The sequence below is a fragment of the Schistocerca nitens genome, chromosome 5 (assembly GCF_023898315.1).
Source record: "Schistocerca nitens isolate TAMUIC-IGC-003100 chromosome 5, iqSchNite1.1, whole genome shotgun sequence".
Taxonomy (NCBI): Eukaryota; Metazoa; Arthropoda; class Insecta; order Orthoptera; family Acrididae; genus Schistocerca; species Schistocerca nitens.
The window spans coordinates 539765714-539837802 of record NC_064618.1 but is presented as its reverse complement, the minus strand read 5'-3'; the positions used below and the strand labels follow the sequence as shown (position 1 = coordinate 539837802).

Genomic DNA, 72089 nt, shown 5'->3' with positions numbered 1-72089 from the left:
AAAACATGTCACTTATGTATTGGAGATGTTAATATGTGGTAGAGAAGGTGACATCAGTGTTATGAATATGGAAGAGTCTACTTCCTTTTACCATTTTTAACACCTTTTACTATTTTTAACAGCTACAAACATATATATGAATATTTTTTGTGCACATCTATGGCAACGTACGTTTCGAATTATATAAGTTGGATTGGCCTTCTCGTATAATTAATATTAAAAATCAATACTTCAGTTTTCATGGTCACGTATCAATATTATGATCCAGAGTTCGCTTGGAAAGATTTAAGTGTTCATTTTCCCTGTGTGCTGTTCGAGAATGGAACGGCAAACAAAAGGCTTAAAAGGTAGTTCTGTGAGCCCTCTTCCAGGCACTTAATTGTGAACTGCAGAGTAATCGTAGATACAGTTGTACTAAAGTTCATGATGCATAAATTTAAATTTTTTTTGATAAACTAGTGGGCCTATGTGTATTTTTCTAATTACTTTCCAAATAACCAAAGACATCTAACTACTAAGACAAAATATTACAGATTCCAATGTGGCTCTCCAGAAGCAGTGCAGACAGTTATGTTATCCCAATGGTATGGAATTTACAACTGCCACTCTTCTTCTGTTGTTAAAATTATTGCCCATCCATACTAGTGTCCTCACATGGTAGATGGTCTACATTGCAACATATGGTCAGTCGATTACATGTTCGTTTGTCATGTGTAATGTGTGGAGCAGGCTATTTGCTTTACAGCTGGCAAGTCAACAGCACAGCCAAAGCACTGCCTGATGCGCACTCGTCATTCAGTGTACTGAGAATCACTTCAGCTAACTGCAACTGACCTGCATTCCCTCACGTGAAACACCCAAAGCTGCATTTAACTAATTTATTAAAATAAATCAATCACTCCATACAATTTATAATTGGTTTAAGAAACAAAATTGTAATAACAATACTTGTGGTGACATAATAAATCAACCAGTTACTTTTTAAATATCTTTGCGTTATGAGACAAAAAACTAAATTGCCAAAATCGAGGGTGAGTCAAATGAAAACCTAAAATTTGTAATAACAAATCGAAATTTCGCGCCGTTATCCTGTAAGTTGGTAAGCGTGCTACAAACAGCGTGCAGGATGGCCTACAGGTGGCAGCATAGTGCAGATGCACACATACCGCCGCAGTATCAGTATAAAGATGGCCACTCCTCTTCCGACTTGCACCAGGGAAGAACAGCGTTCTGTTATTCGCTTTTTGCATAGTGAAGGTGTGGAACCTTTTGAAATTCATCGACAAATGAAGGTTTAGTGCGGTGATGCATGTTTGTCATAGCAGCATGTCTAAAAATGGAGTAGTAAGTTCGTAAATGATGTGACTTCAGTGGAAGATGCTCCTCGTCCAGGTCAGGCACAACGAGTTGTGACTCCACAGAACATTGCAGCAGTTGAAGCCATAGTGAAGAAAAACCTCTGAGTGACACTGAATGACATTGCAACATGTTTACAGATTAGTCATGAGTCAGCACACCAAATTGTGCATGATGTGCTCCTGTTTCACAAAGTGTCTGCAAGATGGGTGCCACGGCAGCTGACTCCTGAAAAGAGAGAACGACGGGTTGATGCTTGTGAAGAACTTCTTCGGCACTTTAAACGAGAAGGTGATGGCTTCCTTGCAAGAATCTTTACTGGGACCAAAACCTGGGTTCACTTCCACCAACTGGAAATGAAGAGACCCAGCAAGGAATAGCGCCATTCCTCATCACCAAAACCAAAGAAGTTTCGAACAGAACCATCAGCAGGGAAGATTATGCTGGCTCTCTTTTGGGACGAAAAAGGCGTCATTTTGGAGCATTTCATGCCTAGAGGCACCACTGTCACCAGTGCATCATACACAAATCTCCTAAAAAGTCATCTTTGACCTGCAATCAAATCAAATCAAAGCGACGTGGACTGCTGTCAGCAGGTGTCCTTTTGCAACATGACAATGCAAGGCCCCACACCGCCCGTACAACAGTTACAACGATCACAGACCTGCATTTTGAGTGTCTTCCTCATCCACCAAACTCACCAGACCTTGCCCCAAGTGATTTCCATATGTCTGGACCACTCAAAGACGCAATGGGAGGAAAGAGGTTCCGTTCTGATGAAGAGGTACGTCACTTGGTGCATGAGTGGTTGCATGGACTACCAAAAGATCTTTTTTCTAAAGGAATTCATGCACTTTGTAAGCGCTGGAGGACTTGCATTGAGCGTGGGGGAGATTATGTTGAAAAGTGATACAGCTTTGTACCACTTCTGCACAGTAAATAATATTGAAACAAATATTTAAGGTTTTCATTTCACTCACCCTCATATGTTGAAACGCAGAGTTTTTGCTGTATACAACTAAAAATGTTTTTTAATTTTCGACTTACTTCTACATTCTATATTATTTTATGTCTAGGCTTTAGAGAGAAGATCCTGCTGCTGAATGATATGATCATAAAAGTCAGACCCGCACATTTCATGATTAAAAATACATTTTACTGTTGTCTCTGTTGTCGACACTTATAATCTATTTTGCTCCTCAGTCCTCTGTACATTCATGAGAGAGAATACTCTTTCCACATTAGCATTGTATGCTGGAACACTAAAGAATAATTCCCACAGATTTAGTAATTGTGAATATGTCTCTATGTGCCCACACACTTCAAAGAAATTGGTCAGTTTCTCCTGATACGATACATTACACCAGTTATCACTATTGCTGAGTTGTGATACAGTGAACTGGCTGAGGAAGCAAAACTGGTCAAATGATGCACCATCTACTATTGATAATCCTTTATCCTGAAAATATTTTTATTTCAATTGCTTGTACTCGTAATTATTATTGTTCTGGTGAAAGATGTATGGAAATATGTAAATCTCCATCTTTGACAATATTAGTATTGTGACTGAGGGAGGAGAGAACAAACAGAAATTTATTACTCTTTCTATAAGTCATGAAAAATAAGTTATCTTGTATCTGACTGCATTATAAAAATATTCATCTTCTAACATTTAATACAATAATGCTCCTGCACACAATAGACAACTTACCTTGCCTTGTCGCAGCAACTGTGTGAATATCCTGCATCCTGTAACATGCTAAAACAATTGAAAAGAAATACTGCAATTCCTGCAAAGTGCAATTCATGGTCACAACTACTGCCATATTTTTATATAGAAATTGAATCATCAGGAAGGGTTTGATCAACAAGCCTTAAACTGTGCAAAAAATGAAAGAAACCAACAAAAACTTTTAATTTACTATATTCTGAAAATTGATAATTTAAACACTGTGAAACCTTACTCAGAGCTTTCGTTTTCTTCAGCAAATTGATTAGCAAGAACTTTAATTATTCTACAACATCTGTGGTCAATAATCATGTATTTGGTCACAACAAAGGTAGCCGGCTGGGTTGGCCGAGCGGTTCTAGGCGCTGCAGCCTGGAACTGCGCGGCCCCTACGGTCGCAGGTTCGAACCCTGCCTCAGGCATGGATGTGTGTGTGATGTCCTTAGGTTATTTAGGTTTATGTAGTTCTAAGTTCTAGGGGACTGATGACCTCAGAAGTTAAGTCCCATAGTGCTCAGAGCCATTTGATTTGAACAACAAAGATATTAATATTACTCTCAATGTATGCATACACGAATCTAACAATGTCTCTTCAGTGCACAATCAAGCAGCAACTATGTACAGCAAAAAAGGCAAATTGCCAAAACTCCTCATTCGAGTTCTGTTTGCAGACTAAGTCTGGGGGATAGTGCCTGTCTGCGAAGGCCTTGGTGAGGCCCTCAGCATACTGAGCAAGGGAGTATCTGTCACTGCAGATACACCATCCCTTGGTGGTCAGGCTGTATGGGAAGTTTTCTTGTGGTGTGAAAGGGATGACAGCTACCAAAATGCAGTATTGTTGATGGTTGGTGGGTGTAATGTGGACAGAGGTGTGGATGAAGTCATCAGAGATAAGGAGGACAACATCTAGGAAGGTGGCACCATAGGTTGAGGAGGGCCACGTGAAGCGATTGGATAGAAGGTGTTGATGTTATGAGGGAATGAAGATGGGTGTCTTGGCCCTGAATACAGATCATGAAGATATCATCAATGAACTTGAATCAGAGTAGAGGTTTCGTGTTTTGGGATGCTAGGAGGGTCTCCTGTAGATGGCATATAAAAAGGTTCTCATATGAGGGTGGCATGTGGGTGCACACAGCTGTGTTGTGGATTTGTTTGTATACCTCCTCTTTGAATGAGAAGTAGTGCTCGGTTAGGATAAAGTTTATAAAGTGTCTGAGGAATGAGGTAGTGCGTTTTGAATCTGAAGGATGTTGGGAAAGGTAGTATTTAGTAGTGGTAAGGCCATGGGCATGAGGGATGTTGGTGTATAGAAATATTGTGTCAACAGTGATGAGCTGGAATCCAGGATGTAAATGGTGGTGGTAGTGGTGGTGGTGGTGGTGGTGGTGGTGGTGGTGGTGGTGGAGAGTCAGTGATGGAAGTGGTTGGTGTCTTTGACGTGGGAGGCTAGATTATGGGAAATTGGTTGGAGGTGTTTGTCTATGAGGGCTGAAATTCTTTCAGTAGGGGCACAATAACCAGTCACAATGAGGCACCCAGGATTATTGGGTTTGTGGATTTTGGGGTGAACGTAGAAGGTGTTGTGTGTGTGTCTATGGTGTAGTAGGGTGAAGAGGGGAAATATTCTGGGAAGGGCCTAAGGCTTTAAGCAGGGATTGGAGTTTGTGTTAGACTTCTGGAATGGGATCACTTTGGCACAATTTACAGGTGGAAGAGTCAGCTGATTGGTGGAGGCCCTCTGCCAGGTAATCACTCTGACTTGTAACAGCAGCGGTAGACCCTTTGTCTGCAGGTAGGATGATTTGTTTTGAGGTGTGTATGGCTATTCTTTTTTCTACTGAAAGATTGGTGTCCTGGGGAAGAGACCTGGGGAAGGATGGTGAGATTAAGTTGGAGGTAAGGAATCCCTGGATGGTGATTAGTGGGTGTTTAGATGGGATGGGGGAGGATCGCAGTTGGATGGTGGTATGAAGTGGAGGAGGCGACCTTTAATGTTGGGATTAGGGTGGAGGGATTGGTGGCCAAGAAATGCTTCGATTGCAAGGATTGGGAGATGGAAGGTACGTCTTTGACAAGTCAAGCATGGTTAAATTTGGGTGCAGTGGTAAAGGCGAGGCCTTTGGATAGGACTGAAATGTCTGTGGAGCAGAGAGTTTTGGTGAAAAGGGAATGTTTTGGCTCTGGATTTGGTCGAGAGTTGGTAGAAAGTTTTGGGGGATGTGGCAAGTTGAAAAAGTCAGCTAGGCAGGTTTAACTGCTATGAGGGGTGGACAAGGAGGAACATTGTGGGTGCAATAGAGGTTGGGTAGTGGTGCCCCAAGGCGACAGTAGGATGTCAGCAGGTTGGATAACGTCTGGATGTGTTGTCTGAACTCCTCCTACAGGTACTGGAGAGCAAGGGAATCATTTTGAGAGAAGTAATGTATAGAGTGGGGAGTAGTAGTATAATGTGGAGAGAGCAGAGGTGGTCTTGGGATGCCTGTGCCATGAGGATGTGTTTTTGCAGTACCAGGTTAGTGAGGCCCAGGGATTGGCAGAATCTGAAAAGGTGTGGGTCATTGTGAAAGGAGGGTTGGGATCCAGAGAAAGGAATCTTTACAGTTACGCCGTTTGGGGGGATTCCATGTTTTAGGCAGCATTTGAGAAACAGGATGTGGGACTGGTTTTAGGCAGGAAAAGGGATAATTTCTGAGCTAGTGCAGAAAGATTGAGCAAGGGTGCATTGTGCAGTAATGGTGTAAATGAAATGGGAATGACGCAGAAATGGGCAAAACAGGCTTGGATGGTCGTGAGAGGATTTGGATAAGCAAAAAAACGCACAAAGGTGCGTAAAAAATATTTAAAGACACGCAGAAACTCGCACAGATACGTAAAAATACTTGAAGTAAAAATACGCACAAATACGTTAAAACGTACAGAAACGCAGATGAAAAGGACCGAAGAAGTATGGGAGTATGTGTGAGTGTTACGATAAGCGAATAGGGGATCAAAAGTTCGTGTGGCATGGGTAGGTGTGGAAAACAGAACACTAAAGTACGTCAGGATGAGGGTTGAAGTGGGATCAATAGGAATAAATGTAACTATCAGAGGAAAGAATCTGGGGCATTAGATGATGCATCAACAATCTGCGTGGTCAGAAAGTCTTTGCTGTGTGAAGCTGATAGTTGATACAGTGTAGCTCAGAAGTAGATGCAGTTTGGAAGGGGTGAATAAATACAGGAAAACGAGAAAGATCGGACGCTGAGATGAATAATGCTACAGAGAAGAGTAACAAAGGAAAACATCACAGGATCGTAGGATGGAGAAAGCCTTTTGGCAAATATTAGACAATGGAAACTGCAGATAGGAATATCAACAATTTAGGAAAAGGCAGTTTGCTACTTACCATAGAGGAGACACATAAAGCTGCAGATAGCAGATAGCACAATTAAAACACACTTACATAAAGCTTTAGACCACAGCCCTCATCAGTAAAAGAAAGACACACACAATTCACACATACAAGCAAGCACGCTTCAACCATACGTGAATGCCAGCTCCAGCGTCTTGAGCCAGAATGCAGCTACCACTTGGGATGCAAGCAGCAGTTTGGAGGGGATGGGGGAGGGGAAGGGATAATAGTGTACGAGTGGGGAGAGAGACGAACGCTGTATGCTGGAGTGTGCAGAGACTAGACTGCTGTCAGGGGCGGCGTCAGGTGGTTATGGGGCAAGGAGGTGGGGAAAAAAGGAGCAAAAAAGGAGAGGATTGGGGAAAGACAGATGCGCCCACAGAGGGCTCCAAATAAACAGGGTGGGAGGTGAGACTGGGGAGGAGGTGATAGGACAGAGGGGGTGGAAACCGTTAGTGGAGGATGTGGGGGCAGTATGTTACCACAGGTTGAGGCTGGATAATTACGGGAGTGGAGAATGTGTTTTAAGGATAATTCCCACTTGTGCAGTTCAGAAAAGCTGGTGGTGGAAGGAAGGATCCAGATGGCTCAGGTAGTGAAGCAGCCATTGAAATCAAGTGTGTTATGTTCAGATGGTAGTTGTGCCAGCATGACGACGCACCACGAAATAATTATCTTAATGGGACTGAAATCGGTAAATGTAATGTACAAGCACAGCAAACAAATGATTACAATTTAGGAAAAAATGGATCATATATTCAACTGAAAGAGTTTCACAAATTGAACACCTCAATAACACGTTGGTCCACCTCTGGCCCTTATGTAAGCAGTTATCGAGGGTGGTATTGGTTGTCAGAGCTGTTGGATGTCCTCCCAAGGTATACCATGCTAAATTCTGTAGAAGTCGATCCTGGGAAAGAACATTTTGGATTCCAGAGAAATGTAGGAAAATACGAGGCAGCACTGACCCTACGACTTATATTAGAAGATGGGTTAGGGAAAGGCAAACCTACAGTTATATCATTTGTGGAGTTGGAGAAGGCTTTTGACTGCGTTGACTGGAACACTGTCTTTCAAATACTAAACTTGGCAGGCATACAATAAAGGGAGCGAAAGGCTATTTACAATCTGTACAGAAACCAGATGTTATAAGAGATTAGTGGCATGAAAGGGACGCAATGGTTGAGAAAGGAGTGAGACAGGATTGTAGCCTATCCCCGATGTTATTCAGTCTGTATATTGAGCAAGCAGTGAAGGAAACAATAGAAAAATTTGGAGTGGAAATTAAAAACGTTGAAGTTTGCCGATGGCATTGTAATTCTGTCAGAGACAGCGAAGGACTTGGAAAATGAGCGGTTGGACGGAATGGACAGTGTCTTGAAAGGAGAATATAAGATGAACATCAACAAGAGCAAAACGAGGATAATGGAATGTAGTAGAATTAAATAGGGTGTTGCTGAGGGAATTAGAGTGGAAAATAAGACACTTAAAATAATAGATGAGTTTTGATGTTTAGGAAGCAAAATAACTGATGATGGTCGAAGTAGGAAAATAAAATGTAGACTGGCGAAGGCAAGAAAAGCGTTTCTGAAGAAGAAAAATTTGATACCATCAAGTATAGATTTAAGTGTTAGAAAGGCCTTTTCTGAAGATACTTTCAGGAGTGAAGCCATGTGTGGAAGTGAAACATGGTCGATAAACAGTTTAGACAAGAAGAGAATAGAAGTTTTTGAAATGTGGCGCTACAGAGGACTGTTGAAGATTAGATGGGTTGATTGCATAGCTACTGAGGAGGGGCTGAACAGAACTGGAGAGGAAAGAAATTTGTGGCACAACCTGACTAGGAGAAGGGATCAGTTGTTAGAACACATTCTGACACATCAAGGGATCACCAGTTTAGTACTGGAGGGACGTGTGGGGGTTAAAAGTCGTAGAGGGAGACCAAGAGATGAATACAGTAAGCATCCTCAGAAGGTTGTAGGTTGCAGTAGCTACTTGGAGATGAAGAGGCTAGCACAGGACAGAGTAGCATGGAGAACTGCATCAAACCTGTCTTTTGACTGAAGACCACATCAACATCACGGAGGCATATAGATAGTCGTTTTTCCCTCGCTGTGTTCGCGAGTGGAACAGGAAAGGAAGCGGCAAGTAGTGGTACAGGGTACCCTCCGCCACGCACCATACGGTGGCTTGCGGAGTATCTATGTGGATGTAGATGGGCTCTATTTGTAAAGATATAGACACATCGCAAGCCCAGAAGTGGACAAAGATATTGGTAACTACATTATCGATTTTATACAGTGTCCAGACATACGTCTACAAGAAACATTTATGCCTTCCTTGGCTAAAGAACTTGGTATTTCCAGGCCGTAAGCTACTATGTACAAGTAAAGAATGGATCATACGTTTGACCCTCTGCTCGACTATACAGTGTTTTAAATGATAACAAACAGTATTTACCATGTGCTCCACTTTACTCTGTGCAAGACAGTTCCTTGTGGTGTTAACTAACGAATAAATTACAGAACAGGTGCTACGTGATGTTTAGTAGTATTCTACAGTTTGTCTACTGAGGCTGTAAGAATAGTGAATAGTTGGCTGATACCCAAGTATACCTTCCAGACAACCAGGACCAAGAAGAGGTTTTAAGCTGTGTTCTGTCCACCTATAGTTTTAACAGTTTGCTTGTAAGCGATGTAGAGATTCTTAACAGAGACTCTAACAAAGGCGATATAAGTATGTAAGTGCTACGTAAAAGCTGGAGAATCATATTTTTCACAATCAGGAATATTGTTCTCCACAATACTATAAAATATAGATATTACCGGATTAGGACTGGTTTCCACAAAACATGATATTCTACAGGTGTTATAAAAAAGAGTAAATATGTGGCACAGACTTAAATCATTCCTATTAAACAAATCACTGCTTTATGTGTATTTAATGTGCTATAGATATGCAAAAGAAAACTGGAAATGGAAGATTTCTAAGTCCAAAAACGAAAACTGGAGGTTATGGCGAAAACAACTGTCATAGCGGAAAAATATAAACTGAAATTGGAATAAGAAGCCATTGCAGTTGTTGTGACAGGCCTTACATATTACTTTAAACATAACGTATGGACAAAACCTGATACGAAAGAGAGATACAAGATACCTGCTTTTGCTGAAAGTATCAAAGGAAATTGTTCACGTTTTGGAATACTCGCACCACATTATTGGATCCGTGTATATTTGCTATATTAAAGGATATACGACAAATTTGTTTATATATCTCCATTCCCATATGTGTTGGTTTATAAAGGATGATTACATTATATCTAAATGCGAAGGAATTGACATAATGCACCTAACAACAGCACAGCTCTGTATGGAGCTTAAAACCGACGGAATAGCTTGGCTCTGAGCACTATGCGACTTAACTTCTGAGGTCATCAGTCGCCTAGAACTTAGAACTAATTAAACCTAACTAACCTAAGGACATGACACACATCCATGCCCGAGGCAGGATTCGAACCTGCGACCGTAGCAGTCGCGCGGTTCCGGACTGAAGCGCCTAGAACCTCTCGGCCACCGCGACCGGCGACGGAATAGCTTCATTTGATGGTAACTCATTTACACAATTTGTAAACGTAAGATTCAACACGAACATTTTGCAAGAATTTCGAGTGAAAGAGTTGTCAAAGAACCGCGTCGAATGCTTTAACAGTAGTATTATGCAAGAAATGAAAGGAAAAATTAAAATTCCTGAATGCCCTTGGATAGAAGAATTGCAGAAAGGAACAGAGCTAATTATTAACGCAATAAAATAGATGTTTTACAGGAAAAAGTTAGATATGTATTAAAATTCTAGAATATACTGTCTTTGTAGTTATCAAATTACTGTCTCGAAAAACAAGTAGATGATTCCAGTGAAGGCTTAAATTGTAAGTTAAAAGTTAATCTGGATGTGATTAAAACTACATTAAACAGAAGTAAAGAAAGCATTGTTTTATGTGTGTAAATGTACGAGTATGTGCAAAAATCAGTAAAATTTTTAATTGGAGAATACTTCTTTTCATATATCCACCTAACTAAAAATCCTAAAATGTCATCTATTTACAATAAGAATGATTTGTACCTTTTGGAAGGGGTTCTGGATAGTTGAGTGACCCTAAAAGGTAGCTGAAACTATATAGTTGAACGGTGTAGCATCCCTCATTCATACTTATATCGTTGTTATCGATGCGCTCTAATCTTTCTTACTTTTACGGCTTCTATTTGAGATACATAATGGTTAGGGTACAATTGTTGTGCAGCCTACCTCGAATGCATGTTGCCTAAAATATGGATACTATACTAAGCACCGTGTACTTAAAGGTGTAGCAACAAGGCCTATTTGATCATTGCTCTATAGAACTATTAATCTTCTTTTCCCTGTATTCTCACAATAAGAAGCTGTTCTCTTCAAGGTATACAGCAAAATTCATCTTACTTATTTTTAAATAAAATTTGCTTCTGCTTATGCAATTATTACATCATGAGATGGCAAATGTCCAACAGCATACCGATCCTGTACGTGATGGAGGGTACTTAGTCCCAAAAATGTCCACACAGCACGCTGGCAGCCATAACATCCGAGAAACTATATCGACAAGCATACTTAAGGATCGTAGGGTGATGCTGAACAAGATGGATCGAAGTGCAAGGCGACATGGATAGATTATCAGTGTGTTGCACTTTGCTATGATGGTCTGCTGGCTATTATTAGTATTTTAAAGACTCTTTTAATACATTTAAATTAAATAAATATCGAGTTAGGCTGGTTTTGACTGCTCTATCAAATGACCAACACTGTATATCTGATCGGTAAAAAAGTAGAACTTAAGGTATGGAAAGCATTATAAAATGGGAGTAATCTAAATTTGCTTTTATCTACATGTATTTCACTTGCGTCAGATTTAAAACACCCTTCTATTATTAGTTTGACATCCATTGTAATTGGTATTATGAATTGTTTAGCATATTCTTATTTGATACCCTGACAAAATACTAAAAAGTCTCCTAATTATGACCATCTACGAATGTCTTTTGAATGGGGTCTTTGTTGTAGTGGGTGGAGGCCAAATGTAGTGATGGGTACCAGGAGGTGCCGTATTAAAATTCGGTGAGAACTTTCCAAGTGATTTATTGTTTTTTACTACAGTGTCCTCGTTCACCTCGGTCTGCATCACTGGGCCCCGCAATGCTGAGGAAGAACCCCAGCAGCCTGTGCAAGGCAACGCTGTGTCGAGCCGGCCTTGTACAGCCCGCTGAGTTCCGATGATGCCAGGATGGCTGCGCCAGCAGTCGACTTGGCGACCACCATCCTCTTTGTCTCCGCGTTGCTCCGCCGGGACCCATAGGCCGGCCCCGCAATGCTTCTTCCTCGCTGGCGTAGCTGAGACCGTGACGGCAACAAGCGCCTGTGATCCGGCGTCCAAATCTGTGGCCTTCGCCTTGGGATGTCTCCGGCGTGTGTCAGGAGCCGAGGCGACTGACCGCGGTAGCGCGCCAAAGAGTGGCCCGCCACTGGCTGGCATTGGCCTCACTGGGTCGAACCAACGACCTGCTGTGGACTGGGACACTGGCGCCCCATCTGTTGCTGCATGTAGCTCGGTGGTGTGATACGTCCCCCTGTACAGCAGAGCTGGCGCACTTTAATGAATCTCGTTAGAAAAATGCACCTATTTATATTTGGCTGTGTGCCTCTGCTTTGCCAAGCGCACCTACACATAACACGATAAGTTGGCCAGTGGCCCCTTCTGCCATTGACTTGCGCCATGCAAACTGCCGTGTGTGACTTCTCCAGCAGTTCTACATCCCTGTGGCCTTTATTTGCCTTCGCAACTGCTGGTATGTGTAACAAATTGCAATCCGGCCCACACCTGGCTGTAACTCGTGCTCCGAATATCACACAAAACTAACTTTCCCTATCCTAAACGGTGGTGCCGCTACATTGTAAAGGAGTGGAACGTGGATTGTTGGAATGTCAGTTAGTAGAGTCAAATGCAAGTGGGTTGGATGTCCAAGTTGGTTTCTGTGAAATATGATATCATGGCAAAAATACATCCTCCTACGTAACAAGGACCATATGACAGTGGTAGAAATACTGGGACACGTTGTGAGGCGATATAAAATCCTCTTAGAGCCGAAAAAAACCTGTATGCATCTATGCATTAAAAAAAGAGGTGAAAATGCTGTGTTTAGACATTGTGTAGACATCCTCTTCATGTAGATAGAAGAAATCAGTGGCATACACAGCCTGCTACAAGATCACCTGCCAGCAGAGAACGAGGAGTTTTTTAATATATGAGCTTTAATTTTGGCGGTATGGCATTCTGCTGGCGCCAGTGACTACTTGGACTGTCGGTATCGGCTTGATCGTATGTCGAAAGCTAGGGTCTTTGGCCGAGGCGTGTGTTTTTGGTTTGTCGGTCCCTCTTTCAGTGAGTACGCTAGAGGGCGTGTGGCTGACAAGCTGTTGTTTTTGGAGAACGCCGGCTGTCCCGTACGGGCCTCGAGAAGCCGGACCGCTTAAGGGCTGGAAGCGGCAAGTGGCGGGAAGACCAGTGGATTTCACGTGCAGCCTGGTCGGCGAGTTCCCGGCCTACTCTGTACGCTTAAATTTTACAGCACGTTGAAGACCGCCGTATGGATTGGAGGCAACAACACCTTGGCTGGAATCCTGCAAGTCAGGGCTCCTTCACACCTGAGTGGAGTTAAGTGTTGCTTTCTTATTTTGGGTACTTGATATTGTGCGGCCATGTTTGTGTTAAGTGGAAATGGAACTGTTGCATTAAAGCGCTTACGAGTGATTGTGTGTATGATTATCGGTCAGTCTAACTGATCGCAATTTGAGTTCCAGGCTACATTCCGTGCGAGTGTACGAGTATTCTCTGTTATAAACTGAATGGACGAAATTAAATTGGTAACATAATCTGCGTCATAGAAAAAGCACCCTTCGTAGATGAGTATGCCTGAATCATTGCATCAGCAAGCGCTGATATATCTGCTTCTAAATAACAAAGAACTTTAGGAGTGATAAGCTTGTAACTTGTATGTGTAGTCGCTTGTGCTATTAGTTGAGATTTTCTACATCTTAGGTAGTCTCGTCTGTAGGCTTATTTGCGCAGATTGCTGTTTTCTTCATATGTGTGTTGGCAGGATAGCTTTGGCACTGTTCCCTGGGCCGGCAGGAGAGACCTGTTTGCTTTCAGCCACGGCTGCGTTTCCGCCGTCGCACGGCGTCTAGGTTGGGCGGCAATCTGGTGCCTCCACCAGCTGCGTTGTGGTGGCCCAAGTTAAGTAAAGTTGATCGTTCGATGCGCGCCACGGCACGGTGTCTCCGATTAACCGGGAACCAGTAGTCTGCCCTCTTTGGTGAATCTAGCAAGTTGATGAGGTTTAAAGCACGTTCTGCAAGCCCGAAGTTCCTGCCCACTATACCTGCTCTCTAACTACTCGTTTAAACCCTGCACCCTTATTGCTACTTCTGAGCACGTTAAGTATAAGGCCTTTTAAAAACTAAAAACTCTTCCCGAACAGGCCATGAAGGCCCAACGGTACCGACCGGCCACCCTGTCATCCTCAGCCCAAAGGCGTCACTGGATGCGGATATGGAGGAGCATGTGGTCAGCACACCGCTCTCCCGGCCGTATGTCAGCTTCCGAGACCGGAGCCGCTACTTCTCAATCAAGTAGCACCTCAGTTTGCCTCACAAGGGCCTGAGTGCACCCCGCTTGCAAACAGCGCTCGACAGACCGGATGGCCACCCATCCGAGTGCTAAACCAGCCGGACAGCGCTTAACTTTGATGATCTGACGGGAACCGGTGTTACCACTGCGGCAAGGCCGTTGGCATAAGGCCTTTTACTTAACAATATAAACTGTTAAGCCTTTCTCTGATCCGCAGTCATTAACCAACTCCAGTCATTGTAAAACTTGCCTGCTTGTATCTTGTTGGCTGTGATAGCCGTCTGCTGTAGTTCTCAGTTTCCCTTTACTTTTGGGTGACTGTATATTCATTAACGGTCATTGCGAACGTTCCTGTTGCTGTGTACCAGTTGGAGTAACATTTAAATTGCATGTCCCCAGCTTATCTTGTATTTTGGGCAATTGTTTATTTATTTTAGGATCATTACCAATGTTTTTGTTGGTGTGTACCAGTTGGGAGCCACATCTAAATTGCATGCCTTCGCAGCGTTGTCTGTATTTTGGGGGACTGTGTATTCTACTGCTTAAGGGATCTTTTTATTAACACTTATACATTGTTATGGGCTTTCCAACAGCCACAGTCAGTGACGTGACTTGTTATCCTTTCTGTGTTTGGTTGGGCGTTATACACTTGTGTAACGTGTCACCCAAGCCTGGAAATTGTTAGTACGTTTAGTGGCTGTTATTGTAATTCATTTTGCTGATAAAATTCTTTGTTGAACCTGCTTGCAGCCACGTCTAGTTGGTGTGACTTCCTTCTTGTTTTTGGGAACTGCATACTTCCGGTTTCATGCCCTATCCTTAATCGTATAAATAGTTAACATTTGTTTTTAATGAATTTAGCCTATTAAGGTTTTTTAAAGATTGTGAGTGTTATAATTATTTTAACATTTTTTAAAAATTGTCATTATAATATTGATGTTAAGCAATAAAGTGTATTCCACGAAACAACCAATGACGAAATATGTGGATCCACTTTCCATGTGTTTTCCTTAAAGTTATCCCAACCTTAATTGTGAAGTGTTAGTTAACAATGTCTTACTCCTGGAAATATCCACAACGCCTAAGAGATGAGTTTTAAAAATTATTACAATGGCGGCTTGATGCCTCCCTGTGGTGATCTGTAGTCTGCGTGGTGATGGCTACTGGAAGACAGTGACCCCATTGTTCCTTGCAAGGGGTGGAGCCCCTCCACGCACGCACTGGCATTACTACCATCACAGTTTCTATTGTCGCCTCCGCATTTGTTAGTTGTAGTCGAGGAGTTCGCAGGATGCGAGCCTGTGACGTTGTCCATGCGTCTGGTATGTTTACTCACTAACACAGGCCCATAGAGGTGATAGGAAGTGAACGAAAGCGTTTGAAGAGTAGCAGGTTTTAGGGGCAGAGGGGGAAAAGTGCGAAAGGAAGCGCAAGACATCCGCGACAGTCTGGACGGGTAGTAAGAGCAGTTGCTGGTTTCTTGCTTGCTGCGACAGATCACACTAGGGCAGGGCCGGCCAAACGCTGCACAGTGTGCAGACGTGCGGAAGTGCTGCACATGTGCGCACGTGTGCGACAGCGAGCTACAGCGACATCTGTTATTAGACATGTGTCCTAAATGAACGGCGGCGGCTCGACTTCCCTGTTTATGTGGTGCAAGCAAGAGCGCAACATACCCAGTCTCGTTTATCCCTGGTAACCGTAACCTTAACAGAGAAGTACTGAGAAAGCCACGTACTGTGAAAAGCAAAGGACGGGCGATATATGTTCTCAGTCGTTTAAAAATGACTGGGAACTGCAATTCTTTTTTGTATCCGTTGGTGAAAACTCACAATGTTTGCTGTGCCGCCGAATAATAGGCGGCCAGCGTAAGTTTTCAATTGAAAGACACTACAATAAATATCACAAGGACGAATGTAGTGTACTCAACAGTGAAGAACGGCAAGCAAAATTAAATGTCCTTAAGAAAATGGATGAGACACATAAACTCGATTATCAATCCTCATGACCAGTGATAAACTTGTTTGGATTTATTCCTTTCATAATTAAAAATTATTGTATACTAACTGTGCATTATTGCCTCATTCTGCTCCATGTTACATTATTATCAGGAAAGTTGGTCATTAAATCGATTGTTCCAATGTATACTTACATTTAAGGATTTTTTTTTTAATGTGTGAAGGGCTACGCTCAGCTGAAGTCGATAAAACATAACATTCATCTAATTGTCGGTTATTATGCAGATTTCAGACGTAACTGATGAAAGATATAGCAATAATGGTATTGAAATAACAGATGATCATCGAGAGGTCTGCGGTTATTCTGTTCAGAGGTCAGTGAGACATAAATTATGTGGGTGTAACTGATGGCACCGAGAATTAGTTGTAGGAAACCTTGCATTAGTTTAATGTTATTTGAAATCATGAATAAGGTGCGTTGGAAGCCGGTAAGTGCTCTCTTTCTTAAATACTAGATCAAAAACATTACGCCGGCCGAAGTGGCCGTGCGGTTAAAGGCGCTGCAGTCTGGAACCGCAAGACCGCTACGGTCGCAGGTTCGAATCCTGCCTCGGGCATGGATGTTTGTGATGTCCTTAGGTTAGTTAGGTTTAACTAGTTCTAAGTTCTAGGGGACTAATGACCTCAGCAGTTGAGTCCCATAGTGCTCAGAGCCATTTGAACCATTTTTGAAAAACATTACGCGTATTTACGTGCCGTCAGTCAAGCTGCCTTAAAAAAAAAAAAAAAAAAAAAAAACACGGTTGTTAACTGGGGGTTGAACTGTTAACGTAAAAGTAGACGTCTCAATGAGTAGACTGTGACAGTATTTTAAATGTTTAATACGCGAAATACCTTCCCATGGTTCGCTTGCAAGCTGTGGAAAGAGCACTAGAATGCGCCGGTACAGAGTATCCCAGCAAGTGGATAAAGCGACATCTGTGCGTAGAGACATGCACTACAAGAACGTTGACGGCTGCGGCGTGCACGCTGTGACCCGGAAGTTGCACATGTGCAGGAGCACCGCACGCGTGCAGAATTTCTGGCCGGCCCTGCACTAGGGTATGGTCATCATTAGGTGATGGTTACCGTGCAATCCTCGGTATCAATGACACAGCTTAGATGCACCTTACACAGTACCAGTCCCCATCGATGAGAGGTACTGCTTAGGCTGGGTACCGACGATGTCTCCTGGGACAGCTGCAGCGTCTGCGTACCTGTAACACGCCGTGGTTCTCATATGAATGGTCGCTTGGTTATAAATAGATAGCAAAGTGGGTTTTGTTTGTGTGCAGTGTGCAGATTTGTTTCGCTGCTGTTGCCGACTGGGTAGCTGCGTTTGTTTTGGTGGTAGTTTCAGTCACCTTCGCTCTGATGCAGGGGTTTACCAATATTAGCATTGGTTGTGTGGCTTCAGCTTGCCACAGCTGGCTAAGGGTCCCTACTAAAGCGCATAATTGGGCGAATATGTTTCCATCTATGATTGTGATCGTAGTTTCCCAGATTTAGGATGAAGTATTGCTCGGGTGTCTTGAGTTCCTGTACGATCTGTGTCGAGTTTTTCTGAATACGTCCGATAGAGCCTCGAGGCGGTATTCATTGTGAAGGTCCGCGGTGCATGTGTGTCGAGGAGTATTGCTTATGATACATAGCACCTTGTTCTGTATGACCTGTAGGCGCCGCAGGTGAGCTGGAGCTTCGTAACCCAAGACTGGAGCTGCGTTCGTCACCTGAGGTCTAATCGGTGTCATATACATGGGCCTCAAAAGCTCCTACCCAGCGTACATTGCCTGTTAAGCATTGCGTAACGTTGTTTGACCCTCGCCTATGCCCGGTGGCAAAGCATTATATGTGGCACCCCTCCACACCTCCCACCACCCACCCCTTCCTTTTTGTTTCTGATCCAGCCAGACACCAAGGTACCTGAGTTCCTCATGGAAACGTATCGGGCGTGTGTGTAGTGTTATTTGTCTGCAGTGTTGGTATTTGTGGAGCTGTTTCGGTCTACAGGTGAACAGAACTGCTTTGCTCTTGTCGACTTTTACTTTAACATGCCATTGTTCCAACCAAGGCTCGACAGGTCTGAGTGATACCTGTAGTCGTGAGCCGATGTTTGATGGCTTCCAGTCTTATGCTACGATAGCGGTATCATCGGCATAGACGTAATTGGGATATCATTAGTGTAGAGGCTAAACAAGAGGGCCGCAGGATGCTGCATTGGGGTGTTCCAGCTTGTATACCGTGTCGTATTGATTGCTTGCCCTGATAATCAATATTTAAGCTCCCGTTGGTGAGGTATCAGTATATGAGACGTACGAGTCTATCGATGAAACTGGAACCATCTAACAGACGGTGAATAATTCTCTTTTCACTTTTAGTGAGCTGCCTTTAAGAAGAGTTACAATTACAAAACTGTATTTTCCAATGCAAGAGCCATCTAGTGGCTGTAACACGTTATCAAATGTTATCTTTGCAATACTACCTGCCAGTTGTACCTTACACGCCGTCTAAAGTGGATTTTCACTGTCTAGATGTGATACTGTCTATATGTGGTACTGTGCTGTGTTTTTGTGATGTAATAAGCATCTGTGAGCGATATATGTGTAGACGTGGCCTCTTACACAAGGTAATATATACACTCCTGGAAATGGAAAAAAGAACACATTGACACCGGTGTGTCAGACCCACCATACTTGCTCCGGACACTGCGAGAGGGCTGTACAAGCAATGATCACACGCACGGCACAGCGGACACACCAGGAACCGCGGTGTTGGCCGTCGAATGGCGCTAGCTGCGCAGCATTTGTGCACCGCCGCCGTCAGTGTCAGCCAGTTTGCCGTGGCATACGGAGCTCCATCGCAGTCTTTAACACTGGTAGCATGCCGCGACAGCGTGGACGTGAACCGTATGTGCAGTTGACGGACTTTGAGCGAGGGCGTATAGTGGGCGTGCGGGAGGCCGGGTGGACGTACCGCCGAATTGCTCAACACGTGGGGCGTGAGGTCTCCACAGTACATCGATGTTGTCGCCAGTGGTCGGCGGAAGGTGCACGTGCCCGTCGACCTGGGACCGGACCGCAGCGACGCACGGATGCACGCCAAGACCGTAGGATCCTACGAAGTGCCGTAGGGGACCGCACCGCCACTTCCCAGCAAATTAGGGACACTGTTGCTCCTGGGGTATCGGCGAGGACCATTCGCAACCGTCTCCATGAAGCTGGGCTACGGTCCCGCACACCGTTAGGCCGTCTTCCGCTCACGCCCCAACATCGTGCAGCCCGCCTCCAGTGGTGTCGCGACAGGCGTGAATGGAGGGACGAATGGAGACGTGTCGTCTTCAGCGATGAGAGTCGCTTCTGCCTTGGTGCCAATGATGGTCGTATGCGTGTTTGGCGCCGTGCAGGTGAGCGCCACAATCAGGACTGCATACGACCGAGGCACACAGGGCCAACACCCGGCATCATGGTGTGGGGAGCGATCTCCTACACTGGCCGTACACCACTGGTGATCGTCGAGGGGACACTGAATAGTGCACGGTACATCCAAACCGTCATCGAACCCATCGTTCTACCATTCCTAGACCGGCAAGGGAACTTGCTGTTCCAACAGGACAATGCACGTCCGCATGTATCCCGTGCCACCCAACGTGCTCTAGAAGGTGTAAGTCAACTACCCTGGCCAGCAAGATCTCCGGATCTGTCCCCCATTGAGCATGTTTGGGACTGGATGAAGCGTCGTCTCAAGCGGTCTGCACGTCCAGCACGAACGCTGGTCCAACTGAGGCGCCAGGTGGAAATGGCATGGCAAGCCGTTCCACAGGACTACATCCAGCATCTCTACGATCGTCTCCATGGGAGAATAGCAGCCTGCATTGCTGCGAAAGGTGGATATACACTGTACTAGTGCCGACATTGTGCATGCTCTGTTGCCTGTGTCTATGTGCCTGTGGTTCTGTCAGTGTGATCATGTGATGTATCTGACCCCAGGAATGTGTCAATAAAGTTTCCCCTTCCTGGGACAATGAATTCACGGTGTTCTTATTTCAATTTCCAGGAGTGTATTTTAGTTGTGACAAATCTTTTATAATGTGTGCTGATTTCTATCCCCTTAGCAACTTTACACGAGATTAAATTTGAAATGAACACGTTTCACAGCCCGCATCTCGTGGTCGTGCGGTAGCTTTCTCGCTTCCCACGCCCGGGTTCCCGGGTTCGATTCCCGGCGGGGTCAGGGATTTTCTCTGCCTCGTGATGGCTGGGTGTTGTGTGCTGTCCTTAGGTTAGTTAGGATTAAGTAGTTCTAAGTTCTAGGGGACTGATGACCATGGATGTTAAGTCCCATAGTGCTCAGAGCCATTATTAACACGTTTCACAACAATTTTTTTTTAAGATATTACAGTTCCACTTCCAGTTTTTGTAATGCCAAAGCACTCCGTCTTCAGGCCACAAGTAGCCCATCGGGACCATGCGCCTGCCGTGTCATCCTCACCTAAGAGTGCAGAGAGGAGGGGCGTGTGGTCAGCACACCACTCTCCCAGTCTTTATGATGGTTTTCTTTGACCGGAGCCGCTACTATTCGGTCGAGTAGCTCCTCAATTGGCATCACGTGGCTGAGTGCACCCCGAAAAATGGCAACAGCGCATGGCGGCCTGGATGGACACCCATCCAAGTGCCGGCCACGCCCGTCAGCGGTTAACTTCGGTGATCTGACGGGAACCGGTGCATCTACTGCGGCAAGGCCGTTGCCTTGTGATGCCAATGTAAAACTTTAATCTCAAGCATTACGTCTTAATTCATGTTATGAAACATATTCCACGTATATGCGCTTTGGTACAGACCTAAAGATGACAGCAAGGTCAGTCGAAACCGGTTGTCTAAAATAAAGAAATTTTTTGTGCGATTTAGGCTGTTGAATGTTCTTTTAGCAGTACTCTCAAAATGAGAAAATCCAAGGCAGAGAAGTGTTACTGCCTTAGCATGGCATTGTGATGTGAGCTAGATATTCTACTGCTTTGTTCCTGAACTCCTGGAAGACACTGTTCTCATTTCCATCTGGGCCAGGAGCTTTCCCGGCTGAAGTGTGCTAAATAGGCCACATGATTTCGTGTGTACCGTACACCTAATTTCGCCGCTTGAGGGTTGGGCTACACGCGTGTAACACCCTGATCCTTTTAAAGAGAGAATACTAGGTCTGATGGATCCAGAATCGGTATGAATGGCGCTGCTACTGTCCGGGCAAGGAGCTCTGCCTTCTCCATCGCGGATTGTGCAGGGCCGTCTGGTACTTGTAGAGTAGGCGTTTAGTGTTTCTCCTCAGTGAAGTGACCGGCAAAATTCCACATGCCAGGTCTAGTGGTATCCAGCCCTGCAAGTTTTTGATTCCACTGTGTGGCTTTAAAAGTCTGCATTTTCTCCCGTATAATACCCGGAAACCTGTTAACTTGTAGCGTGCAGTTTATACAAGGTGGGCATGGCGCCGCTGCCAGTATCTCCTGAGACGGTTTCCCATTGTTCTGGGCATGTGAGGCGGGAGTTAACATAGCCGGCCGCCCATGTGCATTGGTAGCAGCAGTAGCACAGCGATGGGACTGTAGCTGCCATTTTGCGCATGAGAAGTTACATTGACGTGATGTATCAATAATGAGAATCTCTTCTGAAGCGATAGGTAATGATGATGTCAACATAACTACAGTAAACTCCCGTTTATCCGAAATGATCGGGACGGCAGCTGGTTCGGATACCGAAAATTTCGGATAAAGCGAAGTCCCCCCTGTTCTCACGCGTGAAACATCCCGAATTGCGTTAAGACCGCTAAATGTGATTGCAAAACGTGTGTAAGGTACGTAGAATGTTATTGATATGGTTGTGAATAAGCCTGCATGTTTTGGACTGAAAAAATTGTGCTGATTGTGTTAAAAAGGCGCCAAAGTATGATTGAAAACTCAGAGGTTCTAAATGCTGAATAACAAAGATCGTTTATTTTGCGTTCTTACAGAAAAAATCCGCCTTATTTTGCAGCAGAAAAAAACAGGATTTTTAATTTTATTACCTACTCTTTTGAATAAAAAAATGAACTACTGTACAAAATTATGAAACAAATATAAAGATTACTCAAAGGAACGAAAAGTCTGTCCAGAAGAACTTTAAAGTAAAGAAGAAAAAACTTTTAACTTATGGACGCTGAAGTTCTAGGACGCTTCATTAGAATTTATTTTTTGGTAAAAAAGTCTGTAACGAAAAAAATGGTTCAAATGGCTCTGAGCACTATGGGACTTAACATTTGAGGTCATCAGTCCCCTAGAACTTAGAACTACTTAAACCTAACTGACCTAAGGACATCACACACATCCATGCCCGAGGCAGGATTCGAACCTGCGACCGTAGCGGTCGCGCGGTTCCAGACAAGCGTCTAGAACCGCTCGGCCACCAAGGCCGGCGTCTGTAACGATTTTTTGTTTTTTGGCTTGAGAAATTTTTGTTGCGGCAATATATCTCCAAATTTAGAAGCACAAGATTTCGGAGTAAGTCGCCTTCTCCTGTTAGCTGATGTACTCCAGGGCGGTTTGGATCGCTTCGTAGCCGACTGTGTGAGGTATCTTTTTCTCTGTTTGATCATCAGAGGCACATTCTTATGACGCATTCTGATTGGTCGCGATGTGGACGATTTCTTCCTCAATAAAATAAAAAAAGACGTTTTCCATCCACTCTTCAATGTCTTCGAAGTTCGCGTTTTCACAATCCGGTAGCTTCTCGAGTAAATTCACCGAAATTACGTCTTTTTCATCTGTTTCTGGCACGTCAGCTCGAGTTTCGGTGTTGCTTCTTCCTTCCCACCACCGATGAGTTTCATTATGATCTAAGAGTTTTTTCTAAGACCTAACGAGAGAAACAGGACGGATTCCAAGCTTCAGCAATCCAATGAATGACACTTAAAACATCGATTTTTTCAAGAGCTTGAACAAAATCTTCAGCATCAATCGCACCGATTAAGTATTCCAGCAGCTTGCGATGTTATGTTTTTTCATCGCCTCAAGAACACCTTGGTCCATCGATTGACATAGAGACGTGACGTTCGGTGGGAAAACACAGCTTTATATCCCCCATCTTGAAGATCGTCTGGTTGAAAAGGAGCGCTGTCCACAAGAAGTAACGCTTTTCGAGGAAGTCCATTTTCCTCCATATATTTTTCTACAGCTGGAACAAACCACTCTTTGAAGATGGAACCGCTTATCCATGCCTTAGACTGATTCGTGTACCACAATGCAAAGGTTTATCAGCTGGTTGCCATCTGAATGCTCTTGGTTTTTTGGATTAAGCCAATTAAAGTAAGGCGCAGTTGATGATTTCCAGTGATATTACTGCATCCATGGGCTTTTTTATATCCGTATGCCGTTTTTTCTTGTTTAGAGCTAAGGGTTTTTGTTGGCTACATTTTGTAATTCAACCCGGTTTCATCACAGTTGTAAAGTTGATCGCCAGTATTAGCTCCTTTGTCGATGATTGTGTGCAGTTTCTTCTTAAAATCAGCGATAGCGGCTTCATCCGCGGATAACGATTCGCCGCTGATGGCAATTTCACGAATGTCATGCCGCTTCTCGAACCGATCCAGCCAGCCATCATTCCCGCGGAATTCTTGCTCCTTTCCTTCAATTAGGTCACAAAAAGTCATCACTCTTTGACGAAGTAGGGGACCTGAAACTGGCACACCTTTGGCTCTTAGTTGTTCGTGCCACAAAAATAAGGCCTCTTCTGAGGATGGGCACCTTTTCTCATTGTTTTGCGAGACTTTACTGCGCTGCCTGTCGCTTGGATGGAACAAAACTTCTCAATTTCTGATCGATTTTTCTTCCAATCAGTAATCGTACTCTACCGACGTTAAAATCCGCAGCGCCTTTCGTGGGTTGCTCACCAGCATCAATTCTCTCTGTAAAGCGCGAAGCTTTTGTTCCAACGATATCACATTCTTTTTTCGTTTCCCGCCCGTAGTCACGTTCAGCGTTTTTTTACCGACTCACGACTGATTCGTTTTTGACTTTTGACCACTTTTATCTCTCATAACTAATGAGGAAGTATTGAATAGGATTGGGGAGAAGAGAAGTTTATGGCACAACTTGACTAGAAGAAGGGATCGGTTGGTAGGACATGTGTTGAGGCATCAAGTGAATTTAGTATTGGAGGGCAGTGTGGAGGGTAAAAATCGTAGAGGGAGACCAAGAGATGAATACACTAAGCAAATTCAGAAGGATGTAGGTTGCAGTAGGTTCTGGGAGATGAAGAAGCTTGCACAGGATAGAGTAGCATGGAGAGCTGCATCAAACCAGTTTCAGGACTGAAGACCACAACAACAACAAACATCTCTGGACATTTTAAAGCATGTAGCGCAAGCACGAAATGTTTAATCGAAAACACAGAGACGCACAACTTGACAACAGTCGAGACGCACTAGAAAAAGCTTTTGACTTTTGAAACTAGGCTGTGGCAGCCATCGAATGGAAACATTCGATATATCTATCCACTCTCCCTTGTCCTACCCAAGCCCACGCGGCAACACAACAGTACGTTGCTAGGGTTGTGATATCCAGACAGCGCGATTCTCGTACCAACCTCATGAAATTCTCGTATTTTAGTAAAAACTCTCGTACGTTTTGAAAATTTTTTATTCGTAGTATACAGCTTTACAAAACCTTATTTACAAATGAATAAAACTATGAACAAGAATTTGTAATTATGAAACAAATTCGATGTCTACATCTTCTTCTTCCTGTTTCGTTTTATAAAGTGTGTCCGACGTCATTTTCTCGTACATTTCGTGTGTTGGCTCAAAAGTTACACATGTTCCGTTGTTTCCTGGTCGTTCTTCAATGCATTCAGAGGCAAGAAGTGCTCCATTCAGTGTACTGGTTTGGAGTCTGTTCCTAATTTTGGTTTTCATGAGGTTTACCTGAAGTTGAACATGAAACTTCAATAACCTGACAAGTATGAAATCATATTATTAACTAGTTATTAGCTTCATTGCTTTACATACCTTAGAAAAAAACTCTTTCACAGTCTGCATTTGAATGAGGTAAACTCAAAATTGAGAGAGCGAAAACGCTCAATTCCTTAAATTCTTCAGATTCGTTATTTAATATATTCCGCATTTTATCCGGTGATTGTTCCTTTTGTAGTAAGTCTGGGAGACAAGCCAAAACCAGAGGGAGACGCCTCCACTGGTCATCTGTAGTTTGTGCTAAATCGAGATATGAGGGAGGAATTATATGTGGCAACAGTTCCATTAAAGGCATGAGTGAAGGTGTTGTATCTCGGAAACTTTGTGACAGGGCATTTGTAGGTTTGAGTGCCGCTAGTTTGGACAGCACTTAATCTTCCATATCGTACCGTAATTTGATCTGGCACGAAGCTGTCTGTGATATTTGAGAACTAATGCCACACATAAACAAACAAATGTATGGAAAACAATAAAACACAAATTATATATGATTTCAGGCAAACGAGGTGTACTCACCACAAGAAAGTTCCTGCATCGATGATAAAAATCCTTGATAAGATGTGGGTGATCCTTTATCTCTGGTGTCCCAACGTTCTTCAGAATTTTCACACCCAAATACTGTCGTGCATCTTCCAGATGATGAGCTGCATTTTTTGGGTCAACATCACTGAGATTTTTTCCCATGACATAAGTTGTTGTTGTTGTTGTGGTCTTCAGTCCTGAGACTGGTTTGATGCAGCTCTCCATGCTACTCTATCCTGTGCAAGCTTCTTCATCTCCCAGTACCTACTGCAACCTACATCCTTCTGAATCTGCTTAGTGTATTCATCTCTTGGTCTCCCCCTACGATTTTTACCCTCCACGATGCCCTCCAATACTAAATTGGTGATCCCTTGATGCCTCAGAACATGTCCTACCAAACGATCCCTTCTTCTGGTCAAGTTGTGCCACAAACTCCTCGTCTCCCCAATCCTATTCAGCACCTCCTCATTAGTTATGTGATGTACCCATCTAATCTTCAGCATTCTTCTGTAGCACCACATTTCGAAAGCTTCTATTCTCTTCTTGTCCAAACTATTTACCGTCCATGTTTCACTTCCATACATGGCTACACTCCATACAAATACTCTCAGAAACGACTTCCTGACACTTAAATCTATACTCGATGTTAACAAATTTCTCTTATTCAGAAACGATTTCCTTGCCATTGCCAGTCTACATTTTATATCCTCTCTACTTCGACCATCATCAGTTATTTTACTCCCTAAATAGCAAAACTCCTTTACTACTTTGTCTCATTTCCTAATCTAATCCCCTCAGCATCACCCGATTTAATTTGACTACATTCCATTATCCTCGTTTTGCTTTTGTTGATGTTCATCTTATATCCTCCTTTCAAGATACTGTCCATTCCGTTCAACTGCTCTTCCAAGTCCTTTGCTGTCTCTGACAGAATTACAATGTCATCGGAAAACCTCAAAGTTTTTATTTCTTCTCCATGGATTTTAATACCTACTCCGAATTTTTCTTTTGTTTCCTTTACTGCTTGCTCAATATACAGGTTGAATAACATCGGGGAGAGGCTACAACCCTGTCTTACTCCCTTGCCAACCGCTGCTTCCCTTTCATGTCCCTCGACTCTTGCCGGCCGAAGTGGCCGTGCGGTTAAAGGCGCTGCAGTCTGGAACCGCAAGACCGCTACGGTCGCAGGTTCGAATCCTGCCTCGGGCATGGATGTTTGTGATGTCCTTAGGTTAGTTAGGTTTAACTAGTTCTAAGTTCTAGGGGACTAATGACCTCAGCAGTTGAGTCCCATAGTGCTCAGAGCCATTTGAACCCTCGACTCTTATAACTGCCATCTGGTTTCTGTACAAATTGTAAATAGCCTTTCGCTCCCTGTATTTTACCCCTGCCACCTTTAGAATTTGAAAGAGAGTATTCGAGTCAACATTGTCAAAAGCTTTCTCTAAGTCTACAAATGCTAGAAACGTAGGTTTGCCTTTCCTTAATCTTTCTTCTAAGATAAGTCGTAAGGTCAGTATTGCCTCACGTGTTCCAGTATTTCTACGGAATCCTAACTGATCTTCCCCGAGGCCGGCTTCTACTAGTTTTTCCATTCGTCTGTAAAGAATTCGTGTTAGTATTTTGCAGCTGTGGCTTATTAAACTGATTGTCCGGTAATTTTCACATCTGTCAACACCTGCTTTCTTTGGGATTGGAATTATTATATTCTTCTTGAAGTCTGAGGGTATTTCACCTGTTTCATACATCTTGCTCAGCAGATGGTAGAGTTTTGTCAGGACTGGCTCTCCCAAGGCCGTCAGTAGTTCCAATGGAATGTTGTCTACTCCGGGGGCCTTGTTTCGACTCAGGTCTTTCAGTGCTCTGTCAAACTCTTCACGCAATATCGTATCTCCCATTTCATCTTCATCTACATCCTCTTCCATTTCCATAATATTGTCCTCAAGTACATCGCCCTTGTATAGACCCTCTACATACTCCTTCCACCTTTCTGCTTTCCCTTCTTTGCTTAGAACTGGGTTTCCATCTGAGCTCTTGATGTTCATACAAGTGGTTCTCTTATCTCCAAAGGTCTCTTTAATTTTCCTGTAGGCAGTATCTATCTTTCCCCTAGTGAGAAAAGCCTCTACATCCTTACATTTGTCCTCTAGCCATCCCTGCTTAGCCATTTTGCACTTCCTGTCGATCTCATTTTGAGACGTTTGTATTCCTTTTTGCCTGCTTCATTTACTGCATTTTTATATTTTCTCCTTTCATCAATTAAATTCAATATTTCTTCTGTTACCCAAGGATTTCTACTAGCCCTCGTCTTTTTACCTATTTGATCCTCTGCTGCCTTCACTACTTCATCCCTCAAAGCTACCCATTCCTCTTCTACTGTATTTCTTTCCACCATTCCTGTCAATTGTTCCCTTATGCTCTCCCTGAAACTCTGTACAACCTCTGGTTCTTTCAGTTTATCCAGGTCCCATCTCCTTAAATTCCCACCTTTTTGCAGTTTCTTCAGTTTTAATCTACAGGTCATAACCAATAGATTGTGGTCACAGTCCACATCTGCCCCTGGAAATGTCTTACAATTTAAAACCTGGTTCCTAAATCTCTGTCTTACCATTATATAATCTATCTGATACCTTTTAGTATCTCCAGGGTTCTTCCATGTATACAACCTTCTATCATGATTCTTAAACCAAGTGTTAGCTACGATTAAGTTGTGCTCTGTGCAAAATTCTACCAGACGGCTTCCTCTTTCATTTCTTAGCCCCAATCCATATTCACCTACTACGTTTCCTTCTCTCCCTTTTCCTACACTCGAATTCCAGTCACCCATGACTATTAAATTTTCGTCTCCCTTCACTATCTGAATAATTTCTTTTATTTCATCATACATTTCTTCAATTTCTTCGTCATCTGCAGAGCTAGTTGGCATATAAACTTGTACTACTGTAGTAGGTGTGGGCTTCGTATCTATCTTGGCCACAATAATGCGTTCACTATGCTGTTTGTAGTAGCTTACCCGCATTCCTATTTTCCTATTCATTATTAAACCTACTCCTGCATTACCCCTGTTTGACTTTGTGTTTATAACCCTGTAGTCACCTGACCAGGCCGGCCGGTGTGGCCGTGCGGTTAAAGGCGCTTCAGTCTGGAACCGCGTGACCGCTACGGTCGCAGGTTCGAATCCTGCCTCGGGCATGGATGTGTGTGATGTTCTTAGGTTAGTTAGGTTTAATTAGTTCTAAGTTCTAGGCGACTGATGACCTCAGAAGTTAAGTCGCATAGTGCTCAGAGCCATTTGAACCATTTTTTTCACCTGACCAGAAGTCTTGTTCCTCCTGCCACCGAACTTCACTAATTCCCACTATATCTAACTTTAACCTATCCATTTCCCTTTTTAAATTTTCTAACCTACCTGTCCGATTAAGGGATCTGACATTCCACGCTCCGATCCGTAGAATGCCATTTTTCTTTCTCCTGATAACGACATTCTCTTGAGTAGTCCCCACCCGGAGAACCGAATGGGGGACTATTTTATCTCCGGAATATTTTACCCAAGAGGACGCCATCATCATTTAATCATACAGTAAAGCTGCATGCCCTCGGGAAAAATTACGGCCGTAGTTTCCCCTTGCTTTCAGCCGTTCGCAGTACCAGCACAGCAAGGCCGTTTTGGTTATTGTTACAAGGCCAGATCAGTCAATGATCCAGACTGTTGCCCTTGCAACTACTGAAAAGGCTGCTGCCCCTCTTCAGGAACCACACGTTTGTCTGGCCTCTCAACAGATACCCCTCCGTTGTGGTTGTACCTACGGTACGGCTATCTGTATCGCTGAGGCACGCAAGCCTCCCCACCAACGGCAAGGTCCATGGTTCATGGGGGGGGATGACATAAGTGCGTTTCATGAAATACAGAAGTATTTCTGTATAGAGAGCTCTAATCTTGTCATGAATGTCAACAATTACTACTACTCTAGACTGGAAATAATCGTTGAAAGTAGTAATTTTTGGTAGAATCCACTCTAACAACATATAATACATTTTTGCAAAGGAGTCATGTAAACAGTTAAAAACTTGTTCAGCACTTAGAACTCGCTCAGAATGCCATTTTTGGTTAAAAACAGCATTAGAGCATCCCAGTTTTGCAGCACTGTCCTAACAACCGCGATCATTGACAGCCAACGTGTCTGTGAAGGATGTAGTAATTTGTGTGGTTCCAAGTTTAAAAATACCTGGAATAAAACATAATGTTTAGCCTATTTCCACACGATCGGACGTAAAATAAAGTCTGTGTGATATAAAATGCTACAATTCCTGAAATTCCTTGAACTCTGCCTGTCTCTTCGCACTGAGTTTGAAAAAAAAAACATAAATATTCTTCGCGAGGTCCTCACAAGCTGTTGGAAGGTTCTTGCACGCCTCGCTTGCGCGTATATGCACCGAATGACAAACACACTTCATTACAAAAATTCCCGGGCAGCTATCTCGGAATCTGCTTGCTACAGAATTACGAACTCCCATCATAGTATTACAACCATCTGCTCCAAAGCCAATAATATTGGCAAATGGAATGTTATGCTGTTGAAACGTTTTTACTACACCATTGTAGAGATTTTCTGCAGTAGAAGCTTTCTCAACATTTAAGTCTCCATCTTCATAAACTTTATATAGCTCCCAAAACTTACTTTCAATACAACCTGTAAAAGGAGAAGTGATACAAAGTGGTAACTTAACAGGAAAATTTATTTTAGAATTAATTTGGTTGTTATTTAAAAACTAGCTCTTATTGTTACTCACCTGAATCTTTGGAATTTTTCACAGTTCCTATATCGGTGGACTCGTCCGTCATTGTGCTACATTTGGCGTGTTGTAGTTTTTTCTGCCGACACTTCTTTGTGTGACGTCCCAATAACATTAGAAACAATGGCACGTGCTTTGTGCCGTTTAAGAGTCATTGCCCTTGCAATATCCGAGTCTGGAAAAATATCTTTTAACAAACCGGATAAATGGTCAACAGCTAAAAATGCCACATTATGTTCTGCTAAGTATGCTGATCATTTGATTTCAGCTTTAGCAACCTTCCTCTTAACTGGTTGTGCGTTTGTGACAAATTGAGCAACTGAAGGCTGTCGCACGGTAGCAGACTGCACAATGTATATGTGCTTCTTACTTCTGGAATGGTTTTTAATATTCTGGACTTCGGAAACCATGCTGGTATTGCAATATCTGCATCGCGCCCTGAGCGGATCACTGTCGCGCACCAGCCAATTACGTAAACCTGGCATATGTAGCCACTCATCACGAAATTTTTGTTGTCGATGGACAGGCCATTCTGTCTTCGAGATTTCACCTCTTTTTAACCGTTTTTTCTCTGGCGTACACGAAAGTTTCGTTCTTGTGTTTTCATATTCACTGTCACTTCTCATTTCTCCACTCACAGTAACACACAGTAACCCGAAACACTTACAAAAAGAAACTACACAGTACATGACTATACGCGAAATACGCATTGTTAAGAGTATCGTTTGTTGAAGACGAAACAATACCGTCTGATGAAATGTCTTTCGTTTGCACTTAACAATTCCACAGTATTGTAGGGTAATTAGATCTACTGTTAATTGCTTTCCAATAATATTCGATTAAAGTTCCATTTAGTGCTTTGAGATTCGTTGGCCGCTTATTTCTGAAACTTAACAATTCGAACTGAGTGAAATATGTCATGCAAAGCAAAGTAATTCGTTATTGTTAGCTTATTTAATTTATTTTCCAGGGCCAGGCTTTGAACTAAGCCTCATTCACGACTTTAATCGTTTTGTCATGTCGGTAGTTTGGCGCTCTCTCTCCTGCCTGAAATTCGTTGATTGACAGAGACTGCATGGATTCGTAACAGTTTCAAATCATTTTTAAAATATAACAGATGAATTGATTATTTTCCAAACAAATGTGTATAATGTATATTTGGTATAAAATTTGGACCCGCCTCCATAGCCACACGACTTGGTGTGGTGTCACGAGCCACGAGCCCGCAACTACTAAGGTTCGAGTTCCCCCGTGGGCATCTATGTTTCTGTGATGTCTGTAGACTAAGTTAGGATAGGATAGGGTAGAGTAAGTCGTCTGTAACGACTCCAGTTATATATTAAAAAAAAGTTTTAGGCAAGATTCTCGTATGTTCGTGTACGATATTCACTTTTGCCTCGTACATCGTACAAATGACGAAATTCTCGTATGCGTACGAGAATTCTCGTACATATCGCAACCCTGCTACGTTGTACGTTCACTGTTAAGTTGTTAAACGCTCGACTTCGTCTGATGTACCGACAACAGGCGGAAAGTGGTTAGCGCCGCACTCTCAGTGTCGGTTTCGACAGGGCTACGTCGCGCTGCATGGAGCAATACTGTACGTACTGTACTTCCAAGGAGTTCCAATTGATGGCAAAGGCATGAAACCACGCAATACGAACAAGAAACAAGCTAAAACTTCACACCAACACACGCACGAACTGACGACACTCGGACTTTTGATAAGCGCCAGTGCACTGATTAGAAGTAGACTGCCGAAGCACCAGCGAATGCATGGCTCCAGATGCAGACAAATTTAAACTTGTCAAGTGTCAGTGTAGCTAGCCAAAAGCGTAGCTGCGCGATGCATCAGACAGCGCCAATGTGAGCCGCGAAAATCGAAAAGATTTGTTCGGATAAAGCGGATTTCGGATAAACGCGATTCGGATAAACGGGAGCTTACTATATTACTAAAAATGTTGCTCATAGGTTAGTTCTTTTCTTAAAACCCATATCAAATATTTCTCTTGTAAATAGCATACATCCCACTTCACTGTATCATTTTCATTGCAAAATGTTTGCCTTTACCGCAGGATTCTAAGATTTTTATGCACATGCACGTCAAGATGACTTACACCTGGCAGTGATAGAAGCCATGACCTCCATGGCTGCGTGGAGAATGTTACCAAGACGCGATCATTAACCTTGAAAATATGAACAGAAACATCGCAGAGGTGTTGGCTGTAGGAGTGACGGTGCTGTTGGCTACAGTAAGAGCCAACTGGTCCCCCGCTGCTGCTGGATGGAGCGAGGCGAAATATTTGTTTACGCAGTATCTGCCTGCCAACGGTGGCGACTTGCCCTGGCAGTCATACAACATTGCTTGCCCGCAGTAGGACGGCGGTCGTGTCAGCGGCAGTGAGCAGTCATGCGGTACTTTGCACTTATAATACATCTCTCTGACCGCAGAAGAGACTCCCCTACGTTACCTACTTGTTTATAATTCAGACTTCGCCGTTGCTCCTAACCTGCGCTAGAGCTGATCGCAGCGCAAGTGTGGGGAAGTGGGCATAATTTACCGATGTCTTATCTATACAAACGTTCGATTTCCAGTCGTTATTTACAAGTCTGTTATAATCTTATGGTGTCAGGGTCCTCTGAAACAGCTTAATACTAAACGAACTCCGTCCGAGCAGGCCAGGAAGGCCCAACGATACTGACCGGCCGCCGTGTCATCCTCAGCCTACAGGCGTCGCGGGATGCCGATATGAAGGGGCATGTGGTCAACACAACGCTCTCCCGACCGTATGTCAGTTTATGAGACCAGAACGGCTGCTTCTCCTCAGTTTGCCTCACAAGGGCTGAGTGCACCACACTTGCCAACAGCCCTCGGCAGACCGGATGGTCACCCATCCAAGTTCTAGCCCAGCCCGACATCGCATAACTTCGGTGATCTGACGGGAACCGGTGTTACCACTGCGGCAAGGCCGTTGGCAGCAGCAACACTTGTAGTGATAGTTATACTGACGCTGTCGTCGCTTATCACTTCCGAAGAGATTCTCGTTATTGACTTTCTTGTCAGGATTAGTTATGTACCCCGGGGATTCCTGTGGCGGTAGTTCTTTGCAGGAAAGTGCCTTATATGCTGAAACAAAATTCTTTTAATTCTTCATTTGATAGCTGAATAATTATTCTTGATTTTGTCTTTCCAACATTCGAACCACGCCGTTCCTTCCTCAGAACTGCAAGTGTCGTACCGATGCACACAATGGAACGAGTGTTACTGATTTACGGCATTCTGAGCGTATTGCTTTCGGTCTTCTTCACTGAATTCCGGCTTCCGATTTGCCACGAAACGTCTATAAGCAGTTGTCAGCCAATATAGGAGGTTTTTCTTAGTCGGACTATATGTAGAGGGTATTGTATAGCAGCACCACTGGTTTCAGGAATTGTAAGAGGAGAATGTTTGTCGTAGAGGGCTGTGATATTGTCTGTATGTTCATGCATTTTGCCGTCAGTTGTGGGCTCTGAATTTTTGACGCCTTTTAGTTTTTGAGGAGCTTGCTGTTAGAGCTTCCCGATCTATACGTTTAATGTTCTTACTGGTTGTGTAGGACGATTTGAGCTTTGGAATCTGTGAGGAATTGTCCGCAGATACCTACATTTACCACGCCAGTTCATAAAATTTCGAGACTAGATTAATAAAACACAGAAAAAATAAGATTTTGGTTTTAATGTTTCACGTGTTCTTCATAGTTCCCCCTTCCCCCCCCCCCTCTCCCATTCTCCCCAAGAACGTACAAAGCACAGAACGTTCATACAACCATGTAAAAGTGTTAGCGAAGTTCTTCTTTGGGGTGTTGTTCCACTCGTGTGTCTCATTGGCTTGAACGTCGGTTATGTCGTCAAAATGTTGATCATTCATGTGATTTTCTGCGCTTTGTCGTTTTGTTGTACGTTCGCCATTGATAACACGAAGTCTCGTCACCAGTGATGACTTTTACCATAAAAAATTGTTGCATTTTCTGTTTCAATGAAGTTGCGGCAGGCGTCCTCAGGACATGGTTTTTCTTTAGGATTCAGTGAGTGTGGGACAAACTTTGCACATACTTTTTGTAGTGGACTGTTAAGGCAGCCAGTCCACAGTGAAGTAGCCGAAAGGGCACGCGTCAACTCACGCCATCTGGCGTTAAGTCTGGAACAGGATTCGTAATGAATGTGATAAAGAAAAGAACGTAGCTACTAGAACACTTAACTTTTATATTGTCCTTTGGTATACAGCATTCTGGATGATACAAGTGAGACTCTATCTTGAGGTACATGCAACGTTACAAATGGTTAATGGCGCCTTGCTAGGTCGTAGCCATTAACTTAGCTGAAGGCTATTCTGTCTCTCGGCAAATGAGAGAAAGGCTTCGTCAGTGTAGCCGCTAGCAACGTCGTCGTACAACTGGGGCGAGTGCTAGTACGTCTCTCGAGACCTGCCTTGTGGTGGCGCTCGGTCTGCGATCCTGACAGTGGCGACACGCGGGTCCGACATGTACTAATGGACCGCGGCCGATTTAAGCTACCACCTAGCAAGTGTGGTGTCTGGCGGTGACACCACATTCCTCCCCCGCAAATCGGCGAACGGTCGTGTGATAAGGCTTCCGCCCGCCGTGGGGAGGACCCCATGTTGACGTATGCGATGGGGTGGGGAGCCTAACAACAGGCGAGGCCGTGCCACCCGCACCCTGCCATTCGGTCCGAGGGGAGCTAGGAAACGCCTGAAAACCTAGTCCAGGGTGCACGTCAACATGCGGTGTATGCGCCCGTAATGAGATAGGAGGGGCCGAAGGGTCGACCTCCATTGCGTCGGGGTATCCGACGCGCGTTGACGCCATGTGGTCCGGAGCGGGCAAGAGTTCCATGGCGGAGGACAGCTGGTCACGGGAAGCGGACGGCGGCGCGCGACCCAGGGAGGCGCTTGGCGGCTGCAGCGAAGCGTCCACTGCGGGCGGCGGCGGCGGGAGAACAGGCGGCGGCGGCGGCGGCGGCAGCGGCGCGTTGCCATGGGGCAAAATGGAAGGCATCGTCGGTAACACCTGGGGATGAGGCGAGCCAGTAGATGGGTCCCCAGGGCGCTGACCGGACGGCACCGTCGCTGAAAGCAGACGGGGAGCGGCAGAACCCGTGCGACGACAGAGGCGCAGCTGATTGAGATGCCGACGCACCTCACCAGAGGCCCCCTAAACCAAATACATCGCGCGGCCGAGGCAGCGAAGAATGCGCCCTGCGAGCCAACGCCGTGAACCTCGATAGGTGCGATAAAAGACAACGTCGCCAGGAGCAAAAGCAGGAGTCTGCCGCTGCACGGGAACCTGATGCGGCGGATGCAGCAAAGACATCAAGGTTCGATGAGGACGACCGTGGAGCAACTCAGCCGGCGAGCGACCATCGCGGGGCTGAGAGCGATACGAGGACAAAAAGAGCAATAACGCGTCCTCCCAAGAATGCGACTCTTTCAATTTCAACATCTGTGACTTGAAAGTCCGGACCAATCGTTCAGCGGCACCGTTTGACTGAGGCGAAAACGGCGCGGATGTCAGATGTTGAATACCATTGGCCTTGCAGAATGACTGAAATTCTGCGGACATGAATTGTGGGCCATTATCGGAAACAATAGTCTGCGGAAGACCTTCAATGCAAAAAATAGCGGATAACGCTTGAATGGTGGCAGAAGACGTCGTGGAAGACATCCGGACAACAAAAGGAAAATTACTGAAAGCATCGACCACAACCAACCATCGAGCATTCCAGAATGGACCAGCAAAATCGATGTGCAAGCGTTGCCAAGGGGAAGTGGCTTTCGGCCACGCAAAGAATTTCCGCGGCGGTGCGGATTGTTGTTCGGCACACGCCATGCAAGAAGAGCACATATTCGTAATCGCAGCATCGATGCCGAACCAAGTACAGTGCTGACGAGCAAGTTGTTTCGTTCGCACTAGACCCCAATGTCCTTGGTGAAGAAGCCATAAGACAGAGGACTGTAACGAACGTGGGACCACGACTCTGGACTGATCATTATCAGAACGCAACAACCAAACACCACGTCGTACAAAAAGTCTCTCCTTGTGAGCACAAAATCGGCGAACCAACGGATCCTCGATCCGTGACTTCGACAAGGGCCATTGCGTAGCAACAAAACGCAAAACAGTAGCAAGGACAGGGTCAGCAGCTGTGGCTGTAGCTACACGACGAAAATCAATCGGAAACGATTCGACCACGTCATCGGTTTCCGAATCAATGAACATGCAAGCAAGTTCGGAAGAATCGAATGCTTTATCCTCAGCAACAGGCAAACGGGACAACGCATCAGCGTTGCTGTGCTTAGCAGTGGACCAATACAAGATATCGTAGCGGTACTGCGAGATCTCAGAACGCAATGCATAGGGAACATTGCGCGCTCGGAAAAAGGTCGGTTGCGCGTTTACTTTCAGTTCCAAATGAGCTTCATAGTTCTTAGCGCAACCAAGGCCCGGTGCAAAAATGTCTGCAAATTCTTCACATAGACGAGAAACACTGTCTGAAGGCACAGTCTCGTTCACTGTAGGACCTGATTGACGATAGACAAGTTAAACAACTGAAATAAATCTAACCCAAACAAGTTCACTGCAGTAGAAGAACGAAGAACGTAAAATGACACAAGTTTTGTTTGTTCCTTGTATGTAGCAAGAAGAGTGCACTGTCCTAACACAGGGATAGCTTGTCCGGAATAACTCGTGAGCTGAACATTTGCGGCATGCAACGGAGGTGCGCCCAGTTGTTTGTACGTGGCGTGATTGAGCAATGAAACTGCAGCTCCGGTATCGAGCTGGAATGGTATCACTTGTCCGGCAAAGTCCAAATCTACAAAAAGTTTATTGTCCTGCTGACGACAAGAGCGACTGTTTTGTGCAACTTGAACAGACACTGGAACAGAATCACGTGCGACGTGACGGGATTTCCTTCGACGTCGACGCACACAGTTTGTGGGACGAACACAGTCACTGTTAGCGACAGGAACACTGGGCGGAGTGGAATTAACTACATGAACGTCCATGGGCGAAGGTTCCCGAGCCTGAGTGTCCTTGGTTCGATTCCGGCGCGAAGCAAAGGGCCTGGAATGGTTGTGATTGTCTGATCTGAGCTTTTTCTGGCAAACACTTTGAACATGTCCTTTCTTATGACAGTAAAAGCAAATAGCTTGGCGGGACGGGCAATTGTCACGCGAATGTCTAGTTGCACACCGCGGGCATGATTTCACTGCATTTGCTTGCTTTCGCGGGACACGTGGCGGTGCGGACGTGCGCGCAGGCTGTTTACAGTTCCGCGCAGCGCGCCCGGCGGGCCGGGTAATGCGACACACTGCTGGCGAAGTTTCAAATGATTCCTGAGCAAAGTCAAGCGTGTCTTGCCTATCCAATATGTCTATCACTTGTTGAAGGGAGGGATTGACGAGTTTCAAAATCTGTTCCCTTATGCGAACATCAGAAACGTTCTGTGCTATTGCATCACGCACCATAGTATCTGAATAAGGGAGTCCACAGTCACATTCAAATGCACACTCCCTAGTAAGTCCTTGCAAAGTTGCAACCCACTCCCTATTAGTCTGACCGGCCGTACGTTTTGTACGAAAGAACGTATACCTGTTTGCAACGACATTTACGGTTTCCTTGAAATAGGCATCTAATGCAGACAAAATTTCTTCGTATGACAGAGTTGCTACGTCGCGTCGGGGATACAATTTCCCTATCACACGGTAGGTGGACACACCTACACACGAAAGCAAAAACGGCTGCCGCTCATTACCTTGAATTCTGTAGGCGGCGAGATGAAATCCAAATTGTCGGGACCATTCCGGCCATGTCTCGTTGGCCGCCTCGGAGGGCCTAAATTGAGGTGCAACAGCATGGTGTGGCGGCGGTAGCGATGAAGCGGCGGCGGCCGCATCGTTTTGCAGCGCACGTTGACCCTGGACGAGCTGTCCAAGGGCATCCAATAACGCCTGCGTCTGCTGATTCTGCAAGCGATAAAATTCGGACAGTACATCTGGAGATTGTGGCGAAGCCATGACACAAGTAAATGTAAGGAATGAGAAAGAACAAGATCCTGATTAATCCGCGTCGCCAATGTAGTGGACTGTTAAGGCAGCCAGTCCACAGTGAAGTAGCCGAAAGGGCACGCGTCAACTCACGCCGTCTGGCGTTAAGTCTGGAACAGGATTCGTAATGAATGTGATAAAGAAAAGAACGTAGCTACTAGAACACTTAACTTTTATATTGTCCTTTGGTATACAGCATTCTGGATGATACAAGTGAGACTCTATCTTGAGGTACATGCAACGTTACAAATGGTTAATGGCGCCTTGCTAGGTCGTAGCCATTAACTTAGCTGAAGGCTATTCTGTCTCTCGGCAAATGAGAGAAAGGCTTCGTCAGTGTAGCCGCTAGCAACGTCGTCGTACAACTGGGGCGAGTGCTAGTACGTCTCTCGAGACCTGCCTTGTGGTGGCGCTCGGTCTGCGATCCTGACAGTGGCGACACGCGGGTCCGACATGTACTAATGGACCGCGGCCGATTTAAGCTACCACCTAGCAAGTGTGGTGTCCGGCGGTGACACCACACTTTTCTCTTCTAGAGATGCTGCTCCACTGCAGTTTGTGACGTAGCAACGTTCACACGCTGGACATCCTCTACATAACACTGCCTGTTCACAATTGACTGGTTGAATACGCTGCTGCTTACAGTCCATAGTTCATGCTGCCACCGTAGTTACTGTGCTGACGTTGGTTATACAGCAGGAATAAAATTAGTTGCGGAACTTTTTGGATGGACGGTGTATACAGCTCAGGCTACCATATGGTGTGTAGCGGAGAGTACTTCTGGCATCACTATTTTTTGCCGCTTGCCTCTCTCATATGCGAAAGACACGGGGGAAGAGAAAGTTTTGGAAAATCTCCATATGAGCTCCAATTTCCCTGATTTTCTTGCTGTAGTCATTTCGAGAGAATAATGTGGGACAAAGCAATACAGGGTGATTATAATTAAACTTTCAAAACGCTGTAGAAATAACACCACTTCTCAGAATGACGTCAAATTGCAACGAAATATTGTCGGAGAAGGGACAAAACGTATGGCAGAAGAAAAAAAATGGCGTGAAAATTGATCAATAGATGGTGCTGTATGTGTCAGAATATGTAAATGGAGGCCGGCCGGTGTGGCCGTGCGGTTAAAGGCGCTTCAGTCTGGAACCGCGTGACCGCTACGGTCGCAGGTTCGAATCCTGCCTCGGGCATGGATGTGTGTGATGTCCTTAGGTTAGTTAGGTTTAAGTAGTTCTAAGTTCTAGGGGACTGATGACCACAGAAGTTAAGTCCCATAGTGCTCAGAGCCATTTGAACCATATGTAAATGGAGCACCTGTCATGCGCACAACCGATTGAAGTTGGTAGAAATACGCCGGGTACACGGCTTTTCCTCCTTTCGCGTCTGCGAACTTCGTCTTGACTGTCTCAATGCAGGATCGCGTTCTGCTTGTAAAGCTGTATTACAAGAATAATGACTATGCACACGTCGCTGTACAGAAGTTCCGGACACTGAAAGGTTTGAAAAAAGGTGTTGGTATGATGACTGCCGTGGGCCTGGAGAGTATGATTTGGAAATTCGTAAATGGTTCAAATGGCTCTAAGCACTATGGGACTTAACATCTGAGGTCATCAGTCCCCTGGACTTAGAACTATTTAAAACTAACTAACCTAAGGACATCACACACGTCCATGCTCGAGGAAGGATTCAAACCTGCAACCGTAACAGCAGCGCGGTTCCGGACTGAAACGCCTAGAACCGCTCGGTCACAGCGGCCGGCCGGAAATGCGAAAAGACGGGTTCTCTCAGTGTGGAACCTGATAGGGGGGGGGGGAGGTAACTAATTGATTGGACTTCAGTGGAAGCAGTGGCCACGGCAATGCAGGAGGAGACGAGTGGTGGTCTGCAAACGTGTAGTGCACGGAGAATTGCCCGAGCATTGGACATACGTGTGAGCACGGTGCGTAAAATCCTACGAAACATCCTTCTTTGATATCCATTCAAAATCACCCATGTGCACGAGTTGCTTCCTGTTGACCTGCCACCAAGAGAGACCTTTGATTTAGAATTTCTCGCTCAAATGGACGTGGACAATGATTGGCCGTGGAAGATTTTGTGGATAGACGAAGCCCACTTCCATTTCACAGGATATGTCAATACACAGAATTGTCGAATATGGGCAACGGATAATCCACTCGCAAATCAACCAGCATCACTTCGTCCTGAAAAGGTCCGTGTGTGGTGAGGGTTTACGGCATCATTTATCATAAGGCCATATATTTTTTTTTTTCGAAGACACAGGTGCTTCCGGTCCTGTTACCTGTACCGTCACTCGTAAGCGCTAGAAGTGTCTTTTGCGCAACCACGTCATTCCAACTCTCCAACAGCGTTGATGTATGGATGGGATCATTCTTATGCAAGACGGCGCACCTCCGCACATTGAAAATCCAGTTAAGCAGCTGCTGAAGCGCCATTTCGCAAATGCTAGAATTACAGCCGCCATTTCACTACAGCCTGGCCATCCCGAACACCTGATCTGGCTGTGGGGCTATAGGAAAGTTGTTGTGTTCAGTGTTACGATTGCAAACTTAGCTGCATTGAAGGCACGCATTGCGCAACACATTCTGAACGTGATCCCGGAAACACTTCGATCAGTTGTGGAACATGCTGCTTCTCTATTTCAACTTGTTGCAGAAAATGGTGGCAGCATATTGAACATGTATTGCGCCAGTTACACAGAAATTAATAATCCAATTTGATTTTGATTCATGCTTTTTATGCGGTTTTTGGCCTCAGGACAATTAAAAACCAATGTGATTGATGCATTTTGTGCGGTTTTTGGCCCCAGGACAATTAAAAACCGATTTTTCCCATCAAATGTGATATGACCTTGCCGTGGTGGATGGGCTTACGTAACTAACAGTATCACACCTGTACACCAATGCTCAATGAGTTGTACAATTTGTTTAATGTACAACTTAGGTATTGTTGTATGATTCATTTGTCATTTGTAGTCGACCAATATGAAATTATGATGCTTACAGCGGCCATCTATTGTTACATTTTCGCTTCGAATTTCAGTGAAGTCCTTCCTGTGATGCCTCTCTTGTAGTGACTGTGTTACGCGACCATTTTTTTCAAAACTGTACCGTAACTAATATAAAATGAAGACCCGTCATATTAGAATAACTAATCGACACCGAAAAATGAAGTTCACGTCACTACCAGTGACTGCAAGTAGTGAATTAACGCAATTTTCGATTTTTGTAATTGCATAATTTATATAAGTACACAGCCACTTTGGAAGCACACTGGGATGAGTTGCCAGTGCTTGGGTGAGCAGCGAGGTCATGTAGTCAGGCAGGAAGACCACCCCCAGGGGAATTCTCAGAAGGATGCAATGGCATAGGTGCAAGTCAGCCCCACACGGCTGACCGAACTCTCCTTTCAGGTACTGCAACTGCACACCGGATGCCCCACAGCCAACACAAACACAATCTCCCATGCCATAAGGCTTCCAGCAGCGATTGTTTTTATGAGTCTAAGGTGGGAAGAGGAGAAATGCTGTTTTTAGTAAGGTCCAGGAAAGGTACTATTGTGAACAGAATGTAGAAAGCTGTGTTTCTTTGTAATGCACTGGACGTCATAGATAAAATGAAGAAAATGGAGTGAGAGCCCACAGTTTGTGACGTTGCTGAACACTGTGTTAAAAAAAAAGTTTACGCAATATAAGAGTCACTAGGAGTGGCTAATGTAAATGAACTGGAGGTTAAAGGGAGAAACTCGACTGCAGGGATCCTGCTTCGCTGGCTACAGAAAGAGGTATAAAAACAATGAAATGGCTGTTTTTCAGCATTAAGGAAGCGCGTTACTAGTTAACTACCGAAAGCAAGACTCAGGAAAGGAGACCATCATCTTTTTAGGAATCTTTTTACTGTTTGGCGCTTGGAATATCCATAGGCAAGTGAATCCCAACAAAGTAAAGAATGCATAAGGCAGAAATTCGAGTCTTCCTTTTTAAGAATCAGTTGGTACAAAATCACTTCAGATCTGGCAGTATTCACCACCGGGAGCTTGTCAGACTTCTCCTTCACCGTCGTTCGTCACCGACAGGATCTGTCTCTGAACAGGTTAGCTGAGGATCTTAGATAGAATTCGAGCTGACTAGAACTTAAGTGCGGGTTCTTGGTGTGTCACCATTGACTGATTCTGCAGCCGCTTCAACTTCCAGCTACAGACTGATATGTTGAGATCAAGCCTTGACAGCAAGATGATCCGTAGGGACAGTAACGTCATTTTTATAGAATTTCAGTAGCTACAAGCTTCACTCTCAAGATTTGCTTTCAGACTGTTATGACCAATACGCTTTCAGCTCCGGCCACAGATGCAGTACATTCCCTTTTGAAGCACTATCTGTCTTTTATACTAAAATCACGGCAATCACGGTACAACTTCACTAATGTAATTGTTTCTTTTTAATACGTGATTATTACAACCGTACCCCACCCCCTTTAGTCAGATGTGCCGAAGCTTTACTTCAGAACTGCTGTTGCCTATCACATGGTTTATGAGCCACTTTAATGAAATAAACCGAATTACATATGTGATTCTTGTTTCATTTAGTTGTCACTGAATTCATAATTCTGGAGGGTGTCTAATTAATTTATGTCGGATAACAGGGCAAATTAGCATACTTTTAGATTACCAAATCTACTTTGACCTACATCTGCAACTAGTGTATGCTGTGCACCTGCGTAACGCTCTCGCGCCGACTAAATGATCTCGTGATGAAACGCTTTGCTTTTCGTTGAATGTTCCCTATCTCTTCCCTTGTTTCAACCTGGTAACGGCCAAAACAAATGAGTAACACTCAAGCGTCGCTGTTACAAGTGTAGAGTAAGTCACTTCAATCGTGGATGAATTAAATTTCCGTAAGAGTCTTTCAATGAAACTCAGCGTGCCCTTGCTTTTCCTACAGTATGTTTTATGTGACCATCCCACTTAAGGGGCTCCGGAAAGGCTCAAAATCATGAAAAGTTCAATTTTTACTTTTTTGCGTTTTCTGAATCTGCAGACTATTACCTTTTAATAGATATATAATTTATTCAATTCAGAAGACTACAACTATTTTTAAATTTTTTTTGAAAGGTGTTCTACATGGGCGTGACCTACTGTGGCGCTGTTAAACTGCTGTCAAATGGTGTTATTATTAACGTCCGTGTTCATCAGGTACATTTTAGTGATGTGAGATAAAGTATGTGTTGTGGCTAACCTGTGATGGTTCAATATATATCGCTGGTGTGATTGTCGATTGTTTCATGTTTATTTACTCTGTCGTTATCTCGAAAATATTCGTAATTAATTCTGTTTCTTGAGTCTCTGTTTCGTTGAAGTATAATAATGAGTAAAAGTAAAGTTATTAGAAATCCTCTGAAGGCTTTTAAGAAAAGGAGAAATGTTGGAAAGCCAAAGGTATGTGTTATTACTGTAAACAATAAAGACGATGAAAATCCCCAACATAGCTTGTGTCCCAAAGAAGAAGACAGTTGGTGTAAATATAACAAAGGATTGCTAACTGGTGAAGTGTACACTCATAAGCATAGTCTGCCTCATGCAATAATGGAGGTGATAAAACCTATTTTCAGAGACTTAGCAGCACCTGAACTGTTGAAAAAGTGTATTCACGGAAAAACTCAAAACCCCAATGAAAGTGTAAGTAGTGTTATATGGTCGAGAATCCCCAAGACTGTATTTGTTGGAATAGAAACACTTCACTTTGGTGTGTATGATGCTGTTGCGACTTTCAATGATGGCAACATTGTAAGGTGCAAGGTATTTAGAAATATGGGAATGAAGATAGGTTCTAACATGGTACGAGCGATGCTTGCTTTAGACAAGGAACGCCTTCGGGCTGCAGACAGGGCTGTAAAGAGTCTAGAAATACAAGCAAGAGTAAACAGGAGGAGGAACAAGAGGAAGCTGGAGGAGGAGTTTGCAGAGGATAAAGATAATCCATCCTATGGACCTGGAATGCACTAAAAAGTTAATCCAATCTTTGTCGCTCGATTCCCAAAACTTTTATTTTCTCATACTAATTACATGTTTTCTAAGGATCTTCCAAACATATTTGTTTCAGACTTTCAGTAAATGTTACACAGTACCTTCTGCATAATTTAACACAGCCTTTTTCCAAAAAAACTGTATATTTTTGAATACATAAATAAAAAATCGCAAAAAAATGTTGTGAATTTTCATTACAATTGAAAAAAAATCATCTTTAATAACTGAACTAAAATTTTGTAAAATCCCTGTGTTAAGTTGTAGCCCATATTCCAATAAATAATCTGTAAAAAGTTCAACTTCCTACCTCAAATACTTTGTGAGGAAAGATGTAATTTATAAGCTTTATTTTAACATTGCAAGTATAGGGCGTTCCGGAGCCCCTTAAGATATCTCCAGATGGTTACTCGTAGGTATTTTAGGGTAGTTACTGTTTCCAGTGATTTGCCGCCAATTGTAATCGAACAGTAGTGGACTTCTTCGTTTATTTATGCGCAAAATTTACATTTATTTACATTCAGTATCAACGAACATTCCCTGCGCCAATTACCTAACCTCTGGAAATCACGAAGCAGTGACGTGTGAAATGGAGGTAAAACGCAGTCTGCATTCTCACTACAGTTCCGCAGAGCGTGCTCTTAGTTCCCGGCTTATGTACACTTTTCGGATTGTCTATGTTCCTCAAGAGATGACCTCAGACTGTGCGCCTATTGCCACTTTACAACAAGAAGGGTTCTTACATCAGGGAACCCACCAGGAACTAATGCGTGAGAAAGGCGGACAAGGAAACATTTGGAATGATGCCATGATCAATCGGACTGATTTATCTTCACTGACAAGTGTAATGTTTATTTGGCGCCTGAGGATCCTCGTAGGAGAGTGTGACGCGTTCAGATGCCAGTAAACGTTCTGATATACGATAAGTGAAGCAAAGATCGTATCAGGACATGCCGATACTGACTTAGAAAGTTTTTTTTCAACAGAAGAGAGCGACTGATGTCAGTTGAAAAGAAGAGCTTCCTCAAACGTAGGCTAAGAGGAAACTGGGGGGAGAGGGCTCGCCGGACGGGGTGACCGAGCGGTTCTAGGCGCTACAGTCTGGAACCGCGCGACCGCTACGGTCGCAGGTTCGAATCCTGCCTCGGGCATGGGTGTGTGTGATGTCCTTAGGTTAGTTAGGTTTAAGTAGTTCTAAGTTCTAGGGGACTGATGACCTCAGACGTTAAGTCCCATAGTGCTCAGAGCCATTTGAACCATTTTAAGAGATATTTAATGCTTTAAACTTGTTCTATCCTACCTCTTTTTTACCTGACGCTGTGAGGCACTGGTTTGATGTTTCTTGTATGTTTCTGTTTGAAAGGAAATTTGGTGTCATTTATTTTTATGCTTGCTGATTTAGTACATTTATATGCTCTGTACTTAGTTTTTCTAAAGAGGAACGCAAGATCGTTTCTGAATCTTCCAAAGCATATTCGGCTAAGCAGCCTTTTCCTGCCAATTGTAGTCTCATTCGTGGATGATATTTTTCAAAACACAGTTGTCTGACCTCCGTTTTAGTATCAAACTCCTTGGATATCTCTTCCACTATTTTACTTTCGAGCAAGTACTTGATAGTTACCATAGATTTGGCGTTCGCTCAGAATTCGATAAGTATGTCGAACATTACGTCATTGTCGACAATATAGTAATCATTTTTTTAGTCTACAATGATCACTAACTGATCTTAGGAGAGATTCTGATTTAGGTTTTCCATAATTTCCCTACAACGCTCCAGGCAAAGGTCAGGATTGTTGCTTCGAAAGGGCACAGCTGATTTCCTTCCACATCCTTGAAGCAATCCGAGCTTGTGCTCAGTCTCTAACGACATCGTTGTCAACTGGACGTTAATATCTGATCTTCCTTTCGTTCTGTCCACGCATTATCTGCCTCTTCTAATGCCCACTTCATATTCCCCAAACTGATGCTCTATTTGCTCCACCAGCTTTGTGTGCAGTGCTTTATACACGTTCCAGCCACATTAATGTGACCTACGTCTACGTTTGACGTCAACGTGGTTATTAAATCATGTCGAGAGAAACGAGGAAAAATACAGCAGTTGTCGTAATGCGGAAACGGAGCGATTAATCTAGCGCCGAAAAGAGCATTGTCATTGGCTTTCGGACCAAGGGTGGAAGCATTTCCGAAACGGCCAAGTCTGTAAACTGTTCGCATGCTGCTGTGGTTAAAATACACCGTGCATGACAAAATGGCTCTATCCAAAACCGGCGCTGAGCCAATTGTGGTACATGACAGGCCACAGATAACAGGGGTGAATGACGGCGGCGGAGATGTGTACTTGCAATTGTTGAGCAACTGACCGCCCCGATGAACCAAGGGGCTACCAACGGTCTCCGCTCACCGACCTATGGGTCTCCGCAGCAGTCGGTTGTTTTGTGCACCCATGCTGACTGCAACTGAGTGGCATGAGGTGCCCTTTTCAGATGAATGACTCTCTATGCTCCAACGGACAGATGGTCATTGGCGTGTGTGGCGTGAAACGCCTGAAAGCAAACGCAAAAGCCAGAGGAGGGACCGTTTTGGTCTTGGGAAAGTTTTCGTGGCGTTCGCTGGGTGATCTCGTCATTCTGAAAGCCACAGTGTATCTAAGCAAGCATGCATCTATCACTGGCGACCATGTCCGCCCGAATATGCAATTTGTTTACTTCGGCCATGTGGAATCCACCAGCAGGACAATGCACCGTGTCACACAGATCGCAGTGAATGTGCGTGGTTGAAAGAGCACCAGGATGAGTTTGCCTCGAAAACAAACCACCCAGATTTAAACAGAATCGAGAAGTTATGGGACCACCTCGATCGGGCTGTTCACGTCATGGGTCCTGAACCAGGAAACCTACAGCAGCTGACCATAGCACTTGAGTCGGCATGGCTTCACACACCCGTCGTTCCCTTCCCGAACCTCTCCTCCTGCAAGTCTCGCAGCGGTCCGCGTTGCAAAGGATGGTTATTCATGTTTTTGGCAGGTGGTCCCATTAACGTGACCCGACAGTGCAGTTATGTTATGGGGCGATCGAAATGTCTCAATAGTTGTAGCTACCAAATTTAAAGATTTTCACTTTTATAAATGTGTGGAACAATAGGGGCACTTGATGAAAGGGAATTCTGAATAGTTTTTAAACAATAAAGGAAATAAATAGGCTGTACAGAGACTCCCGAGAAGAGTGGATGGATACAAATTATTTGATGTGATAGGATGAGCAGACACCAGAAAACCGAAAATGAAATATATTCGCACGAACGCCCCAAGAATGTCTCCGTAAACGCTTGTAATGTAAGGAAATAGGTATTCTCGAAGTAAGAGGAACCGTGGAAATGCAACGTCATGAGTCACATTTTTCACGCCGATCCTTCGCTGGAGTGGCGTTTCGTCATCTATAAATCTCCGCTCCGAAGCATAGATTGCCAGCATACATCAAACAGCAGCGGCCCTTTAATTAGATTAAGATGGAAGCTACTTTTTGACGGGCTAAATTCGATGCCGTCGGTGGTCGTAATCTCCGCCCCGTTGCTGCGGCCGTTATAACGCTCCCTCCGGGCCCTTCCCGAGCCCAAGTTGCGCAGGAACCTCGCGCCCATAAATCACTTTAATTACTGTGGCCTCTAATAACTCCTCGCCGGAGATGTAGATTTATATTCATAATTATTGCGGGGAAATGGGAACGCATCCATCTCGCAGGGAGGAAACCGCTCGCGATGACAGCGCGTCGAAGCCGCGCCGATTTACAGCGCGCGCTGCAGTTTGTCAAACCGCCACCAGAGGCGCTGCCGTGCCCGCCGTATTTTTGGTGGCGCTCGCACGAAAATGTAACTATCCCAGTACACCACTTGCGTTGCCAGGGGCGTTCGGTAAGTAAAGCAACACATTTTTTTCTGCCAATATCGATTGCAAAAATGCGAATTTTATTGTGGGACATCGTGGAATATTTCCGCGTCAGCCCTTATAGTTTCACGAATTTCCGATTTGTAGCGCTTCTATGCGTAGCCTTCAAAATGGCGTCTGTAACGGAGATGCGTTCCAGACAGAGAACTGTCACTGAGTTTCTTTTGGCGGAAAACCAGAACATCGCAGATATTCATAAGCGCTTGCAGAATGCCTACAGAGACCTGGCAGTGAAAGGAAGCACGGTGAGTCGTTGCGCGAGGCGTCTATCATCGTAATAAGCTCTCGCAAAACTGTCCGATTTTCCGCCTGCCGGCCGGACATAGCTGTGACACCCGCTATGTTGGAATGTGCGGACATTCTGATTCGAGGTTATCGACAGGTCACAATCACATCTCTCAGCACAGCTGGTTGTCACTGATGGTAGTGATAACACACTCGTCGACCAGTTGGGATACTCAAAGACGTGTGTCCGCTGGATTCCTCGCCGCCTAACAGAAGATCACCTGTGTGGAATTGATTGGGTGTTACCAGTCTGATGGTTCAAATGGCTCTGAGTACTATGCGACTTAACTTCTGAGGTCATTAGTCGCCTAGAACTTAGAACTAATTAAACCTAACTAACCTAAGGACATCACACACATCCATGCCCGAGGCAGGATTCGAACCTGCGACCGTAGCGGTCACGCGGTTCCAGACTGAAGCGCCTTTAACCGCACGGCCACACCGGCCGGCCTACCAGTCTGATCGTGACAATTGTTTGTTGAACATCATCACAGGCGGTGAAACGTAGGTTCATCACTTTGAACCGAAAAAAAAAGAACAGACAGTCCATGAAGCAGCACTTCACCACCTCTCCTCCGAAGATAAAGTTCAAAGCCACACCCTCAGCTGGTGAAGTCATAGCATCAGTTTTCTGGGATTCTGAAGGGGTTATTTAGTTTGATATCCTCCTGCATGATGCAACGATCAACCCTGAAGTGAATTGTGCTATGCTCAGGAAACTGAATAATGATGTCAAAGTGTTCATTGCCACAAAAATGCAAAAGAATTTTTCCACGACAATGCAAGGCCTCACACAAGTCGGCACACCCGAGAGTAGCTCACAAAACCTCTCTGGACTTTTCTTTCTCATCCACCCTACAACACGGATCTCTCATTTCCGACTTACATCTGTTTGGCACCATGAAGGACGCACTTTGCAGGAAGCAGTACGTGGCTGATGCTGAGGTTACTGATGCGGCAAGACATCGACTCCGACATTGACCAGTAGTTACGATGTGGGCATGAAGGCCCACCTTTTAAGGCGGTGGAAGGCCTTCGCATTGAACGAAAATTATGTTAAAAATATGGTTCTATAGCCAAAAGACTGGGAAATAACACGGTATATTGGAATCATGAATAAAGCCAAAGCGCACTAAAAAAGAAGTTGCCTTACCTACTGAATCTGGCTTTAAGTGCAAGCTGAATTAGAATATTTAAATGGTTTTAGTCATGTACTATAACATTCTTTATTTTCTCAATTTCGTACTGCTACTATGTTACGATTTTGAGATTATTTGAAGTATTGAAGTTTAAATGTTATAACGAATTCTCATGGTATGTATTGGGCTACGATTCCATGTGATTACGGGGCACACTTTCAAGAAAGACAGAATTGTGCTGCACTGACTATCGATACTTGGATTAAAGTAGCCTTTTATATTGAACTAGCTGAGTGCCTGGCGTTGCCCGTGTATGAATTTATTCCAATCTTATATTAGTCCCTCTTCCCTTCATCTCCTCTTCCCCCCCCCCCCCCCCCTCTCCATCCATCTCCTACACTCCATCTCTCTGTCCACTTCCACTACCCTGATCGCCTTGTTCATCTGCTCCTGCCCCTCCCTCTGTCCATCTGTTCCTCCCGGTCTGTCCATCTCCTCGTCCCCCTTTCTCTGCCCATCTGCTGCTCCTGATCTCCCTGTTCATCTCCTGCCACTCCGCGTCTCCACTGCCCCCTCTCTGTCCACATCCTCCATCCTCACCTCCCTGTCTGCCTCTCTCAGTGCCCATCCCCTGCTTACACCCTCCTTGTCCATCTGCTCTCCTGCCCCCACTCTCTGCCCACCACCTCCTCCTCCTCCCATCTAACAACGGGAGACCACGACGTTGGGGCCACGGATTTACTTCAAACTTTGTACGCCTTTAGTAGGCGTTCAAAACAACGTAATGCGCAAGTATGAGAAAACTGCAAAAGAGGTTTTATGCCTCTATTATGTAACTGATGTATTTGAGTAGCTGCTGCACGTCAGAGTGCATGGTGGCCCCCGGCATGGTAGCTCAGCATGTTCGGTCAGAGGGTTACCTACCCTCTGTAATAAAAAAAAACCGAGTGAACGGATCAACGAAGAACCTGAACGGGTGTCATCCGACGTCCGCCGCAAACAAATTCAACAAACAATATAGAACAAAATGAGATCAACTAAAAAAAAGAAAAAAAAGTGGTTATGATAAAAAAAAGCAGGTAGCGTTCGAGCTTCGTAATACTAACGTGTATAGGGTGACGGTTCGACTCCCAGTCAAACTTTCATTTTTGTTGGACAAGGGTGAACAGTGTGGTGTTCAAAAATTTGCACCTACATATTCGTTCTTGCTACGTTAGCTACGCCTCACCGCTAAGCAGAATAACTGCCGACTGGGGCCCACCTCTGTGTCTGCAGCTCGAAGAGTTGAGGTGCAAAGTAATTTCGGGCAGCTTACCCGACTGCATGTATAGGGATTTCGCATACCACGACAGGCATACATTGTCAGGAAAAATCTTGCATTTCTTCATTTAATTTTGTGTAATTATAAATGTGTTTGTTCTAGTAATTAAATTTAATGAAAAATAGTTCAAAAATGGTTCAAATGGTTCTGAGCACTATGGGACTTAACATCTGTGGTCATCAGTCCCCTAGAACTTAGAACTACTTAAACCTAACTAACCTAACGACATCACACACATCCATGCCCGAGGCAGGATTCGAACCTGCGACCGTAGCAGTCGCGCGGTTCCGGACTGCGCGCCTAGAACCGCTAGACCACCGCGGCCGGCTGAAAAATAGTAATTAGTCAGATAACATGATATCACTAAAATAAATGTTTTTTAAGTTACATTACCTCTCAAATGTCACATAAATTAAATATGATCAGTGCTGAAAACACAGATTAAAAATTATGTTTTAAGGGGAGTCCAACCGTTGCGTCACACATGTTCGTCTTACGTAACTCGAACGCTAATCACCTTCCCACCACTAATTCTAACGTCACGCACCTACTCACAGATACATCAGTTACATAATAGACCTGCAAAACGTCTCTTGCGATTTTCACGGACTTGCCAAAGTGTTGTTTCAATGGCCTACTAAAGATGTACAAAGTTTGAAGTAAACCTGTGATCCCAGTGTCGTGGCCTCCCCTTGTAATTCCATCTCCTCCTCGCCTCCCTTTTTGTCCATTTCCTTTCCCCATCTCTCTGCTTATGTCATCCTCCCTCTGTCTCAGTCGATGTGCTCCTCCCCCTCTTCCCATCCACTCCTCATCCCCCTTCCTGCTGTTCACCCCCTCCTCTCTCCCCTCCTGTCCAACTCCTCTTCTTTCCTTCCTCTGTCCGTCTCTTCCTCTCCCCCTCCCTGCCCATCTCCTCCTCTTCTATTTCTCTGTCCATTTCCCTCTCCCCCTCTCTCTATCCATATCCTGCTCCCTAATATCTGTGTCCATCTCCTCCTTCCTCTTCTACAGGGTGTCCCACTGGTCGTGACCGGGCCAAATATCTCATGAAATAAGCGTCAAACAAAAAAACTACAAAGAACGAAACTTGTCTAGCCTCAGGGGGGAAAAAAGATGGCGCTATGGTTGGCCCGCTAGATGGCGCTGCCATAGGTCAGACGGATATCAACTGTGTTTTTTAAATAGGAACCTCCATTTTTATTACATATTCGCGTAGTACATAAAGAAATATGAATGTTTTAGTTGGACCACTTTTTTCGCTTTGTGATAGATGGCGCTGTAATAGTCACAAACATATAGCTCACAATTTTAGACGAACAGTTGGTAACAGGTAGGTTTTTTAAATTAAAATACAGAATGTAGGTACGTTTGAACATTTTATTTCGGTTGTTCCAATGTGATACATGTACCTTTGTGAACTTATAATTTCTGAGAACGCATGCTGTTGCAGCGTGATTACCTGTAAATACCACATTAATGCAATAAATGCTCAAAATGATGTCCGTCAACCTCAACGCATTTAACAATACGTGTAACGACATTCCTCTCAACAGCGAGTAGTTCACCTTCTGTAATGTTCGCACATACATTGACAATGCGCTGACGCATGTTGTCAGGCGTTGTCGGTGGATAGCAAATATCCTTCAACTTTCCCCACAGAAAGAAATCCGGGAACGTCAGATCCGGTGAACGTGCGGGCCATGGTATGGTGCTTCGACGACCAATCCACCTGTCATGAAATATGCTACTCAATACCGCTTCAACCGCACGCGAGCTATGTGCCGGACATCCATCATGTTGGAAGTAAAATCGCCATTCTGTCATGCAGTGAAACATCTTGTAGTAACATCGGTAGAACATTACGTAGGAAATCAGCATACATTGCACCATTTAGATTGCCATCGATAAAATGGGGGCCAATTATCTTTCCTCCCATAATGCCGCACCATACATTAACCCGCCAAGGTCGCTGATGTTCCACTTGTCGCGTTACCGATGTTGGTGAATGACGCTTCGTCGCTAAATAGAACGCGTGCAAAAAATCTGTCATCGTCCCGTAATTTATCATGTCCCAGTGGCAGAACTGTACATGACGTTCAAAGTCGTCGCCATGCAATTCCTGGTGCATGGAAATATGGTACGGGTGCAATCGATGTTGATGTAGCATTCTCAACACCGACGTTTTTGAGATTCCAGATTCTCGCGCGATTTGTCTGCTACTGATGTGCGGATTAGCCGCGACAGCAGCTAAAACACCTACTTGGGCATCATCATTTGTTGGAGGTCGTGGTTGACGTTTCACATGTGGCTGAACACTTCCTGTTTCCTTAAATAACGTAACTATCCGGCAAACGGTCCGGACACTTGGATGATGTCGTCCAGGATACCGAGCAGCATACATAGCACACGCTCGTTGGGCATTTTGATCACAATAGCCATACATCAACACGATATCGACCTTCTCCGCAATTGGTAAACGGTCCATTTTAACACGGGTAATTTATCGCCAAGCAAATACCGTCCGCACTGGCGGAATGTCACGTGATACCACGTACTTATACGTTTACAGCGCCATCTATCAAAAAGCGAAAAAAGTGGTCCAACATTCATATTTCTTTACGTACTACACAAATAAGTAATAAAAATGGGGGTTCCTATTTAAAAAAAACACAGTTGATATCCTTTTGACCTATGGCAGCGCCATCTAGCGGGCCAACCATAGCCCGTTTGATGCTTATTTCGTGAGATATTTGGCCCGGTCACTATCAATAGACCACCCTGTATATCTGTACATCTCCTATACCCCTTTTCTTTTCAGCTTATCATCCCTACCCCAGTAGGAATTAGTTGGTTCTTACCAAAATAGTGTACTAAGTAATTTGTTTATCAAATTTGGTTGAAAGCGATCCAGGGGTTTGCCGGCCGGTGTGGCCTAGCGGTTCTAAGTGCTTCAGTCTGGAACCGCGCGACCGCAACGGTCGCAGGTTCGAATCCTGCCTCGGACATGGATGTGTGTGATGTCCTTAGGTTAGTTAGGTTTAGGCAGTTCTAAGTTCTAGGGGACTGATGACCTCCGATGTTAAGTTCCATAGTGCTCAGAGCCATTTGAACTTTTTACCTGTGGCTTTAAATGCGTTCGCACGTATCATATATATTTCACATATGTATTTAACATAATTTGCAAATATCTGTACACATATTTCACCTGTCATTGTATCGAAATTGGCCTTGCAGTTTCGTTTCCACGGAGCTCTGACTTTATGAGGTCACATTTGTAACACCTATTTCTGACCTATTTTGTATCAGAACAGATAATTCTATGTCAGTTTGTAGTGTTGCTTATGTAGAGTGTTGTACCTATCAAGAGAATTATTTGACTGTGTATACATATTTCAGTTAGTGGAACTTTTGAACGACGTTGTTTAAATTATGTTTGTGGATTTAAATAATTAGTGCAATGATTGTTATATATGTACTGTTAATGACTTGGTCCATAGTTAGGGAACGTAGGGTTCAATGTAAAAGATGTGGGGACTTCCCACAGCTACGGAAGTAGCCTGGCGGAATGGAAAAGCCCGCATCTCGTGGTCGTGCGGTAGCGTTCTCGCTTCCCACGCCCGGGTTCCCGGGTTCGATTCCCGGCGGGGTCAGGGATTTTCTCTGCCTCGTGATAGCTGGGTGTTGTGTGATGTCCTTAGGTTGGTTAGGTTTAAGTAGTTCTAAGTCCTAGGGGACTGATGACCATAGCTGTTAAGTCCCATAGTGCTCAGAGCCATTTGAACCATTTTTGGAGTGGAAAAGGTGTGGTTGGCGTGCAAGTGGCAACTCGTCCTTTGTGAATGGTAAGGAGTCTGGGCCGAGCAGTGCTATGGTTAACATCTCGCTAGCAGTAGCGGATCATTGTGACTAATATTCTTGTAGTTTTGAGGCCAGAAGAGTTTAAGAGCAGTAGTTATGGGCTTCGGATGCTGTATTTGGTGATAGTATTATCACGGCATGGTATCTGGCCCGATAAAAATGTAATTCCGACGCCAAGAAGATCAGCAGTATGGCGGGGCCAACATTACTGCCGTGATTGCATCGCTACCAGGTTAACAGCCACTGCAAATTGCGCCACCAGTACCATCAGCCCTCCACTAAATTGTTTATATTTGGCAATCTGTAAATTTAGTTGATTTTAATAATAATCTTAGTGTTGCTAAAAACTCTATCTTGCACCTGTGATTATCCCAAATCACAAACCTGGATAGGAATCCTATCATAGTCAATTTAATTCTGAGTGCCCTGATTTATTACGGAAAGAATTATTCGGTAGCTGTAAAAATAGTTATGATTCTTTTCTAATGTGTGGTGTTATAGTGTCTAAAGTTCAGTTTTATCGTTTGAGAAATACTCCACTTCCAGCGCATTTTTAGACCAATCTGCAGCCATTTCCTTAAATAATTTGCCTTACTTGAAAAGCTGCCTGAAAATAGTGCAGTTAATCTGAAACGAAAAAGATTGTTAATTGTTGCATTTGTACACTTTGATCCGAATTACGAAATTTTATCAGTGTTCATTTCATGAGAATGTGGTTGAACTTGTATTTAATGTTATGTTGGCATTTGCACAGCTAATTATATTTCGAGTAGGTTAAAAGATTGCGTATCAAAGCACATTTGTTATTTAAAGAGTTATAGTTTGTTGTGCTTTACTTACTTAATAATTATTGATAAGAATACTTACCATTTCTCATACATACTGGAGTAGTTTCGTTAATAAGCATGGTTCTTCAAACCATGAAAGTTTAAGGGCCCTCATGTGCTAGGCTAGTTAGTTAAGGAAGCAATGCAAAGGCTCCTTCAGAGCCAGTGTAGTTAGATTTGTATTCTGTTTAATTGCTTCAAACCGAGTTTAAGAAAGAAATGTTTTCTGTGTTAGTTATTTTAATACAAGTTGGTTAATGCACAGGCATAAAGAACCTGTACTAAGCAATGAAGTTATAGAGCATAATCATTAACAGACCCCCTGATTTAAATCAAAATCATTTCATGCATTTCACTGTTTAGTATTGCTATTAGTTTCATGTGTGTTGGTGTTTGGTTCTATAAACTGCTGCATCTAGTTCATTTAAGGTATGTATTGTTGAGAGACACCTGTTACTGTTTGCTATCTTATTGGTCATTTGTCTGTCTGACTTTCAGGTTAGTAGTAAATTTATCTGCAAGGTTAGATTACTGTGTTGTAGTGTGGACAGATATGAAGAAAGAGTTTAGTGTATGTGTCAAGGAAGGTTAGGTTAGCCTTAGCATTGCATTGTGCTTTATTATATTGCTTGACACAAGAACGCCTAATTAGGCTGGCAACCGACATTAACATGTAGTGTTACAACTTGCTTTTGTGCCGGGAGAACGTCTGTTCCCTGACTCACTTGTTTACTGATAGTAGTAATCTGCTGGAGTGTTTCGGAAACAAATCCCAGTTTGGTTGTTCAAAAATGGCTCTGAGCACTATGGGACTTAACTTCTGAGGTCATCAGTCCCCTAGAACTTACAACTACTTAAACCTAACTAACGTAAGGATATCACACACATCCATGCCCGAGGGAGGATTCGAACCCGCGACCGTAGCGGTCGCGCGGTTCCAGACTGTAGCGCCTATAACCGCTCGGCCAACCTGGCCGGCGTTTGATTGGTCTGTGCCCATTAGGTTATGTTACGGTCACAACTTCTCAAAATATCTGCTGTACCACGTGTCGGAAAACGATGTTTTTGTAGGTACATTCAGTGACATAATTATGTAAATGCTGTCTGCGAAGTGTTTTGCGAATAGAATTAGTAGTAAAAATGTAATAAATTTCAACATCATGCATCAAGCGGCCGTTTTTCACGCATCTCATATCTTCTGAACTCTGCATCGTACAATGATAAATTTTTGTAGCTACATTCAGCCGCATTTGTGGATGGTGAAACTTCTTAATATTGTAGAGGACAAGGAGTATTTGTTAGGAAATATTGTGTGAAATTGTGATTTAGTGTGTTTCAGTGCGCGATGCGCCAGCTTTACTTCAGACGGCGGACGAAGGCTGGCCGGCGCGTTATGCAGGTGACACAGTCTCGCAATGAGCGTCGATACGTGTGTACGTGCACGGCAGCCATCAACAGCCAGAACGCAGCATTAGCAGAATTACGCAGCTGCGGGCCGTGTGTGGTGCGGTTGCGTTAGCCAACTCATCGAGAGCGTTCTAATAAACACGCCGCCTCGTAACAGGCGGATTCAGCAGCGGTCTGCACTACTTAAGGGCATCAGAGGTGGGCGTCGGCATCGGTTCGAACGGTTGGGCGTTCGATCGCTGTTACGTCGTCGTCATCAGTGACGCTGTCCCCGAGGACCGGCTGGCGGAGGGTGTTGCCCGCTGCTGCACCGGCGACTCCCGGCGTCGTCACGGGCCGCCGTGTCTGCGAGCCTGGCCGGGCTCGTGCTGTAACCTCCTACCACCTGTGCAGCAGCTGACCGAGCGCGGCGTCGTGTTCCCCGGGCTGCATGCATCAGCACGTCTCCACCACGACACGAGCGGTGGGGCTGAGCTACCGGAAAATGTATTAGAAGAACCAACAATAAAGAGGAAGATTGCTAAAAACAGCCACCTTTTTCTACCCAGCCACACCCTACAACCCCGACCATGTCACCCGTTCTGGTCATCCTATCACAAGTGGTGTCAGTCGGGCAACCTGCGCATCACACACTCCTGTTACAATTGGTGACAGTAGCGGTCTTCTCCCTGGATTTGGAGGAAATTGTGGCTGGTAATCGATGAGGATATGTGGCACCTGAGAAGGGCAACAATGGATCAGCAACTCCTGCAACATGAGAAGTAAGAGCCAATTTTTCGTTTGGTGGTTTGTCTGAACCTGTAGCATAGTCCATCTTCCCTTCCTGTTCTTCTTTCTGGGCTTACTGTAGTCTTGATTCGATAGGTGGTAGTGATGGAGCAGTCTGTGTCAGCCGAGGTGGCTATTCAGCAGCTACTTGGGTGAGTGTCGGAATTAGAGATAGAGCTTGCTCAGTCTAAAGAAGTGAGCAAAGAACGGTTTCCTGTTAACGCAGTAATTCTTGACACTAACGCTGCATCGTTGGTCACCCCTTTCTCGGGAAAAGCTGGGAAGGATGTTATGATTTTTTTGAGAACCTTAGCACGGCTGCTAAATTGGGAAATTGGGGCGCAGAAACATTTTTGCATGTGGCTAAGTTGAAAGTAACTGGGGATGACAGAGCGTATGTTACATGCCATGAAGAATTAAGGGATGCTCGGGCATTTGAAGTATTCAAAAAAGGGTTGCTGGAAAGGTATCGGAGGAAAAATACGTCTAGATATTATCGGGAACAATCGAATAGGATGTATAAAAGGAATAGGGAGTCAATATAAGCTTTTTTAGATCGAATTCGAAAAACTAATGTTAATACCTATGAGCTAACGGATTCCGATAGGGTTAATGAAGCCATTCTGCAGGAAGCTGAGCAGAGGGCACTAGACGCATTTTTGCAGGGAATACAACCCGAAACCTCCCGCAAGATTAGGATGGAATTCCCTAAGACTCTCCATGAGGCAGTTGGAATCGCTGTGGCGTTAGAGGAAGTTGAAGCAGTAATAATGACGCAGGTCAGGAAAGCAGTGTTTGGTGCAGAAATAAAATGTTTCAGATGTGGTCGGATGGGACACATTAGACGCGACTGCAAGGAAGTGCAGTGCAGGAAATGCAGACGTTGGGGTCATCGGGAGCGTCATTGCAATGGGTCCTGGCAGAAACATGATAGGAAACCGCAAGGTCGGCCTCACCCCCCTCAGTTAAACGGGGCAGGGGGTGGTGTGTCCACTGTGCAACACCCCCAGTAAGGATTAATGCGAGTGCAGAATCAGTGGCAGACTTTTTCCTAACCGGCTTGGTGAGGGGCAGACCGTGCAAATTTATATTGGAAAGCGGGTCTCAAGTATCCGTGGCGAGAAATGTACTCGTTAAAGTAATATTAAAACCACCACGCTGGGCGTTAAGTGGCGTGGGTGGGGGACAGGAGAAGTCACTCGGATCAGCGGTGTTAAACTTCCGAGTGGAAATGAGGAACTTCCAGGTGAAGGTAGAAGTTCTTCCAGTTGTTGGCAGCAGCTATGATGTCATACTCGGATTGGATTTCCTGGTTGTGCATCACGCAAAAGTTAACCTGGAACGGTGTACAGTAGAACTGGACGGAATACAATTTCGCCTAGGTTCTGCGGCCGAAAAACCATTACTGTCGCAAGGAACCGTCCAGACGTCGGGTGGGCCACCTAAACTGCGTACAGGGTTAACTCGCGGGATACAATACCGAAGGGTACAGGGAGAATAATCTGGGCAGATGTTGGAGCTAGCGTGCCGGTAAATTCGTGTGTGTCGTTGAACCTTTGTCTGAGAATGAGCCGCTGGATAACATGAAGTGTTTTACGCGCCGTAGCGTGTCCTAGGTGCGGAAGATAGAAGGAAAAAAAGGCTGTGCCTGTCAGTATTGATAATTTTGGCCTTGAAAATTCAGTTAGCATGGGGTACCGTAATAGCGAATCTGGAGATAATAGGGGAAGATGAAATGGATAAGAATTTCGCAGCAGATTACACAATGTCGGGAGAGTCTGTCAGCTGGTCTGCACTGAGGGGTAAAGTAGCACATTTAGAAGGGCAAGACAGAGAAGTCATGGAGAACCTTTTGACGGAATATAAAGAGTTATTTAATTCTCATGGTCCACTGCCCGCCACACCGTTAGTTCAGCATTACATCCTCACTGGGAATGAAGCACCGGTGTATAAACGTCCATATCGTGTTCCAAAAAGTTTACAGCCTGTCATGGAATAATTTATTAATCAACAGCTTAGGGATGGGATAATAGAAACCAGTAGTAGTCCGTGGTCCGCTCCTGTCGTAATAGTGGGTAAAAAATCACCTGATGGGGGCAAGGCATATCGTTTTTGTTGTGATTATCGTCTCCTGAATAAAAAAACTGTATGGGATGCATGCCCAATGCATAATATCACGGAAACTCTGGATAATTTGGGTCAGTGTCGGTACTTTACGACTTGGATCTTCGAAGCGGGTACCACCAGTTGGAGGTCGCCCTGGAAGACCGACCGAAGACAGCTTTTTCAACACCTACAGGTCATTTTCAGTATCAGTGAATGCCTTTCTGATTCAAAATTGCTCCGGTAACCTTCCAACAGTTACTAGATAGCGTGTTACGAGGGCTGAAACCTAATCAGTGTATGGTATATTTGGACGACATAATTGTTTTCTCAAGGAACGTGCAAGAACATGTGCGCCCTTTGCGCGAAGTTTTCGATCGTCTGAAAGCAGCGCAGTTAACTCTTCATATGGAAAAATGTCATTTTTTGTTGCAAGAAGTCCGTTATTTAGGTCATATTATAGGACAGGAGGGTGTCCGCACGGATCCAAAACTTGTAGAGGCGGTAATGATTTTCCGACACCTACAAAAGTAAAAGAGTTGCAGTCTTATTTAGGTCTCGCCAATTTTTACAGGAGGTATATTCCAAAATTTGCGGAAACTGCAAGGCCCCTCATGCAGTTGTTGAAGAAGGGAGCAAAATTTCACTGGTCGGCAGAATGCGAAGAGGCTTTTCAAAAGTTAAAAAATTTGTTAAATCTAGACAGGTTTTGGCTTTTCCAGATTTTAGTAAACAGAGTATTTTATCTTGTGACTCTAGCAATTTTGCTTTGGGCATTGTATTATCTCAGGAAATAGATGATCAGGAACACCCGATAGCATATGCTTCCAGACAGCTAAACAATGCAGAAAAAAATTACTCAACAACCGAGAAGGAGTTATTGGCATTAATTTTCGGAATAACCTATTTCCTGTGTTATTTGTATGGACGACGTTTCAAGGTGATTACTGACCATGCAGCACCTAAGGGGTTGTTAGGGCTTAAAGACCCAACGAGTAGATTAACTAAGTGGGCTTTGCGTCTTAATGAGTACGATTTTGAAGTGATTCATCGACCGGGTAAATCGCACGGAAACGCTGATGGTTTGAGTCGTAAGTGTGCGCCATGGAATGCACAGGAATAAATGAGAACGAATGGGTGGAGGCACAAACCGCCGACACAGATTGTCAATGATTTACCTCGCAGCGACAGTTCGTCGTGGAAGACGGGATATTGTACCGTAAAACTAGGAAAGGTCCACGCATAGTCGCACCAGAAAAATTGGGGAGCGAAATTTTAAGGCAAGCACATGATTTAATGTTTTCTGGTCATTCGGGTCGAAGAGCAATGGAAAGGAGGGTAGCACAGAGTTATTGGTGGACAACACGTAGGCAAGATGTCGATCAGTACGTAAAGAATTGCATTCCGTGTGCTCAACGGGCGGAATTGAGTCATCAGAAAATTGTGTTGCAACGACTATCGGAAGCAGATAGACCTCTCCAATTACTTGGCATATATGTCTTGGGGCCGTTTGTGCAAACATCAGCGGGTAATCGCTATGTTTTAACAATAATAGATCATTTTTCGCGCTATGTGTCTATGACAGCTATTCCGGACCAGCGAGCCGAAACAGTGGCTCACGCCATGGTACATCAATGGATATTGAAATTCGGAACGCCTGAAACTATAATTACAGATCAAGGGACAAACTATATGTCCGATTTGATGAAACAGTTATGCAAGTTGTTGCATGTAAAGAAATTGAGAACGAGCCCATTACACCCGTAGGCTAATGGTCGGACCGAGAGAGTTCATCGTACAACAGCTAATATGTTAAAAGTTATTATATAAACTCGCAACACAACAATTGGGATACCCTATTGGCGTTTGTAACCGCGGCGTATAACTTAAAAGTGCATGAAAGTACAGGATTGTCTCCGTATGAAGTACTGTTCGGTCGGAGGATGCCATCGCCGTTTGAATTGCTCAAGCCCCACCAGGAACCGATATTTCGGCTGTTAAGGGTGTATCCACGAAGTTGAAAACAATCTGGCGGCAGGTAAAAAAAATGAACACTAAAGCATTAGAGAGACAGAACAAAGTTCACAATAGAAAGGCGGCTTTACCCAAATATCATGTAGGATATGACCAATCCGTATGTGCCAAAAGGCAAAACGAAAAAATTTGTATCCCGTTGTCAAGGTCCTTTCCAGGTGATCGAGATGACATCGCCGGTGAATGTAAAATTACAGGTTCCAACTCGCGCTACTATTGTGCATGTGAGCCGAATCAGGCCTTTCAAGGGGAATTTTGAGGAACTTCCTTCATTGTCTGCAGTAACTTCTAGTGGAGAGAAAGATGAATCTAAGAAAAAGAATAAGACAGGAGTAGATAAACAAGACAACCAAGTTAATTGTGGAAGCGATCAGACATGCTATTATGCTCTCAGGCCACGGGTAAAAAGGAAGAGCTAATGAGAGTTGTTTTTCTTTTGTTTCTCAGAAGGCGTGACGTTCTGGTAAGACCAGCAGTTCCAGCGTCATGGGTTGCGCTGAAGAGCATAGTTATTCTGTTTTGCTGTTGCAACTTAGCTGAAGCCTTGAAGGTACGTCCTATATCAAGTGGTGTTTTGTTCTCGCGACAAGCGGACATAATTATGTCCGGACATCAATGGAGCTTAAGGGTGGACTGTAATATTTGGGCGGTTGAAGACGAAATCTGTAAACTAGAAGATACATTTAATGAACTTCATTCCATGGTGGCTAATCAGTCAAGGTTTAATGACACACAGGGGGAAAATCAGCTACTACGAGCTTTAGCACGCTTACAAGCTCAGTTGCGGCAAACTGCAGGGTTAATCTCGCACGTCCGTAGATAAAGAGGATGGTTAGACGCAGGTGGCCGTATCATAAAAACTGTTTTTGGGACCGATGACGTGGAAGATATTAAAAGTATTAATGAAACGCTACAGCAGTTACAGGATAATGTGAACAGCAACCAGGGAATGCTAGATCTTCACAAGACCCAATTAGAGAGTTTGGAGAAAGTTGTAGTTAATAATACGCGCCAATTGCCAGCTTTGGCCGCGACCTTGATGTCCCACATTGAGGCCACAGCCGAAACAACCAATCACGACTTGGGTATAATCAAGTACCGGTTGGATAACATCGAGTCACACCTGATAATCGCTAAGATGCTCCGTTTTCTTGCTGATAGTATTACGGAAGCACGCATAGAAGCCACGGAACTACAGGAAGCTTTGTTGCACGCAATGCGCGGGCACCTAACCCCGGTACTGTTACCTTCGGAACAACTTCGGGAAGGATTACGGAAAGTTCAATCGGAATTGCCCGCATCCCTGGAGCTACTGATGACATTAACAGATGAACACTTATCTCTGTACTACAAAATGGCCACTGTTACCAGCACGCGGACGGGTACCCTGCTGAGAGTTCATATCATAATACCATTGACATGTAAGGATTGTAAATTTGAATGTTACGCCTTGCATACATATCCAGTGAAATGGGAAATTTTGCAGAAATTCGTACAATTAACCATACGGGAAATACTGTTAGTGGCACGTAACAGACAAGCTCAGGCGTTCCTCACTGCACAAGACTTGCTGCGTTGTCGAACAGGTCCAGTAACCATCTTCCCCGCGAAATTGTTACACACTGTTCCCAAATCTTGTGAGTATTTTCTATTTCGCTCCCAAGAACTAGTCGCGGAGTGCCCTAAGGAAATTATAGCAGTCACGGTGCAGTTCTTTCAGCAAGTGGGTCCACATTGGGTATTTTCAGTTCTGGAAAAAACAGTCGTTATTTGCGTTTGTTACGAGCAGGGTAAGCAAGGGGGTATGCAAAGAATAGAATTGCAAGGGCAGGGACTGTTAATTAACGGCGCACAGTGTGACATTTCAGGGCCAACTTTCCGTTTACCAGCCGTGATTATTGGAGCTACAGTCATGAATGTAACACACCCGTTGATCTATGTACCCGACCAACCGGTGCAATTCGTCGCGAAAAAAATCCTCACTCTTTTGAATAGCACATTAGACCCGACTTTGCTCGTCTCTTTGGACTGGATGCTAGCAGCTCAGGACGGACGGATAACTATGGAACATCTTTTTCAACGAGTGCATGAGTACCGTAATGAGCATAATCAATGCTTACTAGTTATTGGATCATCAACCATCGCCACCTGTATTTTTATCTTTGTCGTAGGATTAGTGTACTATAGGCTCAAGATGAAGGTAGCCCAAATCCAACCTTTAACCTAAGGGTCTAGACAAAATCACTGAACAGTTGTGAGGCACTGCAGCAGAACACTGAGTAATGTTTATGAACAAAGATTAGACTGGGGATAGAAGTGAATGAACACAGTGTAAATAGTGAATCAATCGCATTTTGTGGTGTTTGTGAAGTGAACTGTAGTTGTTTTGACTTTTTGGTTGAATTCAGGGACGAATTATTTTCGTACGAGGGAGGAATTGTAGAGGACAAGGGGTTATTGTTACGAAATATGTTGCGAAATTGTGATTTAGTGTGTTTCAGTGCGCAATGAGCCAGCTTCATGGCAGATGGGGGACGAAGGCTGGCTGGCGCGTTATGCAGGTGACACAGTTTTGCAACGAGCGTCGGTATGTGTGTACGTGTGCGGCAGCCATCAACAGCCAGAACGCAGCATTAGCAGAATTATGCAGGCGTGGGCTGCGTGTGGCGCAGTTGCGTTAGCCAACTCATCGAGAACGTTCTAATAAACACACCACCTCGTAACTGGCGGCTTCAGCAGCGGTCTGTACTACACTCCTGGAAATTGAAATAAGAACACCGTGAATTCATTGTCCCAGGAAGGGGAAACTTTATTGACACATTCCTGGGGTCAGGTACATCACATGATCACACTGACAGAACCACAGGCACATAGACACAGGCAACAGAGCATGCACAATGTCGGCACTAGTACAGTGTATATCCACCTTTCGCAGCAATGCAGGCTGCTATTCTCCCATGGAGACGATCGTAGAGATGCTGGATGTAGTCCTGTGGAACGGCTTGCCATGCCATTTCCACCTGGCGCCTCAGTTGGACCAGCGTTCGTGCCGGACGTGCAGACCGCGTGAGACGACGCTTCATCCAGTCCCAAACATGCTCAATGGGGGACAGATCCGGAGATCTTGCTGGCCAGGGTAGTTGACTTACACCTTCTAGAGCACGTTGGGTGGCACGGGATACATGCGGACGTGCATTGTCCTGTTGGAAAAGCAAGTTCCCTTGCCGGTCTAGGAATGGTAGAACGATGGGTTCGATGACGGTTTGGATGTACCGTGCACTATTCAGTGTCCCCTCGACGATCACCAGTGGTGTACGGCCAGTGTAGGAGATCGCTCCCCACACCATGATGCCGGGTGTTGGCCCTGTGTGCCTCGGTCGTATGCAGTCCTGATTGTGGCGCTCACCTGCACGGCGCCAAACACGCATACGACCATCATTGGCACCAAGGCAGAAGCGACTCTCATCGCTGAAGACGACACGTCTCCATTCGTCCCTCCATTCACGCCTATCGCGACACCACTGGAGGCGGGCTGCACGATGTTGGGGCGTGAGCGGAAGACGGCCTAACGGTGTGCGGGACCGTAGCCCAGCTTCATGGAGACGGTTGCGAATGGTCCTCGCCGATACCCCAGGAGCAACAGTGTCCCTAATTTGCTGGGAAGTGGCGGTGCGGTCCCCTACGGCACTGCGTAGGATCCTACGGTCTTGGCGTGCATCCGTGCGTCGCTGCGGTCCGGTCCCAGGTCGACGGGCACGTGCACCTTCCGCCGACCACTGGCGACAACATCGATGTACTGTGGAGACCTCACGCCCCACCTGTTGAGCAATTCGGCGGTACGTCCACCCGGCCTCCCGCATGCCCACTATACGCCCTCGCTGAAAGTCCGTCAACTGCACATACGGTTCACGTCCACGCTGTCGCGGCATGCTACCAGTGTTAAAGACTGCGATGGAGCTCCGTATGCCACGGCAAACTGGCTGACACTGACGGCGGCGGTGCACAAATGCTGCCATTCGACGGCCAACACCGCGGTTCCTGGTGTGTCCGCTGTGCCGTGCGTGTGATCATTGCTTGTACAGCCCTCTCGCAGTGTCCGGAGCAAGTATGGTGGGTCTGACACACCGGTGTCAATGTGTTCTTTTTTCCATTTCCAGGAGTGTATTTAAGGGCATCAGAGGTGAGCGTCGGCATCGGTTCGAACGGTTGGGCGTTCGATCGCTGTTACGTCGTCGTCATCAGTGACGCTGTCCCCGAGGACCGGCTGGCGGAGGGTGTTGCCCGCTGCTGCACCGGCGACTCCCGGCGTCGTCGCGGGCCACCACGTCTGCGAGCCTGGCTGGGCTCGTGCTGTAACCTCCTACCACCTGTGCAGCAGCTGACCGAGCGCGACGTCGTGTTCCCCGGGCTGCATGCATCAGCACGTCTCTACTATGACACGAGCGGTGGGGCTGATCTATCGGAAAATGTTTTGGGAGAACCAACAATAAAGAAGAAGATTGCTAAAAACAGCCACCTTCTTCTATCCAGCCATGCCCTACAACCCCGACCACGTCACCCGCTCCTATCATCCTATTACAATATATTATTACTTAGACTGGAGTAACTGAGAGGGTGAAACTTCCTTATTTAATTCTGAAACTGCTGAGTGAAATTGAATGCAAGTGAACCTACTTAAACTGTTGAGTGAAACTGAACGTACTGTTTCTTTGCTTGTCTTTATCATTTCAACACTAAGCTACAGAATTTGCCCTGACAAACACAACTCAAAGTTTTTCTATTCAATAGTTACCCACAACATTCAAGGATAACACAATCTGACTGCTTTTAAATTAACTCAAAAGTATAGGCCTGAATTAGAAGAAATCCTAACATTAACCCGCACATTTCATAAGTCACTTACCTCACAGAAAATCTTCATTACATGAACTACAGCAATACAGCAAGCACCAGTACAGCCAGCTAAATAAAAGATTCTAACTACAGTAGGCTCTAACTACTAATAGGCATATGGTCAGCAAAGGAAAGATTTTGCTGCAGAGCAAGCAATGTATTTAGCAGATTTTACCTTAATCATGTGACAACCAGTTCAAAAATTATATAATCGTCTGTGACATCCAGTTCCAAAAATTATATAATCGTCAATAAAATTAAATCTCCATGACAGACACGTCCAGACCCTCCACTCGTGCTAACACTTAAGATCTTTAACCTCCATCACTGCTAACTATTAACTTCCAACTTCCACCACTGCTGGCTATTCACCCCAACGTCCATCACTGCTGACTGTTAACTTACGACTGCCATCAATGCTGTCTATCCACTTCCAACTGCGAGTCCGACCAGCATCAGAGTCTCTTACAGAGCACGCACAGCGCCGTCAGAGTTTCTAATGCAGTCTATCGCGCTGCCAACATACGGCTACATACATAGCCCCCACCGCTCCCCTCAAAAAAATTTTACAAAGTGTTTTGGGCAGTGACCAAGGCTAATTTGTTAAAAATTTTATATATTACCAATATCAAATAGATCAGATGCACACAATTAGTAATATACTGTTGGTCAATAAAGCAAAAATTCTCCTCACAGTCCCTAAAGACAGTCCTGATCATTCACCAGAAGAGTAGTCTCTGACAGTTTTATCCACAAAGTTTGAGCAGCAAAATAAAAAGTACACATAAGTAGAGGACCTCCATGCTGTTTTGAAGAAGTAGTATTGTCCTCCCAACGGAAACACAGTGCTGACTCCTGACATAAAGAAATGAAGAGTGATAATGAGCCACAACAGAGCAAACCCACAGTATTTCTTGTAGAGTTTATTTAGTAATGGGCCACCAAAGGGGCAGACCCACAGGAAAAGTCAGTTTTGGTGCAATATTTCTGAGCGCACAAGTTACAGCCATGCACAGGCCTATTTACAGTGAGTTACGCTCACCAGCAGTTGCGAAGTAAAATAGAGGCCACAGGGGCGTAGAACTGCCGGAAAAAGTACATGCAGTGGTTTGCATGGCGCAAGTCACAAGCAGAAGGGGCCCACTGGCCAACCTAGGTGTTATGAGTATGTGACGCCAAGCGGCGCATTTAGCAAAACAGAGGTGCACAGCCACATATAAATAGCCGGTTCACTAACAAAGCATTCAATTGTGGCAGCTCTCCTGGACGACGAGGCGTGTCACACCACTGGCTACACACAACAGCAGATGGGGCGCCAGTGTCCCAGTCCATGGCAGGTCGCTGGTTCCACCCTCTGAGGCCAACGCAGGGTCCGTAGCCAGCCAGCGGCGGGCCACTCCATGACTTGCTACCGCGGGCTCCAAACACTTGCTGGAGACATGCAGGGTGACCCAAGCCACGCTGGCAAGGACACGTGGCATGGGCCACCTTGCAGTTGTCAGCGGGCAGTGCTGAGGTAGCGCATGATGAAGGCTGCTGGGTCAGCTGCCGGCGCAGCCCTGACGTCCACACATCTATGTGGCTGTACATGCCCAACACATTAGCAGAGCACTTGGCAGGTCACTGAGTTGGCATCCTCAGCATGGCGGGACCCGGTGACACATACCGAGGGGAATGCCTCACTGTAGTTGAATACAATAAATCACTTGGAAAGCTCGGGTGAGTCCTAATATGGTGCCTTCTATCTCTTCCTGCTACATGTGGTTTTGCTGGTACATTCGGTGTCAAAAGTTACTACTACATTTGGTGTCAGAATAGTGGGCGTCATCTGTACAGTACAACGTTCGAGCCCACTGTCTGCATTACAGTCACAAGATGTGGTGAGTTTTGACCAGTTTTATTCTGAGTGTTGGAAGTTTTCTTTCTTTTTTGTATTTTTGAATATGGTTCATGGCAGGCCATTGTAGATATTTTGTGGGAGCATAGTATTTTTTGTTGTCAGAGTAAGTGTTAGTGTATATGGGGCAGTAAGACTTATTATTTTTTTCATGGCATTTAATTATTTTTGTAATGGTTTGAGTATGATGTTACTGAGTATGATGATTTTGAGGTGTAGGGAGTTGGGTTATTTTTGTACTTAATTGTTTTGTTTCGGGATTAATGGGGAATGAAAGCAACACAATGGCAGAGTCCAGAACGCGAGGTGTATCAGAACCAGAAGCGGTACGGATTTTGTTGGAACATATAGAAGTGAGTGGGAAACAGCATCAGATCAGTCGTTGTTGCCTAGGATGCCGCAGCAGGAGATTGATCCAGCTGACGTGAGTTTGATTATTCCATTTTCTGGCAAGGCATCTGAGGACATGTGTTCGTTTGTGGAGGACTTGGAAACTTCAGCTGTGATGAATGGTTGGTCAGATGAACAGTTGTTACATTTAGCCAAGATTAGATTAAAGGGTGAAGCGTGGAGGATGGAGAAGTGGAGTTACTAGCGGCGGACAATCGTTAAACGGCAGAGGGGGCCCAAGACCCACCTAAGGGAGCTCCCGTTTAATTTCAATGCTACAAATATGTATGCAGAGGTGGAATGTTCAGTGGTAGGATCCATAGGAACTAAAAAGTTAAAGATTTTGCTGGACAGAGGGCTGCAAGTGTCAGTGGCTATTAAGAGTTTAATAGAACAAAGGAAGAATTATAGGTTGCGTGGAGTGGGGGATAAGGAGGTCACACCTTTGGGGTCAGTGACAGTTGACTTTCGCATAGGGAAAGTCCGATTTGATGTATGCAATGAGGTAGTACCATGGGTAAGAGAGGACTACGACATGATCTTAGGAGTATATTTCTTGCATCAACATCATGCCAAAATTGACCTTGGATAACGAACTGTGGAACTTGGTGGAATGTTATTTCAGCTAGGGGAAACTATTGTCGATGCAGAGCTGTCGCGAGGGGCATTCAACGTAATGAACAAACCAATTGGACCACGTATATTAGCATTAAGGCTTAATTCGCATGAGTGTGTGTCTGGTGACACCGGGAAGTCGCTTTGGGTAAGTGTAAAGTCGAATCTACCTGTGGGTACAGTATGTGTTATTGAACCATTGGAGGATAATGAATTTTTGGATCCATTAGGCAGTTTTGTGAAATGTAGTATCGCATGGGTAAGTGTAAAGTCGAATCTACCTGTGGGTACAGTATGTGTTATTGAACCATTGGAGGATAATGAATTTTTGGATCCATTAGGCAGTTTTGTGAAATGTACTATCGCATACGCACAAGAGGGAAAGGCGGTCGAGTAGTCCCCGTGAACGTGGATAATTTTAGCGCTGTAGACGCGAATTTGAGAAAAGGAGTTTTAGTAGCAAATTTGGATGTGCCAGACGACGAAGACTGGTGTTCGAGAGGTAGGCGAAGCGATCAACCACTAACTGCCAATAGAACTGTATTGCGTCACAAAATTAAGCATTTGAATGGAGGAGAACGAGAGCATATGGAAGAATTATTGTGGGAATTTAAGGATTTGTTTTTTCCACAAGGGCCATTGCCAGCAACTCCATCAGTTCGACACAGGATATCAACAGGGAATGAAGCACCTGTTTACCATAAACAGATGAACTGCAGATTGAAACTGAAGAAACTGCAAAAAGGTGGGAATTTAAGGAGATGGGACCTGGATAAACTGAAAGAACCAGAGGTTGTAGAGAGTTTCAGGGAGAGCATAAGGGAACAACTGACAGGAATGGGGGAAAGAAATACAGTAGAAGGAGAATGGGTAGCTCTGAGGGATGAAGTAGTGAAGGAAGCAGAGGATCAAGTAGGTAAAAAGACGAGGGCTAATAGAAATCTTTGGATAACAGAAGAAATATTGAATTTAATTGATGAAAGGAGAAAATATAAAAATGCAGTAAATGAAGCAGGCAAAAAGGAATACAAACGTCTCAAAAATGAGATCGACAGGAAGTGCAGAGTGGCTAAGCAGGGATGGCTAGAGGACAAATGTAAGGATGTAGAGGCTTATCTCACTAGGGGTAAGATAGATACTGCCTACAGGAAAATTAAAGAGACCTTTGGAGAGAAGAGAACCACTTGTATGAATATCAAGAGCTCAGATGGCAACCCAGTTCTAAGTAAAGAAGGGAAGGCAGAAAGGTGGAAGGAGTATATAGAGGGTTTATACAAGGGCGATGTACTTGAGGACAATATTATGGAAATGGAAGAGAATGTAGATGAAGATGAAATGGGAGATAAGATACTGCGTGAAGAGTTTGACAGAGCACTGAAAGACCTGAGTCGAAACAAGGCCCCGGGAGTAGACAACATTCCATTAGAACTACTGATGGCCTTGGGAGAGCCAGTCATGACAAAACTCTACCATCTGGTGAGCAAGAGGTATGAGACAGGCGAAATACCCACAGACTTCAAGAAGAATATAATAATTCCAATCCCAAAGAAAGTAGGTGTTGACAGATGTGAAAATTACCGAACTATCAGTTTAATAAGTCACAGCTGCAAAATACTAACACGAATTCTTTACAGACGAATGGAAAAACTGGTAGAAGCGGACCTCGGGGAAGATGAGTTTGGATTCCGTAGAAATGTTGGAACACGTGAGGCAATACTAACCTTACGACTTATCTTAGAAAAAAGATTAAGGAAAGGCAAACCTACGTTTCTAGCATTTGTAGACTTAGAAAAAGCTTTTGACAACGTTAACTGGAATACTCTCTTTCAAATTCTGAAGGTGGCAGGGGTAAAATACAGGGAGCGAAAGGCTATTTACAATTTGTACAGAAACCAGATGGCAGTTATAAGAGTCGAGGGGCATGAAAGGGAAGCAGTGGTTGGGAAAGGAGTGAGACAGGGTTGTAGCCTCT

The 72089-nt window shown here is 44.6% G+C and overlaps 1 pseudogene; it reads right to left on the bottom strand.

The window, feature by feature from the left end:
- Positions 1–33353: 33353 nt before the first annotated feature.
- Positions 33354–33471, bottom strand: LOC126261122 (5S ribosomal RNA; annotated as a pseudogene).
- Positions 33472–72089: the final 38618 nt, after the last annotated feature.